The sequence below is a fragment of the Marmota flaviventris genome, chromosome 16 (assembly GCF_047511675.1).
Source record: "Marmota flaviventris isolate mMarFla1 chromosome 16, mMarFla1.hap1, whole genome shotgun sequence".
NCBI classification, from domain to species: Eukaryota; Metazoa; Chordata; class Mammalia; order Rodentia; family Sciuridae; genus Marmota; species Marmota flaviventris.
Genome location: NC_092513.1, coordinates 4,153,092 through 4,224,511, shown reverse-complemented (window position 1 = coordinate 4,224,511; position 71,420 = coordinate 4,153,092). Strand labels below are relative to the sequence as shown.

General features: G+C 49.2%; 1 protein-coding gene across 1 annotated transcript; it reads right to left on the bottom strand.

The window, feature by feature from the left end:
• Positions 1–30,797: 30,797 nt before the first annotated feature.
• On the bottom strand, positions 30,798–48,077 carry Dipk1c (divergent protein kinase domain 1C). Its single transcript, XM_027935293.2, has 4 exons — positions 47,895–48,077; positions 38,639–39,319; positions 34,476–34,640; positions 30,798–31,013 (listed from the first exon to the last, which is right to left on the bottom strand). The coding sequence occupies exons 1-4, from the start codon at positions 48,075–48,077 to the stop codon at positions 30,798–30,800; spliced, it is 1,245 nt and encodes a 414-aa protein (XP_027791094.2).
• Positions 48,078–71,420: the final 23,343 nt, after the last annotated feature.

The window sequence follows — 71,420 nt, the reverse complement described above, 5'->3', positions numbered from 1 at the left end:
ATCTGTCCAACTCCAGATCTCTGGGCAGGTTCTCAAGAAACACTCCACTCACATCTACTAAAACACCCCCAGAGAGCGTGGTCTGATACTGAGACCTCCAGCTTGTATATCATGGTCTCGTGTTTCCCAACTTGACATACCACAGTGAACATACCAACATTAAACGCAGCCCTCTGCGTGTGTGGACGTCAAAGCTAATCTGGCATTTCCCTGGCACCTGCGGAAGTCAGGAACATGTGCACCTTGCAGCAGCCTGCAACGGCAAGAGTGCTTTCACATACTCTTAAGATGCTTACTTCTCAGCACTCTGCCTATGAGAGGGTGGCTATGGTCCAGTGAAGGTGGGCCATTTCCAAAGTCACATCATGGACGTGAGAATGACAAGAACTCTGTAGCTTTTTTCCAGGTTCGTTACTGTTCAAGGTCATGGGGTCCTCCCCCAGCACAAGACTGGTACAAGCCCAGTAGCAGCCTGCTGCAGCCTGCCACCCCACCAGCACCAGGAAAGGAGACCCTCCTTCCAGGAACTCAGCCCCCGTAGTGTGCAAATCACTTGTAGGATTTTCCTGTGACCCAGGTAAATGCTGGTGGCTTTTCATCTCGCCCCATAACACAAAAAATAATCCCCTTGGGAAAACCATATTCTTTTAAGCAATAAAAAGCATCATTTGCAGGAAACATTAGTCTCTCTCTCTCTCTCTCTCTCTCTGGTTGTGTAATAAAAATAGCTGATGGTCTGAGGGATGCTGGAGGGAGCCCAGAGAGACTGCAACACAAGTGAATCAAAGTGTTTCTTGGCCTCCCCTATTTTAAAAGGAGAGGGGGTGCTCAACTTAAAGGAATGCGCTGTGAGTTACAGAATCTTGCAGCCATGGGTACGGGGAGGAGCCAGGAGCAGGATCCCACCTGAGTCTCTCCACTCTGGCCCTGGCCCTGGAGACTTCTGCAGGAGCCCACAGCCTGCCTGACCACACCCTGGGACACCAGAACCACTTGTGAGTCAGGGGTGAGCCCTTCTCTTACAAGTTCCCAAATGAGAACCACTAGGCCAGGCATGTCTTTTGCAGGTGATTTCCCCGTGGAGAGAAGCAGCCCCAGGCTTCGGTATCACTCATGACATTGTCCAGCACTGGATGTGACTGCGGTATAGGAGCCATTCCCAGGCCTCCCCATCTCCTCCGTTCACTGACATCAGGGAGCTCAGGCTGCCGTAACAGAATACCACACCCGGGGGGCTCGAGAACAGCACTTATTTCTCACAGTTCTGGAGGCTGGAAGTCAGAGATCAGGGTGCTGGTGGTCGGGTCCCAGGAAGGCCCCTCCCGGGTGGCAGACTGTCACCTTTAGTTATGTCTGCACGTGGAGGAGAGAGGGTTAGAGAGCTCCCTGGGACTCTCATAAGGGCACTGAGCCACCCATGAGGGCGCCACCCTCAAAATCCAACCACCCCCACAGCCCCCAAAACGCTACCACAAAAGAATTTTGTAGGGACACACAGCATTCCGTCCGCAATCTGTAATAACTGTGTTTCATGTTATTAAACAACATCACTTCAGGAAAAGGGAAGACTCTGTTTCCTGACTTTTTCCAGCTCAGAGAGGTCCCTGCACTTCTTGGCCTTTACAAGGAGACAGTGCTCCCCTGGGTCTCCAGGAGGAAGATCGTTCTGCCATCGCCTGGGACTGGCCCACAGGACCCATTTCAGACTGCTCCAGAACCTTCAGCTGGTTGTGTTGGCTCAAGTGAAAAGTTAGCGTCCTATTGCTGCAACAGAGGGACCTAGAACCACGCGTAGCCCAGTCCCACCCCAGCCCCAGCCAGCACCCAGCCTGGCTGTCCCCAGCAGGGGGAGCTGGCTGTGGTGAGCAGCTTTGCTGTGGGTCCCCTCACCCTGAGAGATAGTCTGGTCCCGTCACCCCCCTTGCTGAACACAGAGCCTCAGGGACTCAGAAAGACCCTGTGCTAATCTAGACAGATTAAATATTGCGGGAATTCTAGGACAGGATTTTTCAGATCTGGGATCTGAGATCTGAGGAAGTTTCCCTCCAGGGGGAACCCACTTCGAATCTTCCATCCTGCTGGGAGAGTAGGCTGGGTAGAGCACACCAAAGCAGGAGACTGAGTTAGGGACCAAGAGCCTTACTAACAAGACTGTCCAGTAACACTCTAACCACGACCTGCAGACAAGCCTACATTAAGCACTCAGAACAGAAGAACTTGATTCACAGCCATTCACTGAATGAGCCAAAAATAATTGCCGAGAGGCTTGGGCTAAGGCCAAGGAAAGCAGAAAACAAAGCCCGTGGAAGCACATGAGACCTCCAAGTACACTCACTGAGAACTGCGGTCTGTCGTCCCCGTCCTGCACCCTGTTTAGAAGGGAACCAAAAAGGAGGTAACATCCAGCACCCCACATGCTGGCCAAGATGAGGGGTTTCCAATGGCACAGAGTTTGGCCACTGCTCAGCCACTCTGTCCAGAAATATCAGGTGATTCTTTTGGAGGTTGCAAAGAGTAGTGTGGTCCTAGGAAAAAGAACCAGGGATCACGGAGCTGAAGTCTACCCACCATTCCCCACTCAGCAAGCCCTGGATGCCAGGGTGCCGTATGTGGTGCTGGGTAACCAGGATGCAAGGTGCAAGGGGCAGATCCGGGCACCCCGTCTGAGGTACAGAAGGAAGTCGAGCTGCCAGAAAGATGTAAATGATTCATGGTATAGCTCCTGCTCCACTTAGATAGCCCCATTGTCAGTGGAAAAACGTTGAATGTGAAAACATATTCCATGCACTAAACCCACAGAACACCAAGCTTCTTACCACGGCCTACCTTAACCAAGCTCAGAACACTGAGCTATCGTTGGGCAGAGTCTCCTAACACAGCCCTCTCCATAAGAAAATGTCAAGAATCTCATGAACGTAACTGAAAGTGAAACAGAGCTTGGGTGGACACGCTTTCAAGCCCTCACAGAGTCCAGAGGTTGTGAGTTGGGACCAGGAAGGCCTTTGCTGGTTTGGGGCTGACTCTAGTTGCGCTGTCTCCAAGAGGCTACCCAGAAGCTGCAGCATCTGAACTGAGTCCTGTGGCACTAAAGAGGCCTGCCAGGGGGTAGGGGCTGTGGTTTTCCGATAGAGAAACAGCCGAGGAGCCGAAACAGCGCCCCTCTTCAGGATCACAGTCCCGGGGCTCTTCCCCTCTTCTGTCCTTGGCTGCCTGCCCGTGTTTCCTGCAGGGGAAGCTGCTTCCTGCCTCCTCCACACAGCCCTGTGCTCTAGGAGACTGCTTCTCCCTTCAACCCAGGTCCTGTCCTCAGCCCTCGCCTTCCCGGTCCTGTAGGACCCAGCCACATGCTGCCTCTGGGTCTCCTCTGTCATGTTGGGGCCACCTCTCTTCCTCTGAAAAGGGATAACCCACGTTTTTCACAAGAAGCATTCCACCCCGACCAAGAGTGACCAGCGTCAAGGATTGGAACCAGACCACTTTGTAGGCTCCACCAGCCAAAGTGCTCATGCTGCACAGGACCACGTTCTTCCCAAGAAACCCCTCTGTGCAAGAAAATAAACCTCTGAGCATGTGCAGCACCTCTGTACCTCAAGTCAGCTGGCAGAGCCCAGGATGGAGGCTCAGTCTGCCTGGAGCCCCCTTCAGGGAAAGTCTGTCCCATGTGTCCCCATAGCTAAGTGGAGAAAATGCTCTTCTAATCAGCACTTTTTAGTGCAGTAAAATGTACTTACCATAGTAGGTAACTACATTCAAAACCATACAACTCAGAACATTCACATGTTGCACAGCAATCATGGCTACCTAGCTTCAGAACTTCGCCATCACCTCAGACGCAGACCTCATACTCAGTAAGTAATCACGCCCACTACCCCTTCATCTCTCCTCCTGCCTGTGACGACCACTGATCAGCCTCTGTCTCTGTGGATTTGCTGACCCTGGACATTTCGAGGCAATGGAGTCCTGGGATGCACCACCTTCCTGTCTGCGTTCTCTCTTTCCGCACAATGTTTTTGTGGTTTGTGCATGAGGTGACATGGGCCAGCACTGCTCCCTCTACAGCTGGACATTATTCCATGGTGGGGATGTGCCACATTTTGTTGGTTCGTCTGCTGATGGCCGTTCGGGTTGTTTCCACCTCTTGGCTATGGTGAACAATGCTGCTGCTACAACAAGTCTACAAACACAGTCAAGCCCTGAACACCAACATTTTGGTCAACAATGAACTGCAAACATGACAGTGGTCCTAAGATCATGTCACCTTGTGGGCTGTAGCCACCTGGGTTTATATAGATACCCTCTACAGAGTTCACACAATGATAAAACCACCTAAGAGCTCACAATGCATCCCCATCATTAGGTGACTATTCTTTTCAGTGTGTGCCTGGGGTGGAACTGCTGGGTTGTATGAGGATTCTGTGTTTGGGGTTTGAGGGACTGCCAAGCCATCATCCACAGCAGCTGCCCTGTGTTACCTTCCCCCAGCAGGATCTGAGGGGTCCAGCTTCTCCACATCCTCACCGACACTTGCTGTTTTCTGGTTGTGCCTCTTGCCATTATGGTAGCCAGAGCAGTAGTGTCTTGTGGTTTGGGTTTGCATTTCCCTGATGACGACCAATGTTGGATATCTTCTCACGTGCTATTGGCTATTCATATTCTGATCAGCAATTTTTTTCTTGATTCGTAAAAAAAGTATAAATTTGTTTCAATAAGCGATTATACTAACATCTAACACTCATTGAGCTAGTTCTGTGCAGCACACCCTGGGATTCTTCCCATGGATTAATCTATTAATGAAAGTCCTGGATATAAATTTTCCTCTTTTTGTGGATAAGAAAACTGAGTTGCAGACAGGTGAGGAAAGTTGCCCAAGTCACACAGCTATAAGAAACTAGAGTTAGGCTTAGATTCTAAGTGGGCTGCCTAATAGACAATTTTAAAATGTTGCCCTTTCACCATATTCAGAGGTCAACTAGAGGAAATTTTATTTAATCTATGCCAGTTGTTTCATTTTTTTTCTAAAAGATATGAAGTTAAAGCTCATTTTGAGAACTTTTTCTTCAATCAAATATGCATCTATCGTTAACCATAAAGGAAAGGTGAGAGAATGACCTCCCCAGAGAAATCACCAATTTTGCAAGAACTGGACTTTATGTCAGAGGAGCAATTGACTAAATTCTCTATTTCCAGGGAGGGAACAGAAAGGCTTGCTCCATCAGTGTCTCCTAGCCTGTTTCTGTGTGTTCTCCTCAAGCTCCAAGAGAAAGCAGTGAGCAGACCTGCTGCACTTGCCTGCAGGGTTCCGGTTACTCCTCGGTACAGACAGGGCAGCAGTTTCCTCTCCTGCAGCTTCCCACCAAGGCAGGTAATAAGTACCCAAGTTTATCTTGAATTATAATTGAGAAAATCGATAAAATAATAGGCTCTCTAGGTTCACAACTCAGCAGCATCTGTTCATCTGGAAAAGTAGGGAAAAAATAAAAACAAGAAAGAGATTATAGGCACAAACCTAAATTCCAGTTAAACATCCCTCACCACCAAGTACATGTGAGTGTCTAATCAGGGGTTCTCTTCTGCAGGACAGCTTGGTTTTCCTTTGAGCCGTATGATGCAGTGTCGGCAATGAGAGGGTTCTCGCACCACACAGACCAGCACTTCCCAACTTGGGATCACATGTCATCTGTATGTTACTTCTCAAGCCCAGTGCCTCCCAGGCCAAGCCACATGTTGGTGCACAGACACACTCCCAGTGAGCTAAATTGCAAGTCAGCTCAGCCTGGAGGCCAGACATGGGATGAAGGTGCCATCTTGGAAGCGGAGGTCTTTGGGCACCACCCAACCCAGAAGCAGGGCTGCCCCACTGGGCTCTGCAAACTCTGACACACAGATTCTGTGAGCATGATAAAAATAGCTGGTCGTTATGCCACTATGTTCAGGGTGGTTTTTACCAAGCATAGCAGCCTGGAGGAAAAACGGACAACTGGGCATATTTTGTTAGATTTATTGCTGAATATTTCATTCTCGTTGCTATTGTAAATAGCATCTAAATTTCTTCTTAATTTTAATAACTTCTTGATTCTTTTTATTAGTTAATCAATTATGTTGGGTTTGTTGTTGTTTTAAAAGGATTTTTTTTATATATAACTGATTGTGACCCTTAAAGAATAACTTCCCATCCTCCAGGCCCCCTATTCCCTCATAACCACTAACCCATCTTCTGCTTCTGTGAGTTGGACTTTTGTAGATTCCATGTGTAAAATCCTGTGTTACTTGTCTTGCTGCACGTGGCTTATTTCACTGAGCATTATGGCCTTCAGCTTCGTCCAGTAAGTTTTTAAAATAATAAATTCTTTTGATTTTTTTACTTGCACAATAAAATTATCTGAAATGAGAGTTTTATTTCTTTCTTCCAGTGCTTGTAACTTTTCATTTCTTTTTCTTGCATTACTCCTTTGGCCAGGACCTCTGTCCAGCGCACACAGACTTCTTCCACCAGGATACTTTGTTGTTTATTCTCCTTGCTTTTCATTTACGTTCTTTCCTCTTCATTTTTAAAAATGCGGCTTATCCCTGATTGGAAAGTTACTCTATTCCATCCTAACGTGCATTCTGAACTTTTAAAGATCTAAATGTTAACTCCATTGCTCTGGATGACAAGGCATTAGGAAGAGCCCTTCAGGCTTCCCCAATGCAGGGACTCTGACCTCTGGGTTTCCTTTCAAGCAGTAATGTTAGAAAAGGCAAATGAGAGGACAAGGCAGAGATTTAAGTAACCCCTGTATGTGACTTATGACCTAACACTGGCTCCACCAATGAGCAGTGTCCAGCAGCTGCCCCCATTCAACAGTCACAACACTTTGTAGGCATGGTTGGCCGGTGTCAACCTCTGGTTCTTTGCTGCTGGACTCCCAGGTTCAAACACATCTGCCAAAGTTACCCACGTTCCAGCTCCTCAGGTCCCACTAAAGTGCAGGGTGTGAACACTAGTTCTGGCACTGCCCTTAACTAAACAGACACATTCAAGCTCCAAGAGAAAGCAGTGACATTGCATCCAGGTGGGCAGAACCATTTGAATATTTCTGACGAACAAAAGGCATACAAGCAGGAAAAGACTGGAAATAACTTTGATAATAGGGAACAAGGTTGGCTTTTCTCCTGGGTGGTCTGGTTTGCTTGGACTTCCTAATTCAGCTCCTTTAGATCTTACTCGCTAAGCTAAAGGCCTTGACTTCCCTTCATAAAGGCTCTCCCAGGAATGCTCCTGGGATTCACTTCTTCCTACTTAAAGTTAAAGTGAGTTAAATTTTCCATATTCCCTGGAACAAAACCACTCCCTTAGAATGTCTTCACTCTAAATTCTTTCCCATTATTCATGCTCTTATTTATTTATTTATTTATTATTTTTTCTTACTGGGGATTTAACCTAGAAGCACTTAACCACTGAGCCACATCCCCAGCCCTTTTTAATTTTTTTTTTTTTTTTTTTTTTGAGGCAGGGCCTCACTAGGTTGCTTCAGGCATTGCTAAATTGCTGAGGCTGGCTTTGAACTAGCAATCCTCCTGCCTTAGCCTCCCAAACCTCTGGGATTATAAGCATGTGTCACCCACCATGCCTCATTCATTTTTCTATTATTTTAATTCCACCTTGCTCTTACATTTCCCCAAATTAGTCATTTTTAAAGCCGAAGCCTAACCATTTTTTCTACTGTGTGTTAATATTTGTTCCCTTTTGCGTCTTTCATTACCCACTGTTCTTCAGGGGCTAAATTCCCCTCTTACTGGACATACCCCTAAGTCATTCTTTCAGAGAGGGCTTGGCCTGGCAAACATCTTAGGTTGGAAATGCTTTTTTATTTCATCCTTATCTTTGAATGATAAGCTAGCAGAGTATGGAACTCTATTTTATTTTGATTTATAAAAAATGTTATTTACTGGCATTAACATCACTGATGAGAAATCTGTTTTTAGTCTAATTGTCTTTGGGGATGCTGGGTTTTTCCCCTTGCCATTTGTTTTCTTTGATACTTCTTAGTTTCATTATGGTGAGTTTAAGTTTGGTGTAGTTTTTGTTTTGCTTCATTTCACTTAATTTTATTTTGTTTTTTATTTGTGTGGTGCTGAGGGTTGAACTCAGGGCCTCCTGAATGCCAGACCGGTGGTCCACCACAGAAAAGCACCCCTGCCCTGAGGAGTCGCTCTTAACGTCGTGTGCTTTTTTAACTTGAAGACTTAAGTCTTTTTTAAATTCTAAAAATTCTCTGTCTTTATCTTGTCCAATCTTGCACTTTCCTGTTCTCTGCATTCCTCTCTTCCTGAGGAAACTGTGAGGGCTGGATCCTGGACCCACTCCACGCATCCCTCAGGCACGCATGAAGCTTCCTCCTGAGTCCCCATTGCTCAGTGTCTTGCGGTCTCCGGGCTTCCCTTCCAGTTCACCAGCAAGCTGTGCCGTGGGAGGCCATCCTCGCAGTGATTTGAGTTACCTCCCTGGCTGGGCGAGAGGCGCTTGGACGCAGCTGTCAGGGCTTTCCCCACCCTTCTCCAGGTCCGAGGGCTTGTCTGTGCAGAGGCGTGTCTGGCCACTACCCCAAGACCCAATCGTTGCCCCTGACCTTGGGATACTGCCCCCCTTAATCTTCATTGGATGGGATTTTCCCCAGAATTTTTTGTTCCCCAATAAAAGTCCACTCCCTGGCTTGTTCTCTCTCTCTCTCTCTCTCTCTCTCTCTCTCTCTCTCTCTCGCTGGCCTCTTCAGTAAACCTCGCTACCACAATAGGTGGCTGGAGGCTGGAGCTAGGAGGAGCCGTCCTGGAGCTGGTTTAAAGGTAATTAGAGTCTTGTCTCTTTAATTCAAAACTCCCTAGCGGTTTCTCACGTCTCGAAACTTCATTCATGAAGCTGGCACAGGTCGCGGGCTAAACTCTGCCATAGCACCTGGCCATTGTCCACTGAGTGTTCATCAGGACAGCCACGTTTATTATCTCTAGAGTTTCTATTCATTCCTTTTTAATCGACTTGCACTTTTTTCATGACCTCTTTGCTCTTTAAAGATCCCAGGCATATTTGCATAGATAGATCACTTCCTGGGTGTGCTCTATCTTAGATGCTGAACCCAACCACTCACTTGTGCATGGTCATTGGTTCCCTTGCGTGATGTATGAACTGCCAGGTGAGCCATCTCCATACACAGTGCTGCACCTGCCCTGGGATGTGGGGCATCTCTTGAAGTCCCAGTTCTGGACCAGTCCATATTTTAATTTCTCAGTTTCAGGTCTCTGCGCCTCATATATGATGTAGATCCAGACAACCTGCACGTGGCCCAGAATTCTGCAGAATAAGGCCTAAAGTGTGGGCATGATTCTGAGCTGTGTTCCCAATCAGATGGGCAGGGGTTTTTAGCCCCCAGCTCACAGTTCAGGCAGCCCTCCCTGATGCCAGATGCCACCTCTGTGCTGTGTGGGGCCTGGGGTAGGGAGCGGACACCCATGGACTCAATTCCTTCCTTCCTGCAGTGGAAGCATGTTGAGGACTTCACGGGGCGCGAAGCTCCATCCTGACCTTTAGCTGGCTCTGGGTATTCCTAAGTTTCATTATGGTGAGTTTATGTTTGGAGTAGTTTTTTGTTTTGTTTCCTTTTACTTAATTTTGCTTTGTTTTTTATTTGTGTGGTACTGAATTTCCAACCCAATCTTAATTTCTACATGTTTTATTACTATTATGGTTTGGATATGAGGTATCTCCAAAACTCTCCTGGGTGAGACAATGCAATAAATTTTAGAGGTGAAATGATCAGATTATGAGATTCATGACCTAATCAGTGGATTAACCCACTGATAGGGATTAACTGTGGTCACTGTAGGCAGCTGGGGCTGGAGGAGGTGAGTCCCTTGGGGAGTGGGGGTATATATTTTGTCCCTGGTCAGTGGAGCTCTCTCTCGTCGCTTCCTTACTGCCGTGTCCCGGGCTCTTTTCTTGCCCCAGGTCCTTCTTCTCCGATGCTCTGCCTCACCTGGGCCCCGAGCCATGGAGTGGACCAGTAAGCACTGACCCTCTGAATCTGCGAGCCTTAAATAAGTTTTTCTTTTCTATGTTGTTCTTGTCAGATATATTGGTCACAGTGATGCAAAAACCAACTAAAACAATTACTTTATCAAACATTCTTGTGTGTTTCTAGATGGTCCACCTATAAGAGGTGGCCTCAGAATTGGCTCCATCTACCAGGTCATGTGGACTGAACTCTGAGGTCATGGGGCAGAGTAAGAATTTCCAGGAGCTTGCCTAGCATGTGCCAGGGCCTGGGTTCAATCCCTAGAACACACACACACACACACACACACACACACACAAAAAAAAAAAATTATCAAGTAAAAAAGTAACCGAGGCCAACTTGAAAGACTTGAAAGGCAAACCCAAAGATGATGTCCTAGTGCCAGCAGTTCATTCTTCACCTGAAAGCTGTCATTGTCCGCTGGACTGAGGACAGGACCATCTCTGCCTCTCTCCTGCAGCATGCCAGGCCCACCCACGGGCTCGATCCTCGGACAGTGGCCCTGATTCTCTCTAATTCATGTAACGTTTTTGAAGTAGGCATGGTTTTCATTCTAGTTTTTAATGTGGTAAAATACATATGGCATAAAATTACCAACTTAACCATTTTAAGTGTAGAGCTCGGTGGCAGGAAATACCTTCATAAAGCCGCGCGACCCCACCTCCTTTCAGCTGGTAGAACTGAAATTCTATTCCCACTCAGCAAATGCTCGCTCCTCACCCCACCCTGCAGCAACCACCAGCGGCCATCTCTGCGTCATACCTTCTCTAACTAGAAGGCATCGTGTTCCAGCTGCCATTAAAACTGCAGAGACTGCAGCGAAGGCCCTCGCCTAGGGTCACTTCTACCTGAGGGCTCTGAATCCAGTCCACTTGGGCCACTGCTGCTGCTCGGCTGTGGAGCCTTCGTAAAGTCCACGGAGTCGGTGAGCAGGGAGAGGAAAGAGACCTGGGAGGAAAGATGCAGGGATGGGAGAAGCTAACTAGAAACAGATTTTGAATCACGTAGGGCATTTTTATACCAACTAAACAATCAAGAGAGCCTCACTGGAGGGCACCCAGTCCCGGGCGTTACGTGGTGTGGACAGCCTGGCAGGGGCACTGCAGAGGGACTCCCAGCTCCCAGAGCCACAGCCAAGTGGCTGTTCCCACCCTCGTTCTGGGCTGTTTTCTCATCTCTCCAGCCTGCCATTCATTGGACTATAATGCCTCATTTGATCGAGCTGGTGACCCAGATAGCTTCAAGTAGCTCTCTGCTCTGTGGGTGGCCAGTCCCTTGTGGGGGTGTCCAGTTACCAGCTGCAGACACTGGGTGACTTTTCCCTCCCACCATGGGCTCTGCAAGTCCCCACCCCCACCCCATCCCACCCCACTGTCAGGATTAGGAGATCTCAGCCCCTGCCCATCCCCCACAGGACAATCTCACCCCCCCCCCCCAGGGAGGAGGGGAGGACCCTTAGCCCCCTGGAGTGGGCAGTAGAAGCAGAGCAGAGGAGGAGGGCGGAGGTGGATCAGCCTCAGCCTTCACTCAGGGACCCTGACTGACTGACAGGCATGGATGCTTGGCATCCCCCAGGCCAGTGGGGCCAGCCGTGTGAAATGTGCTCAGGCTGGGAGGCTGGATTTGGAGCTGTCTTCCCTCAGCCACACACAGAGTTCTGTTCCCCATATCTATGTGACAGGGAACCCCAGCAGAGGACAGGGCTGTGGGCCTCTACCCTGAGATGCCCTCCTGCCTCCTCAGGCCCTCATCTCAGCACCCATGAGCTAGGTGACCCCCTCAGAGGGCAGTGGCCAAAGAACAATCAAAAAGCTACAATAGAAACTAGCAGGAGGGGCTGGGGTTGTGGCTCAGCGGTAGAGGGCTCGCCTATCACATGCGAGGCCCTGGGTTCCATCCTCAGCACCACATAAAAATGAATAAAGAAAGGTATTGTGTCCAGCTACAACTAAAAATAAATAAATATTTTTTAAAAAAGAAAGAAACTAGCAGGGAACAGCACCCAGGGGGCCGTCCTGTGCTGCAAGTCCTTGTGCTGATGTCCTCCGAAGGCTTGGAGGGGCAGTTAACCTGCGGCATGAACAAGACCTGCTCCTGTGGGTTGTGTCCACCTCCCTGCCCTTGCCTCCACTCCACAGCCCAGTGATGGACGCGCCCAGGCCCTCCTGCCCCGAGAGGAGGCAGCAGCTTGCCATCCTCTGGGCAAACATGGTGTCCAACTGGCCAGAGGAAGGTCACCTGCCACCTGCCAGCTTTCTTCTGGGGTTTGCTTTGCACGTCAATGGTTCACAAGTCAAAGGGCGTGAGCACTCATGGAGGCCTTGGCTGACGTGGGCTGGCTGTCGTCACTGGCTGGGCAGGCTCTGGAGGTGGGTCCATGACAGCACAAGGTGCTAGCTCCTTCGCTCACCTCCTGCCAGCCCTTCAGAAGCGGTTCCTCTGTCTCACACAGACTAGGAAGGGGAGCTGGGAGCAAGGCTGACACACCACGCGTGGTTCCAGGACCAGAGACCTGGTGTCACACCACTGATGTCAACTCCCTCTGGTTTGGGTGAAGAGAGAGAGAAATACAGCATTTCTGCACATACCTCCTCTGGCTAACCAAAGATGCACATCTGATCTGGGGGATTGTAACCTTGGGGGAAGTCTCTTCTGGGCCATGACTTTCCCTGAGGTCAGGGACCATGTCTCCTGCGCCTCTGTCATTCCAAAGCTTGAGAGGGCCCAGAAGGTGCAGGTACTCACGGAGGCCTCGGCCTCAACCTAGGAGCCAGCTGTCCTTCTCTCCTGACGCTGGAGGCTGCTGGGGCTCTGCTGATGCTCGCCCGGGTCCACACCAGAGAAGCCAGGACTGATGCTGCAGTCTGTGCAAGCTACCCTCTGCCCCTTGGGCTGTCCAGGTGCAAACAGTCCCCGAGAAGTGCCTGACTTAATTGTCACTCACGACCATTGAGAGCGTTTCCAAAGGGGCAAAGCTCTCCATTCTGGGACCTGCTGAAAAGAAAATCAGAAAACTACAGGTTTTTCTCCTCCAAAGTGTGATTTTTATTCCTTCTTGGATGCATAATATCGCGAGCTTCCCGTGCAGGCTGTTCTAGGCCATCCTGCTTTCTCCTGGTAATTCTCTGTAACTGTTCTGGGGCCTCACGCCAAAGCTCTGCAGCCCGCTGTGATGAAAGTTCCTTCTGACCATGGAAGTGAATTTTATCTGAGTCCTCAAAAGTAGTTTTCTTGATAGGCTGCTGTGCCCCGACAGCCTGCCTACACATTTCCCGTGATTCCTGTCGGTCCCCTGGAAGAGCAGCACCCCCCACCAGGGCCTTCCATGTTGTCTTTGGGGTCTGGCCACGGGCTGCTTTCTGGATAAGGCAGCCTCGGCACGGAACAGGGTGCAGGCAGCTCCAGACTGAGTCACGTTCACGCGGAGGCAAGAATCTCCCAGAACATGACAGCCTTGGGGCCACGAGCCACTTCCCCTGGTGTGGAGTCTCACAAGTGACTCCAAAGGGCAGACCTGAACCCCAGTAACCAGCAGCAGGGGGTCAACCAGGAGGAAGGGGCCCTTATCACTCCCACTCAGAGCTGTTACCAGAGGAGCTGGGAGGTCTCCTCACTGCCTTGCTCTTCCCACACGGTGGCAGGACTTAGTGTGTCGAAATACCATTTCTCAGGTCTTCACGTCACGCACAGAGAAGCCGTCAGCGCAGCCACGGGGACAAGTTCACAGTGGTCACTTCATAGGAAAGGCAAGGCCTGAGAAGGCTGAAGTCATCACCTCTGTTCAGAGCGCTCAGCTGAGAACGCTGCCGCACCCCTAGCCAAGTGCCAGGCTGGTGGTGGGCGCTGGGGCCCAGAGACAGACGAGGCTGGTCTCTGCCCTGCTGGAAGAATGACCAGACGATTTTTCTCTCTGCCAAGAGTTTCTGAGGGACGATGGTGCCTGACCCGCGACGGGGAAGCTGAGGCACAGCACATCAGGGTGTCGAGGTGCTGGCCGTCTCTGTGCTCTTTACCGCCAGGCTTTACAGTGTCGGACCTGGGGAGGGTTAGGAGCGCCAGATCCTACTTCACAGACAAAAGCAAGAAAAGACAGAGCCAGACCCTGCGTTTCCTTCAGGTTAACCTCGGGCCGGCAGCAGCTTTCACACTCCTGGCCTCCAAGGCCAGCTGTTCCCTGGGCCGTTCCATGAGCGTGTCCTACTGTGAGCCCAACCCCAGGACTGCTGCATTCAAGAGCAGATCGGGATTGTGCCAGCAAGGACAGGAGACTGGCTCCTCGGGGGCCGGTTCCACAGGTGGCCACTGGGCAAAAGGTGCCTGAGATCCTGCCCCTCTGCAGGGCTGTGCCCTTCCCAGGGCCTCCTCTTGGCTACACGCTATTCACACAGCTCATTTTCCCTCTGGAAATCTCACAAGAGAGGGAACACATTCCCACACTCAGAGGAGGGGTCACAGAAACACATTTCCAAGCCGTTCTGAGCATCAGCAGCTCAAAGGGGTTTTTCATCTTAAATGACTTTATTTGGTGTCAAAGACAAAAACATTATTATTCACTCTGGCTTTAATGAAAGAATGTCTCTTTTTTAAAATACAGTTATTTAAGTTCAATAACTCTATTCAGGATCTTGATGTCCTTTAAAAACCCCCCCTCCCTCAGCCCTCCTTCAGGACCCTGTCAAAGGCTCCTGGTGATTTGTAATCTGCTAGTCTGCATTTTAATATTTGCAGCTGTGAAGCTGAGAAACGCCCTCAATCGGCATCAGTGAAAGCCGGCTTCCAGGGAGGATGAAGTTTCCCCACAGTGTGATTTTAGGTTAAAGAGCAAAATAAACAAAGTGAGAATTTTGAGAGTTTCCTTTTGGGACCATGAAACCTCCCTGTGGACATGACCTTTGTGTACAGGTACAGAGATGCTGATAATAACTAATACACGTCTCCGGGTCTCCGTCCTTCTTTTGTGTCCCTCAAAGAGATGCAAAAGTGAACAGCTCAGTGGTGGCTTCTTACCTTCTTTTCCTCGAAGCATCTCTGCAAGGGCAGGTGACAGCACCCCTCCCTGGCTCTCCTCTGCCCTTTCCCTACAACCCTTCTGCACTTCGCTTTGTGTTCTCAGACCTGGGAGTTGACTGACTCTCTCCAACCAAACTCCCACGTCCACCCAGCTGGTGTTAGTTGCCCTCAGGAGGTGACTGAACCTGTCAGTCGCCTGCATTTGACCCTTTCATCCAGACTAAGGTGCACGGTAGATGATCAATGAGTTCCCCCAAAGACCTCTGAGTCCTGATCCCTAATGCCCCTGAAGGCCCATGTCTGTGCCTGTGACTGTGAATGTTTTGCAGATGTGATTAAGGGCTCTGAGACAGGAAGATTGTCCTAGATAATCTGGGTGGGCCTAAGCATAACCAATGTCCTCATGAGAGGGAGGTGACGTGATCATGGAGGCAGAGCTTGGAGTGATGGGGACACAGGCCTCGGAACACCTGCAGAAGCCGGAAAGGGGAGGAGAGATTGCACCCTGGAGCTCCCAGAGGACCCGCCCTGCGGACACCATGACCCCAGGCCAGTGGGGCTGACTGGGACTCTTGGCCATCAGAGCTGTAAGGAAGTGAATTCCTGTGGCTTAAAGCCACTAAACTTGTGGTGACTTTTTATTGCAGCTATGGGGAAGTGGTGTGGGAGAATGACAAAAGTCAGGTCTCCTGAATCACGCTGTTTACTATTGTATAGGGCAGTCCTAGGACCAGGAATCCATGTGCAGTTTGTGGCAGAGTGAGGGACGGTTGTGAGCGGACGTTTTCCACCCACTCTGACTGGCCCTGCCTTGGTTTTCTAGTGTAAAACTTGGAACCCCAGGTCTCCCGGAGGAACTATACCCAAATCATTCTGAACAGGTTAGGGTTAGCTAGTTTTGAAAGGTGTCCCAGGTGATCCCTTATTTTCCAGCACCGACATCTGACAAATCCACCTCACTAAGCATCAGAATCCCACGAGAAGTTTTTTCTGAAACGCCAAATCCGTTGACATCCCTGGAGATTTCGATGGAGGAGATTTGGGAGGAGCCTGCGCCTTTGCATTTTTAAACAGTTCCCTTGGCGATTGCTATCGTTGGGATTTTAAATGCCCCTGAAGGCCCTAGTCTTAAAGGCCTGGTCCCCAGGCGGTCTTTTAGAGGCAGGGTCCAGCAGGAGGGCTTCAGGCCATGGGGCATGCTGTGTAAGGCGACCGTGAGACCAGGGGCCTTCCTCCTGCTCTGTGTGCTTGCTCAGCCTGGGGTAAGTGGTCCTGCTGCGCTGTGTTCTCAGGACACGCTGCCTTGCCCCAGGCCCAGGTGGACAGATGGTGGACCACAACCTCCAAAATGTGAACCAAAATAAACCTTTTCTCTTTAGAAGTTGATTGTCCTGGGTGTCATTCTAGTAACAGAGAGCTGACCAGCACAGCGATCTCCTGGCCAGTGGTCTAGGGAGGTTCTGAGGTGCATGCCCAGCGCCCCAGGGGCTTTCTTCCCTGTGGGAGCCAGGACCCGGCTGTTTTCATAGTGACTTTACATGCCTGACACTGGTACAGACTGACTAATATTTAATAATCTTAATCTGGGGATGCAGCTCAGTGGTAGGAGGCTTGCCAAGCATTCACGAAGCCCTGGGGCAGAAGGAAGGAAGCTTTTCATTTGTTTATGATCCCCCTATCTCTAGTGCTCAAGAAATATTGACTGAATTATGCCTATCTTGCCTTTCCCTCAAGGCAGAATTTCACAATTGATTCCAGAGCAGGGTAACAGCTGTGGCAAAGAGACACACATCAGTCACCTCACTATGGTGGCGTCATGGGCCAAGCCTCTGGGAGGGAGCAGGGGACCTGGAGAGTCGTCTAGAGGAGAAGATAGGAAGGGCCTTGGGGGGAGAGGGGCCATCTGCCTGGTGGAGGAGCTGGGGAGACGTGCCGGCCCCCAGACCCCAGTAGATGGTCTACTTTTATCCACTGCAGTCCCCCACTTGAGTCAGTGAAGCCATGGAGAGGGTTCAGGTAGAGCTGACGGTGACCGTCCAGCGCCTGCCATCCGTGTTGCTGTGCGGTGATCTCCGCTGGAACCCCGCAGGCCGCAGAGCGGACCTGGAGCTCTCCGTGGACTCCCTCGCCTGCTCCTGCACCTGCTCCCCCACTGTTCACTTGCACCTCTAGTTTTTCGTTCCCAGCCCATTTCTTTGTTTAGTCCCCAATAAACCTTCTTTTATTGATTTCCATTTATAATTTCCAAGGAATTGGCAGCCTTAATGTCAATTTCCAAAGCTGGTAGCGATTGAGAAAAGTGCTTTCCTCGGGTCGATACTTCTCCTGACTTGATTTGGAGCTGTTAACAATGACCTGCGTATGATTTCATTGGGAAGAGTAGCAGGGACCAACAGAGGGCAATATGTGGATATGAACCTGCTGTTTCTCCCTGACACAGGTCTTTATGGAAAGGCCGAGTGCTCAGCGTCCGAAGGTGGCCCTTCCATACTGCGTCCCCACTGGCCACTAAGCTCATTGTCACATCACCAGCAACCAGCCCCACTGGGCAGGAAGCATTTCAAGGACTCGTTCTGCTGACCACGTATCGACACTCACTTCCCTCTCGCTGATCTCAAATCGACACTCTGCTGCCCATTTCAGCAATTTTCTCAGCATTATAAGCAGTTCACTGTCACTAGTCGACTTATTGGGGTCCCCTGTCTTAGGTGGGTTGTGCTCCCAACAGGGCAGCCAGTCACTCCCTGCACTGCTGCCCTCTGACCCTGGGAGGAGCCTTCTCCATCCTACATTGCTCCCAAGACCCCTGCCCCTGCCTCAGGGCCAGCACAGCAGAGGATGGGGGAGGTGTTGGGCTGCAGCCCTCCACTCCTCACACCGCACCAGGCAGAATGAGGTTGTCCTGAAGGGTTAGAACAATGAGAGGGGGTTTAAGGGAGAAGACAAAGACTGTGCACGTGCAGAGTCCAGGAAGAAGGCTCTAGGGAAAGGCAAGACCCTGCCAGCTCCCACTCTCCTGGAGACAGCCTTGCATCCTCAGCACCTGGGACTGTCCCCAGACCACGCCCTGGGGTGCCGAGCACTCTGGGCTGTGCGGGCTCACCCCAGCAAGGCCCCTCGTCCCCTCCCCAGCCTGTCTCTTTCCATCCAGCTGGCACTGCCTGGTAGAACATTTACACACACACACACACACACACACTCCCACACACTCCCAGTTCAACCAACAGAGTCAAAAACCTGGAAGGTGCAAACCCTGTCCTGGGACTCCACACCTCAAGACCAGGAGTACCTGTGTCAGGCCCGAGTGCCATCCGCCTTGGCCACTGTGGAAGTTTTCACCCACCACAACCACCCAAACCCTTCAGATTATGTCCCTTTGAACCAGCCAGGAGTAAGGAATAGGATCATTTCTGAGCCATCTGGCAGCTTCATTAACCTCACAAAGACTTGAGTAAAGGCCTAGGAGACAGCACCCCCCGCCCCTGCAGCTGGAGGCCAAGGAGAGGGGTGGAAAATCAGGGGATGAAACGAGATTGTTCCTTCACTTACACTAGGGCTCTACCCCAGTCGCCCACCCCTGCTCTCCCTGCCGGGACCACTGAGTGTTCTGCAAGCTTCTGGGCTGATTGGCTCCAGCACTGCTTTATGAAGACGTGGCACCCAGCTGCAAAACCTCTCTATGTCATCTATACTTTTGGCTGCTCTATGGAGGTTGTGTCTCAAAAGTAGTACCATCTGACTTTTTCTTTGCAGAATAGCCTCAGTGTGAGCTTTTTTTTTTTTAGAGAGAGAATTTTAATATTTATTTTTTTTAGTTTTTGGCGGACACAACATCTTTGTTTGTATGTGGTGCTGAGGATCGAACCCGGACCGCACGCATGCCAGGCGAGCGCGCTACCGCTTGAGCCACATCCCCAGCCCGAGCTTTTTTCTTTTTATTTTTTTTTTCAAGAAAATACTACCATAGTATAGCTAGACGATTGATAGATGGTTGATTTATTCATTGATTGATGGTGAATAGAGAGAGACGATAGGAAGGTGGATGGGTGGTGATGAGTCAGCCTGTTGATAGATGGCTTAATGACAGTCACTCTCTCCGAACCTAACACCTTCCAGCTGTTGTCTTTGCAGGCACCTGAGCCTTGCAGCCATCTGAGAGTTGAAGGTGGGCCTCCTGCTTTCATCTTCAGACTCTGCTGTTCCATCGCACTGGGAGGAGATGCTGCATTGACAACTTCATCTGGGACCTCAGACCCACGTGTTCCAAGGAAAGTCCACCAGAGAATGTGATGAGCCCACGTGGACCCTTGGAAGCAGCAGCAGGAACAGCTGTCTTCTGAGGCCCCCTGCCAAGGGGCCTGAGATTCATGCACCAGAGACCTAAAGTAGAGATTTCTCACCCACCCTGCCGTGAACCTTCCAAGTCACCATATGGCGCTTCCTGTTCTCCCGTGAGCCCCTCCCATGATGGTCCCTGGTGGGGAGGCCACAGCCCTAGGAAGGTTTGAGAACAGAGTCGTAGAATGGATCCAAGAACAAACGGTATGGCCAAGACACAGATGTGCTCCTGCACCCTTCCAGCAGACCCTCACACCAGCCCAGGCTGGACCCAAAAGGCCTGAGCAGTCCTCTCCTCTTTCGAGGGGGGTTTAGGATAGACGGCTCTGTCAGAGTCTTTCTCACGGTTTGGGAATAAACATACTTTCTCAGTATCCTCAAGCAGGAAAATCTAAAGCAAGCAAAGCAAAAGCAAGTATCAAAGACTCCAACAATACTTCCTGATGAACAACTTCCACGAATTTTTCAGACCTGCTTTCTTTGCCTGATATATCTGAGTTTTCTGCCTGAGGGTGAAAAAGCTGTCACCAATGCAGTGTCCTTGATCAATTACCCTGCAACAGAAACCACAAAACCACAAGCTCACCCCATCCTGGAGAAAGGAAGGGAACATGTCACCATTTCTACTTATATTAGGATATGGTTCCACATATCTTTGTTACCTGCTTGAACCTCCCTTAAGAAGGAAAAGAAGGAGATCATTTGCCTCAGAAACTGCTAAATGTAAGGAAAAGGCCCTATCAGTGGTCAAATTCCATCCAGATGACATACTTGGCCCAGTGGTGCCTTGAATTTTAAAGCATTTCAGAAGGAGCAGCAGTTCACATAATAGTTTTCTCTCTGGCTGTGGGTGTAGCACGCCCTAGAAGCCGTGTTGGTGCAGGGTCACACTGGGGAGTCCCTGGAACCATGCAGTCGGCCCCTCACGTGAGAGCAGATCCCTCTGCCCTCCTGCAGGGCTGGGGAACACATCTTCTGAGCATGGCAGGGCAGCTTGGCTTTCCAGACTCAGGACAGTTCACACCAAGCATGGGGCAAAAATAACCTCGATTTTTATAGTCTAGTATTTTTTTTCCAAAGCCTTGGCCCATAATCTTATTAAATGTAACGGTTCAAAATAAGTTTCTCTGGGAAACTTTGAAAACTAGGCAGCAAGAAAGCCACCGACGAAGTCTGACATGGTCCCTCTGCTGACCCCCTGGAAGTCGATGTTCCCAGTTCCCCTCTCCGGGAAGGGATGTTTCCTTGATCTCTCTGCCTGAATGAGGACAGACAGCCACACTTAGCTTGTTGGAAACTCAGCGAGCTCCTGAGTCTCTGTGAACGACGACCCACCTGTTGTCTCAGTCCGCAGATGGCCTCTGCTCTGGGCAGAAGATGTGGCACATCATGGCAGAAGAGTATGGTGGGGGAAAGTGGCTCAGAACAGAGCACTGGGTAGGGGAGACAGAGAGAGAAACTCTCCTCGCCACGGACAAAATATATACCTGGAAGACAGCTCCCAGTGGCCCACCTCCGCCAGCTGTTACCGCTGTTTACCGGTGACGAGTCCTTGCTTCCCCGAATGCTGAAGTATAACACCAGAGAAGCAGCCGAGGCAAGGGTAGAGTGGACAGTGGAAGCTTTATTAAAGGACAGCAGAAGAGACTTCTCCCCCGGAGGAAGAAGGGGGCCCGGAAGGCAGAATCCGTGGAAGGGGGAGTCTTCCCTGTTTTATAGCTAAGATCTTCCTTCAGCTTGCCCACCCTCCTGACCTTTGTTTCCCGTTATCCTGAGTGATAGAATGCAGGTGGGAAGGCCCAAAGGTGGGAGGGAGAAGGGCTGGAGGAGTAATCTGGGCAGGAAGGGCCTGTTTGCTGGGAGCTGCTTCATTAACAGTTCCTTAGGATGGGCTCCGGGCCTTGGGGACGTTAACATTTCAATTTCCCCAAATGCTACTCTGGTTTCCTGGACTCCTGCCATTCTCTATAACGGCCTCCATTTTCTTTTTCTTACTGGATATTAGACCTGATTTACCTAACTGCACTAACTACCTATCTGTAAATCTGGCTTCACAGCCACACCCTATCTGCCTAGAGTTACCACCCAGTTAATCCCTGTCAGGGTAATGATTAATTCACTGATTTAAGGCTCTCATTACCCAGTCATTTCTCCTCTGAACCTTCTTGCATTGTCTCACACATGAGGGAAACCGTAACACGGCCTTTGCCCGGGCTGTGTCCCTGTAGACAGCCCTCTGACAGCCCTGCCCATTCCACCCCTGCATGTCCAGCATGCCACCCACCTGGCCCTGCTTCTCCAGAGCACTCACCAGGCTTTAACATGCGTCCGTCACTATGCCAACACGGTTCTCACTCTTGGTCATTTATCATCCTCCTCCCTGGCCTCTCTGACCCCAGTGTCTGTTCCTTCTGGTGGAGGGTTTTTGTGTGTCCTTCTCACTGACCTATCCCCAGGTGATGAGCACACTAGGTATTCAATTACATGTTGGGTGAACAAAGTTTTGAGGAGGGACATCAGAGCATCAGTTAAAACCACTTACTCTGGCTGTGACCACAGCCCTGGACTTTCCCACTGAAGGGTCAGTTTGTGGAGGCTGGTGACAAAGCTGCCACCTCAGTCCAGATGTGACAGCAGGGCTGGGTCAGGTGTGGGGAGGCGAACAACGGCAGGCAGATTGGGCCACTCCAGGTTTGGGTAGAAACTCCAGCAGGGCAGGAGAGTGGTAAGGACACCTTGGCCAGTGCTGGTGGCAGACAGAGGCGAGCTGAGCCCCACTGTGGGCTTGGGCCATGTTGCTGGCCTCAGCAGGCTGGCGTCCAGCACAGACTTAGGCAATGCCAGCATTTTTTTTTTTTTTTTGGCCACTGGTTGTGGTTCTCAAAGCAGATTCCTTTTGTCTCACCATGGATGGAAAATCTCCAGCGACTCAATCGACTGTCACTTAAATGGCGTGGGCGCCAGTTAGCTCTTGCAAACGGATCTGTATCCCTCATGGCCTGGGAGATGTGATGGCCACTGATTAACGGAATCCTTGATGGCACTGGGCCACTGGGAGCAGAGGGCAATTCTGAGGAATGAGCCCCTTGTGTGTGTGTGCACGTGGGTGTAGCTGCATGTGCACGTGGGTGTGGGACTGTGTGTGAGTTGGGGGAGGCACTTTTTTCCCAGCAATCAGGTGCAGGCCTCACTTCGAAGCCCTTCTGTGCAGCAGGAGGCCACGGCGCCCTCAGGGTGGGCTGAGGCCGGGCTGCAGCCCCGGGGGCGCAGATCAGTGAGCTGGAGCACCGTCTGGCTCTGAGAAGTCTGATGTCCCAGGCTGCTGCCCACAGCTGACCAGGAGTGAGGAAGCATCCCGTCCAGTAGCCCAGGAGCGCAGGCTGCATTCCTGCCCTTCCTCCAGGTGACCAGAGCACTGCTGGTGTCCAGGGACATGTCATCCTACTGAAGAGGAGAACTGGGCCTTTCTCCTCCCAAGAGGCTGCACAGGTACTTTGTTATGAAAAAGCAGAATGTGTTGATGTTTTTCCAGGCTATCAGTTGCTCTCAGTGGAGACGTTGCTTTGGTAACTGCTCCGTCTTGGGATTTCCCAGCCACCACCGGTGAATTAGAGCCACACTCTCACAACTCAGGTGAGCTAGATTCTATTAACGGGCCTGTCTTCTCGCCCCTCCCCAGCTGTGGTAGCCAGAACCTCTTGTCCTGACGTTTGTGAATGTGGGAGAGTTGGTTTCCTTTCCGACACAGTTCTGACTCACCGGGGCCCTACCCCCTCCGCCCCAGTTCTTCCACACGGTATCTGAGCGCAGTGGCCGTCTGCAGCGGGGTCTCCACTGTGTACCCCAACTCCACTCTCACAACTGCACCCCATTAGTCTTGCATCTCAAGGTGTCAGCCCACCCTCTCCCTCCCTGTGCCTGTCTAGAATCCTCTGTCACTCCCATTTGGAGTGAGGGAGCTTTGCTGTCCAGAGGGACAAGCTGGTCCCACCCCTGTCCACCACAGTGTCTGTGCTCCCCGGTACCAGCGGATCCCACTGAAGTCTCTGAAAGCCTCCTCTGCAGCTGCTGGCCATGGGCTTTGTTCTGTGCTGTGAGCCTCCTACGGCCACAGCCCATTGCTGGTCTGGCGCCCTGAGCAGGCGGGCCAGGTGCGTACCTGTGGGAGTTCTCTGGGCCCCTCCATCCTGGCCAGGGCAGAGCTGAAGACCACAGAGGCTGGGCAGGCGCGTGGCTGTGAGAGAAATTTTGAGCCTTCAAAAGGCAGGAGGGAGGCACCTAGAACCCCCGCCTCTCTGGGTCAGGACTCAGAACGGAACCTAGCTAGTTAGGAGCCCTGGGCCTTCTTCCTGCCATCTGGTGAGCCTGGGGAGCAGCGCTGCACAGCAGAGGGACTGTCCTGGTGGTGGTGACGATGACTGTGACCCCGCCAGTCACGCCTCTTAGGCCTGGCACTCTCTCCTTTGTGATGGTGATTGCAAGTGTGTTTGATGTGTTTATGTGTGGGCATGTGCTGTGTGTGTGTGCACATGTGTGGCCATGTGCTCTGTGTGTGTATGTGTGGGCATGTGCTGTGTGTGTGCATATGTGTGGGCATGTGCTGTGTGTGTGTATGTGTGGGCATGTGCTATGTGTGTGCACATGTGTGGGCATATGCTGTGTGTGTGTATGTGTGGGCATGTGCTGTGAGTGTGAATGTGGGTGTGAGTGTGTACTGAGACTTTATGTGTGAGTGCACCTGTGTGTATGTGTCTGTGTGTGCACGTGTCTCTATGTGTGGGTGTGTGCGGTGTGAGTGTATGTGTGTGAGCAGGACTGAACACATGTGAGTGTGAGTGTGTGTGTGTGAGTGTGAGTGTGTAAGGCAGGTCTTTGGTCTGACCTCTGCTCACTGTTTACGACACCCTCACAGCTTGGATGTTAGCAGTCAGGTGTCTTCTGTTACCGCCCAAGCTCACCGACATGGCTCTCACGATGGTGTCTCACTGAATATGCTTCTGTCCTGGGTGGAACCCCCTCCCCGTCTCAGGGAAGACTCCTCCAGTGCACCCCATCCTTGGTGAAGTGGTAAATTTTAAGTCACGTGTATTTTGCTCCAAGCAGAAGGAAACATGTCGCGTTGCCCTTACTCTCCAAGCACAGCTAAAGCATTCCTGCTCCTTTTCAACCATTGCTATGGAAATTGACCCTTGTGTGGAGCCTCGTGGGCAATGTACCCCACACACAAAGTGCCGCAGAGGAGTGCTGGCCAACTCAGGCAGTCACAAGTTGCTCCTAGACGCCGCACCACTGTCCCTCCTGAACTGCAGGCCACGCAGGGGCACTCTGGAGACTCCACAGAAAGGAGGCCCTGGAGGCCCCCGATGCCCTCGCTGCTGTCAGCAGCCCCCACCCCGGCAGTGCTGTGCGCCTGGCGTCCCTCCCACATGGAGGGTTGTGCCTCGGGAGGTCGCAAGGACCTCAAGGACACACACCCTGGTCTCAGCAGACAGCTGAGAAATTCGAGATTCAGCAGGAGGAGGCCAGAAGGAGACGGGAGCGTTGATGAAGAGCACCCACGTGGGGACTCGGCAGCCCGCACCCGACCACTCGCCTGTTTCATCTCCTGTCTTCAAAGAGGCGCCAGGACGTGGGAGAGGATGAAAGGGAAAGTGATGAAAGAAAATGGCACCACAGAGGCTTGAAGGGCTGAGACGGCGGAGGGGAGGCTGGGAGCCGGCTGGTGGCAGCCTGCAAGTCAGCTGCTCCTGTCTCAGGGACCCCACGCTCTCCTCCACGCTCTGGAAGACATGGCTCTAAAGAAGGGGGTGTGGTCTTCCCAGTGCACAAGCAGCTCTAGAGCCCCCATCTCTGCACCTGCTGGGAATCAGGGGCAGACAGGAGCGTGCAGGGCCCAGCCTCCCTCCTCACTCCTGGGCACCCAGACAAAAAGGCCTGTGTGTGTCCAAAGGGACAGGTGAAGGCCCACGAGGGCCCCTGAGCTGTGGACATGGTCCTGCACCATCATGGAGATGCGGGTTTAGCTGTGACAGCTTGTGAATGGGCTGGAGTTCCCCTTGGCCCAGACCAGGGAGTCCCGGAGGAAACCTGTGCAGCTGTTCCCTGATCTCCCGCCTCCTGCGGAGTCTTGTTTGCTCCCTGCAGGACATTTGCACACTCTTTTCACACTGAGGCCAGGGAAGGTCTAAAGTCACAAGAGCTGGTTCCCAGACCAGGCTTCTGGCTCCAAGTTCCAGAAACTTCCACAAGTACACACTGACTGTTCCTCATCAGTTCAGTCCATCTGTCCTGACACGGCAGTGAGTCCAGCTGGGGCTGAGGAGTGAAGACAGTTTAAGGTGACTCAGAGAAACTCACTCCTCAGTGAAGACCTGTCCAGACGACAAACGGCTTTGGAACAACTTAGACGTGGAGGTGTGGGTATTCTCGGGGGCCTTTCTCCTGCAAGTCCCAGTGTGGTCTTCTACCATTGTGTGGAAATATGACGAGTGGTCACCTTGCATCCTGTGCTTTTGGGGTACACTTTTCAAGTTTCTGTGTTCAAACATTTTGAAAATCGGAAGTGATCACGTGTCCTGAGTTTCAGTTTGAAAGCCACAGTGTGCAATAGTCACTTCCCTCAGATTTCTACTGTGGAAAACAAAGCACGTAGCCCTCAAGGTCAGGGACAAAAGCAAAGGCCCCCACCCAGACCCTGACCACAGCTGAGGGCCACATACCTCTCCCTCCTGCTCAGACAGCCCTGGCTCCAACGTCCTTGAGACACCTCCACAGGTTCAAGACTGAGCAGGGAAGTGGACCCCCATAGGCCAGAGCGTGTAGAAGCCAATGCTGAGCAGAGTGTCCCCAGACCTCGAGGCAGAGACTACAGCAGGTGTTAGTGCTGCATCTTCAGGAAGCACCGGGGCCAGGGTGGCCAAACTAGAAGATGGTGGAAGAGAGAAATTCCTAGAGTGGGGCTGAGGGCCTTCCTCCAGGCAAACCCCTCCGTCCCCAGGGTGCAGCTGGCTCTGTTCTACAGGGCCAGTGACACTTATGACAAGCCCCTGCTGCCACCTCCCTCAGGAGAAGCCACCGGCTGTCCAAGGCCAAGACAGCATGGCACCCCTCCTGTCTCCCTGGGTTTCTGTGACTGCACAGCGGGCATCCTGCACTCTGAACCCCTGTGCTGGGGCAGGAGGCACCGCCAGGGTCCCAACAGGCCCTGTGCATCACAAGACCTGGGCCCCAGGTTCTGCTCCCTCGGATGTTGGCTGAGGGTCCTCCTGCTTCAGATGCAGCCATGTCTGGGTCCCCCTCATGTTGGGCTGCAGAAGGGGTGGACAGCAGGGCAGGGAGGGGGGAACAGTTTACCCCCTGAACAACTCCTGCACCTCCAGATACTCAAAGAACAGCTTCTGAATCAAGTTTAAAAACAGCTGCTCTTCTGACGATTTAAGTGATGTCCTGAGTGTTTGCCTTGAGTGCACAGAGGGCCTGGGTGGGCTGGGACTTTGCCCAGGCAGGACCCTGGGAGACAAGGCTGCTGCACTCCCAGGAGGAGGTGTGCTTTGCCTCTCATCTCATGTGAGGAGAATCCAGGAGGTTGGCAATGTTGGCAGTGTCTGTAAATGTTTGCAACATCATGTGACAAGGCCAGTTCAGGTGTCTACAAACTGCTGTGGCCCGAGCCCCCTGTGATTGCCATGCAGAACCTCGTTAATCCTGCCACAGGTTGAGATGTGTCCTCTGCAAGCCAACCAGACATACAACCTGGAGTTGTTTCTATCATCAGAAGATCATTTTAACTATAATCCATCAGGATACATTTTGAAAACTGGCCTCTGATGAAGGATTGGATGGTGATGCAGTGCCTGCTTTGATCTGGATAAAATTTAACTTGCCTTAATAATCTTTTTCAATTCCCATCAATGTTTCTCTGAGAATGTTCTGTCTACTGTGAGTGTTGTTGAAACATAAAACAGAATTCACTGAGGCTGACATTTCCCCCTCTGCTTAACTGGGCCAAGAAGCATCTCATTTGTTGCATTAAAAATATTAAAAATGGTTTCAATATGCATTTCCCTGATTGCCAGACATATTGAACATTTTTTAGTGTATTTGTTGGCCAATTATATTTCTTCTTTTCAGAAGTACCTGTTTAGTTCTTTCACCCACTTATTAATTGAGTTATTTGGATTTTTTTGGTGTCAAGTTTTTTGAGTTCATCTCACTCCCGTCAGAATGGCAATTTTGAAGAACACAAATGATAATAAATGCTGAGAAGGATATGGAGGGAAAGGCACGCTCATCCACTGTTGGTGGGACTGCAAATTAGTGCAACCACTCTGGAAAGCAGTATGCAGATTTCTCAAAAAAACTAGGAATGGAACCACCGGATGATCCAGCTATTCCATTCCTTTCCTTGGTATTGATCCAAAAGATCTCAAATCAGCACCCCTTAGGGCCGCAGCCACATCAATGTTTATAACAGCACAATTCACAACGTCCAGCTATGGAACCTACTGAGGTGCTCTTCAACAGGAAAACAATGGGGGGTTACTTGGCCATAGAGAAGAATGAAATTATGGCATTTTGGGGGTAAATGGGTGGAACTGAAGACTATCATGCTAAGTGAAATAAGCCAGACTCAGAAAGTCAAAGGTTGAAGGTTTTCTCTGATTTTCAGAGAAGCTACCAAACCCATGGGGGGTGGGGAGGGGGACAGAAAGAGAGACAAGGAAAGGGGGGTGGATTCCATCAAAGTAGAAGAAAGATCAATGAACTAGATGAAGAGGATTGAGGGGGAGGGAGAGGGGACGGGAGAAGGGAAGAACAGCAGAATCAATCTGACCTGACTGTCCTAAGTACATACAGGAATATCCCACAGTGAATCTCACCTCACGTACACCGACTATTAGATAAATGCAAAAACTAAAAGTAAATAGCAGAAAGCTCAGTAGAGCAAAGGTAAGGGAGCAGGGGGAGGGAAGGGGGAGGAACTGGGAGGGACCAAATTGGGACACCTTATATGCTTCTATAACGGTGTCAAAATGATTATATATATATATAATATAATGTTATGTGAAACTAAAAAACACCAAATATGTAAATAAACAAACAAATAAATAAATAACTACAATTATTAAGGATGGGGCTGTAGCTCAGTGGCAGAGCCTTGCCAAGCATGAGCAAGGCCCTTGGATTCAATCCCCAGCAGCAGCACACTACAACAATTAAGTACCGATACACAGTGCTTTTATTGTATTATATAAAAAAATCTAAACAAGCCTGAACTTCGGCATGGATTGTTTAAGAGCCACTGTCCCACATGGGATTCTCCAGGCAGGGAGGGAAAGTGCATGTCATCAGGTAGCCATCCTAAGAGGAAGGAGATAACATGGCCCCTTGCAGCAAGAAAACCACGGTTGTGGTGGGTGATCAACCCTGCACAGTCTCCAGGGCAAACAAAAGCATTCATTTCCATTTTGGTTGAAACGAAAACTGACTTTCCCTCCCTGGCAGCTTGGTTGCCTGGCCAGGGGGCCCAGAGCCCCTGAGGAGGGGCTGCAAGATTCCCAGGAGGAGCTCAGTCTCAGGCCCCAAGGGCGCAGGTGGCAAAGCCCCTCCTGCCTCCCCCACCCCCCATCTCAACCTGCCCTCCTGGGTCCCTTCCCAGGTGAAAACCTGCCCAGCAGAGAAGCAGCAGCAACAGGGCAGGGGCAGGGGTCTCACCCAGCACCAGGCCCAGCCTGTGAGAATCTGCCAACTTGGGTCTCAGCGCACTTCTGCCACAAGAGAGACAGAGATGCTGCTGGCAAGAAGTGCAAAGTGGGTCCTCAGGCACAGGACTGGGGGGCTGTGTCCTCCTGTGTGTCAGCTGGCATCATCCCATACGCTGCAGGGAGGGATGGGGGTGGGAAGCGCAGGTCACTGGGGCCTCCACATGAGTCTCCAGGACCTCAGAATCGGGGCTGGCAGGGCTTCCGAGATCCCAGTTCCTTGTGTCACATCTCAGAGTGAGCTGGTGCCGACAAGGTACACAGAGAGACGCGCCCCAGAGGACCTGGAGAAGACAGGCTCCCTCGTGTAGATCAGGAAGGGGTTGGGGGTTAGGAACAGAGAGATTGTTGGAAATTTTCCAATTTATGCATTTTTGAAACTTCAGATTTTGTCCTTTTCCATTTGTAAATCCCCTCCTCATGCCTTCTGGGCCGCGTCTTTCTCTACTCCACTTCCATGTGACATGTGGTTCTGGTGGTTCACTGGGGACGCACAGGTCCCAGCTCAGAAATGGAAGTGAAGTCCCTGTGGCTCCCTGTGGTTCTTCAGCCTCCCCGGAAGCAAGCGGATCAGTCTGCTTCCTGTGGCTTCTGTCCGCTGCAGGAAAGCGCCACTCGGAAGAGCACATCCCACCAAAGAAGGCTCTGGTGCCTGTGGCGTGGTCCCCTCAGTCACAGGAGGAGCGGGTCTCCCCCCACCCACAGTCACGCCCACCCCAGCACCTGGTCCACTTAAATTCTCTCGGGTGACAAGACAACACTGTGTTCAGCAAACCACAGCTCCCTGCTTCTAGGAAAGCTTCCCCAGAGGACAGGCTAGAGAAACTAGATCCCCACGCCCCACATGTCCACCTGCTCACACTCCCCTGCTGACACGCACATGCACACTCATGCATGCACTCGTGCCTGTGGTCACACCCATTCATGTGCATGTGTTCACACACACAGACTCCCTCGGGTGCACACACTCACACCTGTAGATGAACACTGGTGCAGGTGCACACTCATATTCATGTGTGCACACAGAGGCATACTCAAACTCCACCACAGAGCAGTCACCTGTGCACAGCCATGCACACTCACACACACTCACACAGATGCAAGCACACACATTAACATGCTTGCCTGCACACAGTCACGTGTACACACATTCATACTGCTCTTCATGGACACATGAGCACACGCTGGTATATACATACATGTCCACACACCTGTGCACACCCATGCTCACTTGCATACTCACCTGTGTGCACACACTTGTGGTAATTGTTTAAAGGGAAGAGCAATCAGATCTTTTTTTTCTCTGATGACTGGACACAGTGCTTTCTACAGAATGTTGCACATGGGGCTTGTGTTTTCTGAGAGTCCCCCCAAAGGAAAATGCCCTGTGCCTCCTCTGTCATTTCAGGGTGTGACAGAGGGGTCAGGACCACAAAAATCATCAAGCTAGAGTGGAGCATGGGGACACTTGTTCCAGCAGCTGAAGTGAAACTCTACAGCACCAGCAACTGCACAGGTCAGACTTCACAGTACCTTAGAGATAATCCATTTGCATAGTGAACATGTCTCATCATTAGAGCAACTGCACAAAAAGTCACTCCAGGTCACTTCTCTGCCGTGCGCATGCTGAAGGCCTGAGTGTCTACTTCTCTGCCTCCTGCAGCTCCTTCAGCAGGGCTTGAAGGAGCCTGCGAAGCTTCCAGAACACGCTGGGGGCTGCTCTCCAGTTCCCAGTGGAGACTTCTAGGTCCGTGCATTCCTGTACAGCCTGCTGTAATTGCCACCGGAGCCGGAAGGAGACAGCAGAGCTCTTGAGAGTTGAGGGGAACCAGTGGCGAAATATTTTGTCACAGATTACCTGGGGAAAGAAGGGTGTGCAGTTAATTCAGGGCGGCAAGTCATCGTTCAAAGCTTCCCAAGTCCCCAGTTGGTTCTCCAGCGGACCTTGGCTCTGCTCCTTCAGGGAGGGCCCTGCAGAGGCCACTGGACTCTTGGGAGGTGGGGGGCTTTCCCTTCTGCAGCTGAGACCACTCTGCACCCAGAAAAGCCCCACCTCAGAGAGCGGGAGCCTGGCTCCCTGTGCAGAGGGAAATCCATCCCCAGCCTGGAGCAGCGGAGAGGTTCTGGGTGATGCTTCGTAGAGGACTGAACACATTTCCAAAGAGAAAGCGAGTAGAAGTCACCGACAGAGACAGTTCTTAGGAGTCAGTGGTTCTGTGGGTCTCAGCCAGCCGCCCTGCCCTGTCCCCACTCCACATGGGCTGTCCTGTCCACAAGTGGGACAGAGCAGCAATGATAACCACCCCAACGGGGCGTCCTGAGGGCCAGATGGAGCCCAGCGGAAGGCAGTACAGACATGTGCACTGTTCCACGCAGCCTCGGAGCCTGTGAAGAAGGAAGAGGCTACAGGCACTGGTATATTTAAAGGAGCCTTCAAATTGTTTTATTTTAGGAGCAGAAGGAAAAAATTAAGTTACTCTATAATGGTCTTTAATTCTAAAAGGCTATGAAATTCACTGATGCCCAAGAGATCTTGAAATTCTCAGTTCGAAGGTGATCTGCTTACAGCTTTCACAGTCCCTCCGTGGAGCCTGGCCTGGGCGCTGCACAGTTAACAGTGCTTTATCTCCCACATCACCCTTGGTGTTGGGGTCATTCAGCTATTTTGCTATTTCATAGAAGACAAGTAATTTAACTTTCATTTTCCAGACCCTATAAAGGCAAGGATTACTTTTTTAAAAAGACAACTTTATTTCTTTTTTGAATCAAGAACACATTTTCATGTGCAGACTTTAAAGCGTCCTGAAGAAAACACCATAATCTCAGTCTCCAACCAGCCCGAATTCTGGGCTCTCCGGAGAGGTGACTCCTATTCAAGCACTCTAGACAGAATCTAAGGCTGTAAACACATTGGCCCCATTTTCTTTTATGTTTGCACACATGCTACTCTGGAAAATATTGCAAGTTTGCATGCAGGGATTTGTTGGGAGTGTTCATGGGGACACATCTCTAGGGAACTGAGGAAGACCTACATAGTTGTCATTTATGGGGGCAAAGGGACTCAGCTTTGTATCTGTGCCCCCTTCTCCCACACTGACCAATTACTAGATGCTGCTGCCGGGAAGCAGGCACAACCCTGGAAAAGAAGTTCTGTGGATTTCCTGGTTGAGGGGTTGCATGATCTCTGGATAATTTTCCATCCATGCTCTACCCTTCTGGTCTGTGAGGAGAATTGCAAATATTTTTGCTTTGCTTATAGTTTTGGTGTGGCTTCTTTGCCCGTGGGGATTTTTTTTAAAGATAGCTAAATTTGTGCACTGTTCTTCCTTTGGCTTCTAAGCTGTGCTCTATACTTACAAAGGCTTTCCCTGCACTAGAATAATATTTACATTCTCCAAGTATTTTCCTTCCTGGTACTTTAAGGATTTCACTTTTTACAAGTAAGTATTTGGACCATCTGGAATTTAGTTCGGCATAAGGAATGAAACACGGAGTTAACTGGACCACTTGTTGGGCTGCCACTTTACCAGTCATTACATAACCCAGCTCCCACATGGGGCAGCACCCCCTTCACCACACACTAAATGCCCACTTATCAGTAAGCCTATTTGTGAACATTTTTATTCTTTTCCATTTATTTGTCAATCAATTTATGCATGGCTAGAATTTTTGTGTGAAATTTAAGTTAGAAAAGTAGAAAAATTGCAAAATAAAGAAAAACTATAATCCTACCATTCAGAAATAATTCTTTTTGACAGCTTGGTATCTATCTTTTCAATCATATCCTATTTTGCAAAATATCCTATTCATAGTTTAAATATTGATTTGTAGTCTCTATTTTTTTTTAACTTAACACTTCAATTATCTCATATCCTTAAAGAATGTGTAATCTCACTTCTAGGACTTTATTCTAAAGCAATCATCGGGTTTATGGACAAATGGAATTGCTTAATATAGACATTTCCAACACACAACTCTCCAGAGAGATATAGTTTATGATCTACAACAATATAGACATTTATCTCTTTCCCTGAAGCTTCAACTGTTAATGAATAGTATTTTAATGACTATTCCCAATTGACAAAATAAATTTATTATCATCAGATTTCAATATGCACGTCTTTGGTGAGATGAAATTATTTTCCATTTCTTTGGCTCTTTGGATATGGGCATTCAAATGTCTGGTATCTGCTCTTTCTCGCTGACTTCTTTGGTTCCTTGTGCCCCCTGATGAATCAGAAGGGACAGAAGCTTGGGCTCCTTATGCTGCGTAGAGAAGCCGTGTTCCCGTGCTGTGGACGGGGTGACTGGGGTGATGCTACAGTGAAGACCACCCCACTCCCCCAGCTGGATGCACCAGGTGTGGGTGCCACATTAAAGAAGACAGGGCGGCAGGCCTCCAGGTCACATCGTTGCTGGGCCTCCTTCAGGAGGAAGCCCAGGGCAGTTCTGGAATTCCACCCCAAAGTTTGGGTCACTCTGGGACAGAACCAGGGCCAAAGACCACCAGATTAACAGCACGACTGTCCACGTCTCCCCAACCCATCCCATCCTGGGATGACGGCCCTGCACTGTGCTCCCCTGGCGGCTCTGATTCAGTGGTGAGGCGGTCCCGACACTGCCTTCTTGCAGAGGCCTCAGACCTGTGGGCCCCCATTCACCCTCATCCACCTAAGCACCTCAGTGAGGGCTGGAAGGGACTACCAAAAGGAGAGATGATGTCCCACTGATGGGGTACTCAACCCTGGATGTGGGGTCTCCCACCTTGAGACCCAGTTCAGCTGTCTGAAGCCCAATTAACTCCTACTTACTGCTGACCTGGACTTGGCTTCCTCCCACCCCACCCCTGCAACCTCTGTTGTCCCGAGCCTATCCTGTGGCACTGCATTGTCTGTCCATCCTGAGGCCTGCTTTGCACTCTTATCAGTCTCGTCCTTGACAGATTGGTCTCTGGGTTCTCATTCTTGGTGTGTGTGTGTGTGTGTGTGTGCGCGCGCGCTGTGTGAGGGGTTATGTCGACGAAGACACTGGACCCAGAGAACAGGTCTCCAAGCCCAAGGCTCAGGTGGAGCTTCAAGGAAGAGGAAGCCCAGCAGGTGGCTTTGCTGGGACCTCCATCCATCAGATCTCAGTGGTCGTTTGCCCACCCTCCCCATGGGGTAGACAGTAACCCCCCCCTGCCCGGCCCTTGCTGAATACCTGGGGTGAGCAAGAGAGACTGGCAGGCCCACCTTCAGCTCCACGGAAGGGATCTGTGGCGCCAGAGGGTAGAGGCCACCAGAGGGACTGATGGCATCCCAGCCCCCAGCAGCCCACTCACCTGCAGGTTGCTGTTGACACGTTGAGCTCCACATTTGTTCACATGCAAATCACATTTTGAAAAACAGTCAAAGAAATTGCAGTCTTCATCTCCTGTGCAATTCTGCTCAAGAATCTCCCTCATTTTAGGTTCAAAAAAGGCCATGTCCACATCAATAGCCACGACCTGCAATCAAAACAGCACGGAGCCATCAGAGGTCACCCCACCTCGCGGCAGGAGCCTGTCCAGGCTCCTCCTTCTAGCCTCTTTGACCTCATTCAGAGCCCGGCCAGGACCTGGAGTGGCTGTCCCACACCAGGAGTTTACAACTCTTCACATGGATTATATTGCAAAGCTTCAACTGCAGAAAGAAACTTTGCCGTCACTGGTTAAAGCCGAGGATTTGGAGCCATAACTACAAGTATCACTTTTCATCTTTGAACATTTTCTCTGCTTCAAAAGTAGAATCTCTGAAATGGCTTAAAAATGAATTTATTTCTATTACTTTATCAGCTTTGGTCTCTGACCTTTGTCATCCTAAATAACAAAAACAACCAGAGATTCTCCGAAGAACACTGGCATCTATTTAGGAAGAGTTAGCGTGGGAATAGCAGAGCCTCGTGGTGGGAGCAGGACGGCAGCAAACTTCTGCCATATTCAGGGCTGAGGCCTGGGGAAGACTTTTAAGGCAACAACGAGGATTACTTAAGATGTTTGAAACAATATGCTGGGTCACAATGACTAATAACAATCATGGCATCAGTCTGAGGTTGACAGACAGTTGCTGGGCAGATGTCTTGTAGAAGAGCCTTATATGTAAGGCTGCGGTGGCCTCTGTGAAAGGCTGTGTTTTTTGACAGCCTCCTTTGGTGGTTACTGTCAGGGAGTCATGCATAGCAACCCTTCCTCCACAATCTCTGGCTTTATTTATTTTGGTGCTTTGGTTAGGGTTGACATGAGCAACTCCATTTAGATTTGACAATCCCCGCATATCTTTTACACTTTCGAGATGGGGATTTTTATCTGCGTTTTATGGCACCTTTGCTACCCACATCAATGAATTTCCAACCAACCAGTCTGAGGAAATGTGAGGGAAAGGACAAAGTGCTCAAATTAGGAGAGACACATATGGATCCTGACTCAACAGGATCAACAGGAGGGACCCACTTCCAAGTCCCACTGTGAGCCTGAGAACCTCACAAGCCCCTGGAATTTCGGATTTATCATCCTGGCTTCAAACCAAATAGTCTTCAAAAAAAAGAAAAAGAATAACTTCTAAATTATGCAGATTTTCCTGCACCACCTGGATATAACAACAAAAAAAAAGATGAGCTTGAATCTGAGAAAACCTGGAGTCTGCCCAAGTCATGCAGCTTATAGCTCCCAGGTATCAAAAAGCTATTAGGAAGCTTGATGAATCTGATGGCGTTGTGGCATTTCACAAGCCTTCACAGGTCAGTGTCAGTCAGCCCCTGGGAGAGAGCTGGCTTGCTGGTGTTCGTTTCCTCCAGCTTCACGCAGCCACGGGAGGCACAGGCCCTGGTGCTTGCCTATTTATTTATTTATTTATTTATTATCTTTGTTTTTCACTTAAGATTGATGCTGGAAGGCAAGAAGTTTTCTTGGGAATTATTTAGTAAAACAGAGCAGGAGGGAACATAATTTGTTTCAAAATATGTGCAGAATCATGAAAATAAAGAGCAGAGAACTTTTCCCTATCTGAGGGCTTTGCCTAATAACTAATTCAGACACAGCAAACAGAATTTATCATTTTAATCAATCTTTCTTATCTCATTATTCAGCCAAAATAAATGGCTAATTTCATTATTTAGCCTGGTTAATATACTAAAAATGGATGAGGGCTGTGCTAATGAATCTGTCATCTTTGTAACTTATCACCAGAGCGAGCGCCTCTTCCCGGAGTTTCTGGCAGCCTCCCCAGCTCCTCCTGGGCTCCAAGGTGGAATTCCAGCTCTTGGCTCCTTCTCGCTCCTGTTTCTGGTGGTTTCTGGGTTTTCATCCCAGAGAGAGCCAGGTTTACCTCTTAATTTATATTGTGCACCGAGGATGAATTACAGCTCTTGAAAGCACGACCCTACACACCTAAAATAAGAACAGTAACCACACAAACACAAAAACCTGTGTGATGTTGTTAACATCAAGAGAACCGTGGAGCCCTTCCTGCATGAAATTACTGAAGGTGCATTACCGTCTTCAGATTTCCTCGGGCATCAGAATAGAAAGATCAGTGAGAATGATTTCATTCTCCGCTGCATGGAATTGTTTCATAGTCTATTCTCCATTTTTCATTCTCTAGAGCAGGAAGACATCGTTTGCTCAAAAGGTGCACTTGCCTGCCACAGTCTGGGTCACCAAGCCCTGACCTAGTTGTTCATTTGCAACCACTGGATCAATTCTCCATACCTGCAGGGGGTTGGGCCTGCAGGTGGGGGGAGACTTGGAATCCTGGATTCTTGGCACCCCTCCCACCACAGGGCAGCAGGGCAGCTGGGGCTCAAGGCAGGAGCCACCACTGGGATCTAGAGCACCCAGCTCTCAAACTTGAGCACAGCCAGAACCAGCTGGAAGGAGGTGTTCCCACAACACAGGCTGCTGAGTCCCACCCCAGAGTTTAAGATCCGGCCTGTGTGGATTCAGTAGGGTGGAGTCTGAGAATTTGAATTTCTAAAAAAGTTCTTAGGTGACATGGGGTCTGCTGGTTTTCACTTAGACAAAATCCAGGTAAAACAGCTGACTTGCAGTTCAGTGTCTCAAGGAGGGTCAAGATTCGTGGGCTTGTGAAGGGATTTACCCTTTCCCTCCCCTCCCCACCCCACCTGCACCAGAGCCAGCGCAGAGGGACGGCTCTGGGGAACGCAGTCAGGGATGGTGAGGAGCAGGTCAGGATTTCACTGAGCAGAGCTCTCAGGACCACCATGTGCAAGACACCAGAGGCACAATTTAGGCGGCTGCACGAACCAGGAACTGGGGCTTTAGCACACAGACCCATAAACACCCAGGGCGCCCTCTCACACGGAGGACCCCCAGCCCCAGCCCCTCCATGAAGCCGGGTTCCTCCCAGGTCCCTGGAGCCCGCGGCGCCCACAGTTCCACTCACTGACACTCAGGCACACTTGCTGGATGAGTCGTGGGAACTGGCCCCTGCGAGGCAGCGGGGAGCCCAGAGCACTGGGGAGGGGCGGGGTGCACTGAGGGCCTCCGGAGCTCCCTGCCCTGGAGGCTCCCAGAGCCTTCTGGAACCTGCCGGAACCTTCCAGCTCAGTCCCTTTCACACCTGAAGCCATCCCCTGCTTGTTGCCCACCGCCCCCCAGGGCATTAGGACAATCCTGCGAGGTCAGATGCTCCAGTGCCCTTCGGGGACAAGTCCCTCAGGTAGACCAGGGAGTTGTGCTGCAGGCAGGTTCTGTTTTCCAGACGCTAGCTGCTTTAAGAAGGCTACGTCACTCCTGTGCCACCTGCCCTCAAAGTCATGGCCAGCAGCAGTGGCACCTCCTCTTTGTCCCTTTATGTCCTGACCAGGATAAGAGCCTTACTCCATCATGAGCCAGTCCACGGTAGCCCGCTCACCCTGGTGATGGCTGCCAGTGTGTGCAGCGTAGGAACACCAACTTGTACAGGAGCAGGGACCAGAGCACAGCTCCCCAACACCTATTTAATGCCACCACATCACAGGCAGTCTTGTCACCACTTCCTGTTGAGTGACCAAGTACCCTCAGGGCAGACAATGAGGCCAGTGTTAGGGGAAGCAGCTACCCTGACACATTGTGTGGGCCCAGTGGGGGGACAGGGGTATCTCGTAATAGAGCACTGAGTCCCTCTGGCCCCTTCTCTGCCTCCTGGGTCCTGCAGCTGCCCAGCACTTGACCCAGGCACCAGACACCTCCTGCCCTGCTGGCAGTCTTAAACACAAACTGGAAACTAATAGAACCTCTCCAGAAGAGAAGTACTGACAGGTCACACGCTGCTGCAGCACATGGCAGTTTGGGCACCGTGTGCCTAGGCCAGGCCACTGGGTGAGTGGGTCAGGCCACTGTGCAAACAGCCACATGGCCCTCTGCAGCTCCTCCTCTGCAGGAGGGCTGGCCTAGGTCCTCTCCTCCCCCCAGACCCGCAGACCCGCAGTGCAGCTCACTCCACAAACACCCTCCCCGGGCCCACTCACTGTGAAGTCACTCCTGATGGCAAAGTTTTCGGGCTTGACGTCACAGAGGTGAAGACGGTGGGAGAAGTCATGGTCGAAATGGCTCACCATGTCCAGGAAGCTGAGCGCGATGTGGCTGATGGCCTGCGCCTGGGCCTGGCCGCCCCGGGGAGCAGCCTGGCCCAGAGGGAAGAGAGTGCTGTGCTGGGGGCTGCCAGCGGCCAGGTACTCCACCGCGTAGAAGTGGCCACAGGAGCCCAGCACAGGCAGGACATGGCGACTCAGGCCCTGCAGCAGGCTGAGGTGCAGGTACTCCTCCTGCTGGAGCAGGGACCACGCGCTGGCCAGCTGCCGCCGCCAGCCTGGACCCCAGCGGCCAGGCCACAGGGGCCCCATGCTGCTGTTGGGCAGCTCCAGGCCCAGGGCGTTCTTGACTTCCCCGGCCAGCACCAGGAGGAGCTCCGCCTCTGGGACCCCCTGGCCCCTCTGCCCAGCCTCCTCCTCCTGCAGCATGCCGAGCGGCGGGAAGCTGGAGAAGGCCTCCCTCTTGGACTTGAGCACCACGGGCCTCCCCCGCCACTGGGCCTGCAGCACCTTCTTGCCACGCTCGTAGTACAGGCAGCGCTGGTACAGCAGCTCCCCAGCCACGCACAGGTCCTCGCAGAGGTCGCCCACCAGCCAGCCGCCCCGGTAGTCCTGGCACTGGAAGGAAAGGAAGAGTGGGTCACCACAGGGTCGGGGCAGGGGAAGTACAGGCTGGTCCTCACTCAGGGGCTCCTGATCCAGCTGTGGAGAGAAGCCCCCAGAGGTGAACCACAGGCCACTTGGGTGGATTCCAACAGATGGCCTCTGCATCCGTGGGTTCTGTGGCCAACCACCCATCAAAAATATTTCTTTACATCTACATCTGTACTGAACATGTGCAGATCTTTTTCTTGTCATTAATTCCTAAACAGCAGAATATATTGTTCACGTGGTGTTTGCATGGCTCTAGGGAGCATAAGTGACCTAGAGATGATCTGGGGCACACAGAGGATGTGGGTGGATTACGAGCAAATACTTCACCACTTTATATAAAGAACTGCAGCACCCCCAGGTTGGGTTTTGTATCCATGGGAGTCTTGGAAACAGCCCCCCGTGGATCCCCAGGACAACTCATTCTGTGAGGGAAGAGAATCTCATCGTGGTTACATCATTCAGTCGGGCAAAGGACCAGTCTTTAAACAGGACGTCTGGAGGCCAGAAGCTGTCTTCTGTGGCCCAGCTGCTTGGGAAAACCGAGTCAGGCCAGCGGATCTCAACTCCAGCTGCATGTGAAGCTCCCCCACGGAGCACTAGACACTCCCACCCAAGAGCCATTAAACCAGATGGGCACCAGGTCCTCGCCTGCTCCCAGGGCCAACCACGGCACTGCCCGTTGCAGCAGGGACACACCTTGAGCTTGTTGCTCTCAACATGAACTGACGTGGCCTACGAGGCTAGCAGCTCTAGGACTGCGGATGCTTAGAGGAGAAAACCAGGAGGACGCAGGAGTTAGAAGAGGTCTTGTGGCTGGTGGGCTGGAGGAATGGCCCCTCTGGGTCACATGCTGGGTGCGTAGGGAGTACTGAGTTCCAGCAGTGCTGAGGAAGCCCACCCAGCACCCTCGGATGGGGACTTTAAGGTAGTGCCAATGGGGGACCCAACACATCCTTACCCATCACACCACAAATTCCCTAAGAGGACTGTCCAGCCAAACAATCCTGGGAGAAAAAGCAAAGAAGAAAGGGATACAGAGCGGAAAGAAAGAGAGGATTGTGATTCTTTCCTTTTCATCTTTTTCAGGAAATGTAAATCTGCAGACCCATTTTTATTACAGGTTGAGCATATTTTCTAATCCCACCTGTTTCTCCCACACAGGAATCTGCCTCCCACACCAGCAAATATAGCCTCTCTTCCCCAGAACTTCTACAGCACATGACCAGTCGCCTTCTTCCCTACAAGGTCATAAAACAAGTATAAAATCCTAAAGTGATTTTCCACCCCACGTTGTTGGTTATAAAGCATCTTGAAGGACCAGCTGTGGACACTGTGTAGCATGGAGCACAGGACAAAGCACTGGCCCAAGAGCTGGAAACCTGGCTCCTTCCCAGCTTTGCTGCTATGCCCTGAGCACATGGCCTTGCTGTATCACAGGGCCCTGCCTCCCGGCACAGGTCGGACAGCAAGTGCAGAGCGGGTGTGGCAGTTACAGAGTATGGGCAGATAGAGGCCAGGAGATGGCCTTCCAGCAGCACTTGCAGCTAAGTGTCTATTTAACTACTTTCCAAAGACTAACTGGCTGTCTCCTGTTAGCTTTATTAACCTCAAGTAGATTATGAGATGCTCCTTGAAGTTGAAAAATGAACTTCCAGTGCCTGGACACATACATAGTTCCAAAATCAAACAATTGCAAACTACACGTTTTCCTGACTCATTTGGCCTCATGTAGTATCCAAATCAGACTGAAAAAAAAAATGAGAGGCTATTTATAGTCTGCATGTATTTGATTCAGTGTGAATCTGCATATATTTTGCTGCAAGATTATTAATTTGATCACTGGTGCTTCCCATATGCAAAATAAAATGCATGTGTGCTATATTATCTCCCTAATACCCAAAAAGGTTTGAATTCCAAAACACACCTGGCCCCAAAGTGTTAGATAATGTATCACCGTTGTTCAAACCACATAGTAACAAGTAATACTCCCCAGTGCTTGTAAGCACTGAATTTCCAGCACTGTTGGGTCACTCCCCCAGCAATAGCCCAGAGCACAGACACCTGGCTTCCTACTGAGAGTCCCCTGCCAGCTGTGATGCTCTACATCTCTGCATACCCTAAAGGACAGGGCACATTTGCCAAAGACAATGTGACAAGGGATAGTGCTCTCCAGCAGAGAGCCACAGCCAGACCCTCCAGCCAGTGAAGGAGGCCCATCACCTATGGCTGGAACTTCGTCTTTGACACCCACGAGGAAGCTGTGCTAATACACACACCCAGAAAAACGGTTCTAAACACCCTTGAAATCATATGCATTCTTCTTGGAATGTTGCAAAATCTTGTAAAATGCCTGTCTTTAACGTTGGTACCTCTTTCTAAAGCAACTTGTCATGAAATGAGCATGGAAAGGATGAGACCCTTGGTGTCAGCCACGTTACCTATAATTGCTTCCATATTGTCCTTGTGAGAAACCACGCACCCCAGAGACCACAGCACAGCCTGGGGAGGAGGTGGGAACCTAAGAAGATGGGAACCACAGACACTGGGCAGGCTATTGATTTTACTTGTGTTTTCTTTTTTCCTACTTCATCTGGTGTTTTCAGTATAATAAACAATTTCAAATTTCCTTTTAAATAAGAAACCAAAAAAAAAAAAAAAAGGCTGGGCATGGTGGCACACGCCTGGGATCCCATGACTAAGGCAGGGGGATCACAAGTGCCAGGTCAGCCCCAGCACCTTAGCAAGGCCCTAAGCAACTTAGTGAGACTCTGCCTCAAAATAAAAATGAAAAGGGGCTGGGGACGTGGCTCAGTGACTAAGTGCCCCTGGGTTCAATCCCCAGCACCAAAAACAAATAAAGGATGATATCCAAACATGGTTTGATTCAATTTCATAAACATTTTTCCAGCATTCCTACATAGATAATTTGGCCAAAGGTGCTTTTGTGTGAAGTACGGAACAGAATTGAAAAGACAGGAAAGTGGGCAGCAGAAGCCCAGTGGGGGCAGCCGGGAGAGGTGACCCGTGCTGGGAGGAGGGGAGGGAAAGCCTAGGAGGCTGGCAGCTGACCACCAGGACCCTCACGCTTCTCATCTGAGCTGCAGCCACCTTTGCCATGAGCCATGAATGAGAAGCCAGCTGGATACTGACAGAATTGGGAAAGGCCGCGGGCTTTCAGCCCCACCTTGCCACCTGCAAACCACCAACACCAGCTTCCAAAGTTAACCAGCTGAGGGTGAGCATTCAAGGGTCATCCTCCACCTGCAGCCACCTGTCAGCTCACAGCACAGAAGTGACTGCCCTGGATGCTCTTGAACGGCACTAAAAGGTGAAGTGTCCAAGACGGTGAGGCTTAGCTCTAGGGCAGGCTGGGTTGGCCCCCAGAGTTCCCCGCACAGACTATGTGCTGGTTTGTATGCTGTGCAATGAGGACGACTGTGTTGTGTCCCAGGAAGCCTGACAGGCCAAACAAGGTGAAAACGCACATTCCTCAGGACAGTGGCCTCAGCCATGAGAGCTCCCTTTCCACCCTCCCACCCCTGGCTATGAAAGGTGGGGTCAGGAGGCTCCTTCCTGGAGGAGATGCATCTGAGCTTAATTTGAACAGACAAAGCAGAACTCTGCCCAGAGACAATGAGGGTGAACGTAGATCAGGCCCAAGAAACAGGATGCAGAGGCCCAGTCCAAGCTTCAAAGTAGCACCTAGTGTTCAGAGAACCAGAAGGAACCAGCAGAGGAGAGAGCCAACTTAAAGATGTGCACTCAGACTTTGCCCCGTGAACTCAGAAGGCAATGCCAGCAGGAGCTGCTGGACATTTGAGCAGTGGTTTGACCACTGGGTTTGGCATCAGCCGTGGGTTTTTAAGAGGAACATTAATCTTGGCTGCTTTTCTGGAGGTCAGCACATTGGCTTATCAGTGCAGGGCCCACAGGGCTGGCTCCTTGCTGGAATACAGAGTATCAGAAAGGGCAGGAAGTGGAGGTGGGTGACCAAAGCCTGGCCTGGCCCTGCCAGTTACCACAGTGAGACCCTGGGTTTCTGACCTAACTTTTCAGTGCCCCAGTTACCTTGTTTGCCATGATAGATCATTTACATTAAAACACAGACACACACAGTTTTCACAGAGCTGCCGTTTGCCATTATCTTTTATGATGCATTTTGGTATCTTGGTTTTGCCCTTCTTATACAGACTGTGAGGCTGTGGCTGGTTACCAGCGCTACAGTAAGTGCTTAAGGTCTCTTGGCATGCCTGTGCCCGCTGGCCACAATTAAAGCTTCATCCAGCAATTTAAAAGACAGTAAGTTTAACACACAAATAGCAAGTTTGAAAGGGAAAGCTGTCATCATGTGAGAGACAAGAGTTGGATTAGCTCATTAGCATCATATCCTGTTGAATTAGAAATTTTTTAACTCATTTAAAGTGGTTTGTTCAGGGCTACTTACGTGGTAATACACTTGCCTAGCATGCCCAAGGCCTTGGGCTTTATCCACATCACCCCCCCCCACACACACACACACACACACATAGGGGTTTACTTATTTTTAAAGTCAGACTTTATTAGACATTTTTCTGCTGATGGGGAGCTCCTAACTGCCAGCTTGAAAACAGGTACCTTTCTGTAACCAAATTTGTGCATACAAAATCCACAGGTGTCATATTTTTAAATAAATCGAGGGGGAAAAGGCCTCGTTGTCTCTAGCTCTGGCATTATTTGAGTTAATGAAGTTCACAGAGGATTTGTGTTTCTCATGGACATGTACAAACACACAAATGCCCATTTCCGTGGAGTAGCCCCAGCTCCTGTTGGAAGTGTTCTTTGTGGTTGTTGCTTAGTGTCTCTGCATTTTGTATCATGGTTCTCAGGCAAAAACAAAACCTGTCCACTCTAATCTAGGAAACGACTAACAGGCTCTCAGAGGTCATACTGAAGGGCTGTTTTCTTTTATGTGCTTGGTTTTGTAAGAAGCATTCAGTTCAGTTCCGGTGTGGTTAGCCACATTCATTTTTCATGAGGGTATTGCTTCTTCAAGCCGCTACGATGTGCATTGCACAGTCTCAGCCGATAGCTGGTCCACTGTGCAATCCCTCTCCATATTAAAAACATGGCCAAGCACTCAAGGAAAGAGCCAGTTGCTGCTATGAAATCTTCCTGGGTATGGGTCCTGGCTTCTGGGTCCCATGGGGGCCACCAAGAAAGATAAGCCTGCCCTGTTAAAAACGAATCCCTAACAAAGGCACAAAATTAAATCCCATCAAAAACTAACCAGCCACAAGGCAGTTAAGCCTCCTGATAACAAGTCTCTGGGGATAGTTTTGAAGTGCTTTGAAAATGACATCCTATGGAAAAGCTGAGTATCCGCTAAGTAACAGCTTAGGGTTTTTTCTGTTGTTGTCTTGGATTTTTGGGTATCAGAGATTGAACTCAGGGACACTCGACGACTGAGCCAAACCCCCAGCCCTGTTTTGTATTTTATTTAGAGACAGGGTCTCACTGAGTTGCTCAGTGCCTCACTTTTGCTGAGGTTGGCTTTGAACTTTGGATCCTCCTGCCTCAGGCTCCCAAGCCACTGGGATTACAGGTGTGTGCCACCACACCCAGCACAGTTTAGGGTTTAATCACAGGAGAAGCCACGCACTGTCTCAGGGTTTCTACTGTGAGACTGCACAGGGTCACACCCTGGCTCCTCAACACAGTGGTAAAGAAGGACAAAGGTACTTTACCTCCCTGCAGCTCTGTTTTGCCCTCTGAAAAAGGGGGCTACTACAAAGCAAATACCTAATAAAGGCTGCTGAGATGATTAAAAATGAAATGATACATGCACAAATCCTCTGCACAGTGCCTGCCATAGAGGACATCCGCAGCGCCAGCAGCAGGCATCTTCAGGCCCTGAGGAAGTGCTCTGCCTGCAGCAGCAGCCAGGCACCAAACTGAGCAAGCAGAGCCAAATTCCCCTCAGCCTGGCTGAGCTTCCCTGTGCACCTGGACTAGGTATGTGCTGAAAAGCCACAGAAAGAGGAGCACTTAGTGTGACTGAGAAAATCCAAAGCTCCAAGACCCAGGCTGTGAATCCTTTCAAACAACTCAAGTTGGCTCTTCTAGGGACTCCTGTCCCCAGAGTGTGGTGCTCCCCCAGGAGGCAGGCTGGGGGCATGGGGGAGCCTAGAGATCTCCGACCCCATCCCCTAACTTCATCATCTGGTGGCAGTATCTGCAGGCAGCTTCTCCTAGGCCAGCAATGCCACCTGCCCTGCTGGGCCTGGGAACAGGAGTCGGGGATTCACTACCACTCCTGGCTCTGCCAGAGGCTCCCTTTGGCTTGGCTGGCAAAGTTGATTCTTCTGTGCTCCGGTACTCAGAGTGAAAGCTAATGAGAGTCTGGAGGCCAATCAGGAAAATAACAACTCGTTTTATTATGTAGGATGAAAGCCAGGCAGAGTGAAAAGTGCCCGGGGAGCCGGGACACAGAGGCTCGATTCAGCTGGAGTCCTCAGAAGCCACAATGCCACCCTCTGCTTGGCAGCCCAGCCCAGCCCCGTCTGGGCTGTGGAAATGGGGGTCATATTTAAGCCTGTCCTAGTTTAGAGTGTCCTGGACAGAAGTTGAGTCAGAGCTCTGGGTAGGTCTCACACCAGCAAATGCAGAACAACAGAAAGAGATGTGGCAGTAATAAAGGGGGAGAGAGAGCTTCTGAGCGAGCGTGAGGAAGAGCAAACTCACACAGGACGATTCACGGGCTCCCAACACATCAGTTCACCTGAGACACCCTCAGACAAACCTGGGGAAGACAGATGTGTCACTGAATCCTTCTTTTGGCAATGGTTAAGATTGAGAGCCTTTACAGGCAGAATCACTCTCTCCAGCGGTATGTCAGACTAGAAAATGATTCCATATGGCTGCCATTGAAGATGTATTGGCAAACTTCTCAACAGAATTGGTTTTAATTTTGGACCTGGAATGCTGGGAAAGTTATGATTAGCAATTACTTAAATTATCGCAGGCTATTTAATTTCCATTAGGCCTTTCCCCTCTTGGCCAAAGATAAATAAATGAAAAACTGTGTTTGTTTTTTATGTTAATCTAGAATATTATCATATTAAATTTATAAATAGGTCTTGCATCTTAGCCAAAGTATTAATTTTTGTTTACCTTAGTCAATCCGCTCCCCAAAAATAAAGGGGGGGGGAATCTTTATAACTGAGAGGAATTTTTACATGAGTTACTGAAAAAACCATACAGCTCTTGAAACTTAAAACTTGATGGAAATTCTGTGCAACAGTGGGGGGAATGGATGGAGAGTCTAGGATGTGTCTCACCAAAAACCATCAACTCCTCACAGATTCCCATTCAATTAGGGTACATGATTTGTTTTAGATCTTTATTTTATCCAATCTCATTTTTTAAATTATTTATTTTAAAAACCTTTATGCTGCCACGGTTTGAAAATCTGCAATCCCAAAACCCCACCCATATGTAAGCAATTGGACTGAACAGTTCCCATGTGCTGGGGATTTCTTAAATAGATCACCTTTCAAATCAAATGTGTAGATGGTCACTATTTTAGGAAATAAACAATCGCTTAAGAAATCAAGCAACATAGTTGCTGAGGTCTTCTTTTTTTATTTCCTTGGGGAGGGGGGCGGAGTGTCTGTCTACCTGTATTCCAGTCTCTGCTGCACATAATCTTCCGCACCCAAGGACGAGAGCAGCTCTTGTTTGGAATCAAGGAAGACCAGCATTTCGTTTGGGGGCACAAGGCCCAGGGCACAGAGCAGTCTGCAGAAGCCAAGTGTGTCTCTGCCTAACTGCCCAGGCCAGCCAAGGAGCTGTTCGATGTGCGCCTGCAAGCCCTCCACTGCGTTAGGAGACTGCAGTGGAGGACCAGGACAGGCCCCCTCAAGGCACCAAGCCTGCTCGCTGCGCGCTGCGCTCCTCCGCAAGCGCTCTGCCTTGGTTCCCACGGACCCGACCATGCAGAGCCTTGGCTTTGAGGCGCAGAGGCGGGGCCCTACCATCCAGGTGCGCCCAACTAGGCAAGTTGCAGGTAGCAAGTTATCCCAGGGTGGACTCAAAAAAGGGCGACCGGCCTAGGGACACCGGAGGACCCGAGGGACAGACGCGCGGTCCCCTACTAGCACCGAACCCCAAGCCAGCCCACATCCCGATCCCGGCCGCCTGACACGGGTCGCGGGCACCATAAACCGGGAACCAACCCGCAAACTTTCTTCGGGAGCTTAGGCTCAGAAGTGGCGGCGGGTAGTCATGCAGGGACGCTGTCTTGGGACAAAGGAGCGATTTTGACGAAAAGGGGAGGGCTATTCCCCGCGCCCCCATGGAGGACTCCCAGGCTGAGACCCGGGTCGTGAGCCTCGGCTTTCCACGAAGGTGGCGGGGCCCCCTCCCCCGGGCGGGAGCCACCGCAGCCCTCGGCCCGGGGCGGGGTGGGCGCAGCCTTGCCGCAGCCTCCAGTGGCCCGAGGAGGTGTCGGAGGCCCCCACCCCGGACGCGCGGCGCGGGGCAGTGCGGCGGCGGGACCTACCAGCGCGGCCAGGATGCGCCGGCTCTTCTCGTCGGTGCAGCGCTCGGAGAAGACGCCCGGGTGCGCGCGGAGCAGCAGCGCGGCCGCCAGCACCCAGCCCGCGGTCCACGCGGCGAAGGCGAGGAGCGCGCACCGCCCGCACCGCGCACACCGCCCGCACCGCGCGCCCGCCGCCCGCGCCATGGCCAGGCTGGCCCGGCCCGCCGCCGCCAGAGCCCCGCGCCCCGCGCTCGCGTCGCAGCTCCGGGACCCGCCGGGCGGGGGGGCCGGGGGAGGGGCAGCGCGGGGAGGAGGGGAGGGCGCGCACCGAGCCCCGCGGGCGGGTCCGCTCGCAGCTCCCGGGGGACGCGCCAGGCGCCCCGCTCCACTCGGCCCCCGCCCGCAGCCACGTCCCACTTTCCCCAGAAGACCGGCCCCTCACTCAAACCGAATCCGCGTAGATTCGCCCCCGACCGCCAGCTCCGCTGCCTACGCCCCAGCTCTGAGCCGCGGGATCGCCCGGGTCCCACCTGGACCCCTGGCTCCCCGGTGGGCTGCTGTTCTTTTCGACCCCCTCCCTCTCCACGGACTCCGACCTCAACTTGGGCTTCCTCCGGGCTCTCCCTCCGGGTATAGTTGGGGGTCGGGACCGTCAGGGAACGTCTGGGACAACCTGGTGCGCCTTTCCCACCCGCCCAGGATCGAACAGCCGCCGCCCACCCAGGCAACCCAGGGCTCCGGGGCGTCTTTCTCCGTGTAAAGAGGACACACTGATTTCCGCTTATGGGGCGAAGAGAAAGTGCTCAGCAATCGTGCCTACATCTGCATGTTTGTAAAATCTGGAGGAGCATGCTTCCATGTTCAAATCCCAGTCCTTACTTAAGCAGGGGGGCGTCGGGGCTCCATCCTTTTCCCTACACACACACACACACACACACACACACACACACGGAGCGGGGTGCTTCTCCTGCTCCCCAGACCTTTCTCCAGTAAAAAGCGAGTCCGCTGTGGGTGGCACTCACCCCTGGCACTGTCACAGCTGAAGGTCCCGGAAAGCAGCAGCCCCTCTGGCCCAAGCATTCACTGAACCAAAGCCTATTCAGCGCTGGTTATGTGCCAGCCCCGTCCCTATGAGCCTTCCTCCTTCCCTGTGCCCGAATTTCTCAGAATACATTCCGAGCTTAGACATAATAGAATTGCACAAACCCAGATCTCGAGTTCTGTAATTGCCTCAGGAACAGGCTTTCCAACCTAGTCTATTCTGCAGCTGGTGGTTTAACTTCTCCTTATGGCTGGCTCCGTGGTACAAGTCCCCAGGAACTGGGAAATATCAAGTCAACAAATGCTTGGATCTAAGGAACACTTAGAGTACACCACAAATAAGTATTTCCTTAATGGGACAGCCCCTGGGGATGTGGGTACCACTCAATCACTTCAGTCCTGTGAGACTGGTTCTCTGGCCTCTGTCCATCTCTAAGACACACCCAACCAGAAGCACCAGGAGTTTCCTAGCTGAAAACTTTCTTCTCCTACAGTTGCAGGACTCAGAAAGCATCACAGGGTGCTTCAGCATCTGGGATAGCAGTGTGCAGTGGCTGCCCTCTTCCAGATTTCATTTGGTGTGGGAGGAAGGAATAGGAAGGAGACTGAGATGAAGAAGTGTGACCACTTGTTCTTTAAAATCTAGGAATAAGCCAGGAGTAGTGGCGCTGCTTGTAATTCCAGCAATTTGGGAGGCTAAAGCAAGAAGATCGCAAGTTCAAAACCAGCCTCAGCAACTTAGTGAGAACCTGTCTCAAAAAAATAGCAAGGACTGATGATGTAGCTCAGTGGTAATGTGCTCCTTGGTTCAATCCCCAGTTTAAAAAAAAAAAAAATCTAGGAATAAAAATCACAAAGATAAAAATCATTGAAAGGAAAAGTAGAACTTGAAATAAAGATTAACATTAAGGTTTACAAGCTAAAGTTTACTTTTGTGGGTTGTATAATGTTAGTAATACATTTCTTTGGGTATTTAATAAGGAAAAGTATACAGAAAAGAAAATTGAAACCCCATGATGAAGAGATCCTTTTAACAGGCAGCATTGTTTCAATACAGCAATTAGGGTACTCTCTAGAGCCAAAATAAGATCCTAAGGGACCCCAGCAGGACTGTCATCCTGTTGTGCCCTTTGTGCACTGCAGTCAGATAGGGCTGAAGTCCATCAGAAGTCAGTCAGTTCACTAACTCCTTTTTCTGGGAACTAAAAAGGGACACTTTATCAGAAGAGACACTTTTTAAATTGCCTGTTCAAAAGGGACTTATTATTATTATTATTATTATTATTCACAAGAAGATGCCTTATAGGCTAGCTTTACTTGGTACAAAAGATGATCCCCTAGAGCAATAACAAATAAATGAATAAATTATTACATTGACAATGAAATTGCAAACTTCTGCTGAATAAATGAGAAATGAGCTTAGTCTCATTTCCCAGGAGTCCTGCTTCAGGCTGCCATGGGTACCACCCGCCAGTTCTGTGTGATTTCGGATGACTGGCAGGCTAAGTGGGGCTAGGGGCATGGCAGCTGCACTCAGGATAAGGGTGCGCCTGAGCAGGGGAGTAGTTTGCTCCAGTACCAGTTCACGTCATCTTGACTTGAATAGGGTTTGACTCCTTAAAAAAAAAAAAAAAAAACTATGAAATTCAAGAACCACTACTCCCTTTCCCAAAACTATGAACTCACAGTCATATTAGATACTGAGTTCAGTGACCCCTCCAGTCCTATCAAACTGCATTCAGACAGAAATTCATGGTGCAGTTTTCCTTTGCCTTGAAGGAAATGTAAACTTAGCTCTGTATAAGCAGAGGAGAGGCTCCCCAAGATTCCAGAGTCCGGGACCCAGGACCCATGCCTGAGTCTCATTGAAATGAACACATCATGTGTCTAGAGGTGGTTTTGACAATGAAGCCTCTCTACCACCACCTTTGCACTGTCTTCTATTGGACTAGAGGAGGCCTGAGGCTTGGGCCTTGAAGGCCTGGTATCTAATGTGTGCCTGATGTGGAATAGGCCCTTAAAAGTCTGCTGAATAAATGAGTGGGATATGGTTGCAAGCATTTCCTCTGAATAATCAGAAAACTTTGAACACCCCATGGAATTTTTCTCAAGAGAGTGCTTTTAACACATAAATATTTCTTTCTGATTCTTGAGGCTAAGTTGAGCAGTGCAGACACATCACAGGGATGGGAATATGTTTGAACATATCCTCTGGGTTCTGACCTCCTCTATCGAGAGCTGAACTTGTCACTGAGAGCAGAATATGAATGTTTGGTTTGCAGGCCATTACTGGAAGAAAAAGTAACGTTCCATAGTTTCCTAGACAAATAGGGTTATTAGTGTTCATTCTGCTAAATTTCTACATAAACATATTTATTCTTGAAAGGACTTTGGCAACAAGAACTAATTTTTATGACTGTACAGTACTTTATATATTCACATTGATTAGATCATAAACTTCGGCCAGCGACCCAACAGTGTAGATGTGCAAATGTTGTTAACTCATGTTCTGTAGAGAAGGGCGCTGGCCTTGTTTATATGGTGGGAGTGACATGGCCAGAGTTCACCAGCTTCTTGGCTGGACATTCTGATCACTGTATTGACATTAAATTGCCCACTCCAGAAGCAGACATGGAATATGCTCTCTGCCGTCACACCTGCTCACTGAGGTAGCTTGCCTGGGGCTAAGAAACCTTGCAAGGCTTACCGGCATTATGAAATGTTTCCAGCCTTGGATGGAACAAGATTTTAACTCGAGCTCAGTTTTGCTACAGCTTCGTTTGCCCATTGCAGCTTCACATTCCCCAACCACAGGATGGAGGAGCCCTTTGGGGCAGGCAGTGGGGCAGTTCTGGTCACCTACAGGGCTGAGGAGGGCCAAGTCAGAAGCACCTAAGGCCAGCCAGCAATTTCTCCTTAGATGCTGTCCCGGCTTTAAGAAAGTCCTCTTCAGGGCATTACTGCACCAAGTACTTTGCTTTCAGTGAGATCAGGCTGGTTTTTGAGGTGAGAGTTTGATAGGACGGGAGGTGTCTGGAGAATGCCTGGTGGGGGACTCAGGCGGTAAACCCCGGAGTTCTTTACAGGGAAGACCTGGAGGTGAGGGAAGAGGTGGGGACGTGGGAGAGGAGAAGGTGGCCAGGGGTGACTCCACCTTATAGAGCAGGAGTTTGCCGCAAGCTCCTCCATTCTAAGAGCTGAGGTGGAAAGGCTCTACACCTAGTCTGTGCAGGTAAACAATCACCATCTGCCTGGCACCAAGTAATCGTGCTAATAAAAATGACCGCCTGTGAACTTACGGATTCAGCAAAAGTCCACGGATGCATGAATATACTAAACTCAAATCAGAAAAACCAGACCCATGAGCTTATCCAAAACACCAGACACTGAATGAGGGAACCTTGTCACCGAGGCCCAGAAAATGAGGAGCACCCCAGGACTGGGCTTGGGGTCCCAGACTCAGTTACCGGGTATCTCATCAAGACTTGCCCAGGAAAATCACCACAGTGACATACTTCCAAATGTGCCCTCAGGCGTCTCCTATCTGTGAGAACCATGGGTGACCCACTCCAAGCTGATGCTCTGAAGCTGCTGACCATCTAGACCCTAGCCTAGAGCAAATTCCTGCACTTTGACAGCTCTGCACCCTGAGCAAGATCGGTTTGTAATCTTACCTGACCCCCCAAGGTGACTCTGCATTCCCACCTGCTCCAAGCCTTCGCTTTCAGTTCAGCCTCCTGGACCCTGTGCTTTCAGAGTCTTTCTGTAATACACACACACACACACACACATACACACACACGTATACACACACACACACACACACATATATGCACATGTGTGTGTGAGGTGTGATGTGTGGCTTGAGTGTTATAAATATTGGAACTTAAGACTGGAATAAAAGAACTTGTGTTTGCTTATGAGTCTCGGGTGACCCACAGGACTAAGCAGACTGCCATGCTGACAGTGGTGTGCTTCTGACACTGGGAAAGACCCAGTGCTTTGAGCCTGTTGCTGGCATGGCTTGCTCACCACAAGGAGCCCAAAGCTACCTGTGCTGTATCAGGCTCGCTACCCATCAGCATGGGTTAGGGATCTTTATAATGGGGCAGAGAAGAGCAGCAGCACGCTAAGTACCTAGCACAGTAGGGACTGGGTAGCTCACCCTTACTCACCTGTCGGTGGAAGAATGACGAGTTGCAAGGAAAACAGTCTGTCCTTTCTCCTTGTCCTACACCCCAAGTTTCCTGGGGGACTCACACCCTTTCACCATTCATCTCTGTGGTTTGTCCCCACTGTCCCCACCGGTGGGGGCAGCTTCACATTCCCCAACCACAGGAGCTGGCTCAGGCAGCCCCAGCCCAACAGGCCAGTGGGAGCCAGGGGCCCCTGTTCTGGTGCTTCCTGGAGCTGTTGGGAGAGAGCCGCCTCCTATGGGCAGAGATCTTAGGTCCTGAGGATATTTTGGCCAGGGCCACCCAGGGGGATATGCTGGAGGGCAAGACAAACCTGTGGGAGGGAGGGCATGTTCCTAGGATGGCCTCTGGCTCCTGACTTTCCAGTTACTCTGTTGATTAATTCCCTTGGGGCTTCAGCCAATCTTCATGGAGTTTCCATCATTCAGATGGAAAGTCTTGCCTGGCACGGATGTCCATGCTATCACTGAGTGAAAGAGCAGATTCCCAAACACAGCATCCCACATATTTCCATCTCAGTGGGTGCTCACTAGTGTACCATATACTTATGTTGTATACAAAAAAGTCTGGAGACATGAAGACGTTTACAGTGGTCTTTCTAGGTGGAAGTCATGCAGCGATGGTCTTTTTATTCTCTTGGCTGGTGATGATTTTCTAATTTTATTTACAACCAACATGCATTATTTGTGTCCTAGAAAAGCATTGATAGTTGAAGAAAAGAATTACCAGCCAGGACGGAGACACCAGAGTCTGGTCTCTGGAGCTGTGGCAGTGAGCTGGACAGGGGCGAGTTCAGCTCTGGCTCATCCTTGACCACTCTGAATGGACAAAGCTGGGCAACTGCATCTATTGTCCACTTTCCTGCTGCCTTGGATGCCAGTCCCAGGTCACTCCAAAGGTACGCAAGAGCCTGGAAAGGATGGCGAAGGGAGCATGATGGTGGGTGGCAGCCAGCAAAGGCTCAGGGTCACGTAATGTTCCTCTCTGTTGATGGCTCCCATCTTTGCTACCTTCGCCCATTGGCCCAGGAACTCGGGACTCTGGCTCTTGCTCCTAGAACTCTTGCCTGTAAGAGGGAATGTGATTTCCAAGGGCAGGTCCTCCTAGATCCCAGGTCCTCCACAACTTAGAGCTGAGATTCCTGGGTTATAGTCATCATCATTGTTTTTAATTGATTTATTAAAGTATAATTTATATACCATAAAACTTCCTTTTTTAAAGCATAGAATTCAATGATTTGTAGCAAATTTTCAGAATTCTTCAATCTAGTTGGGAACATTTTCATCACCCAGAAAGGTCCCTTTTGCCCACTGGTGTGGGGCTTCCTATTCCCTACCCCCAGGCAACCTCTAATCCATCTCTAAAGATTTATTTTCTTCTGGATATTTCATATAAGTAGGATGATATAGCAGTGTCTTTTGCACCAGGCTTCTGTCACTTGGTTTACTGTTTGTGGCTTTCTCCACAGGGTGACACCTGGCTCCGCTTCATTTCTTCTGCATTACAGCAGCATTGCATCCGATGTGTGAGCACATCCCTGTCCAGACATCGGGTGTCGGACATCTGGATGGTCTTCACATTTTGGCTACTTTCATAACTGCTTCTGTGAATATGTGTACCTGTCTTACGTGGATATATGTTTTTATTTCTCTTAAATTTCTAGGAGTGGAATTACTGGGTTTTATAGTAAATTCAGGTTTAACTTGTTAAGAAACTGCCAAAGTGTTTTCCAAAGTGGAAAACACCATTTCATACTCCCATGAGCGATGTCTGAGGAGTCCACCTTCTCCTAGTTCTGGCCAACACTCACCGTCTTGATTACAGTCGCTCTGGTAGGTGGGGAGGGTTTCAAACAGCATGTCCTTATGAAGAGTCATTGTTTTGACTTTCAGTGGCCATAAGTGGCCTTACGACTTGTGTAACTATCCTTTTCTTGTCTTGTGATTAAGTCACCATTTAGGAGCTGCAGTCCCAGCATTCTGCCCTTCCGGCACTGATGGGTGCAATGGTGAGGGCCTGCAGGACAGGGACGGGGACCGGCGTGCAGAGGATGGTCAAGGAAGCAGAGCCCAGTTCCCTGGAGCACACATGGGCTCGGGGTCCTTCCAGGAACACATGTGAACTCAGAGTCCTCCCCGGAGCACACAAACACACTCTGGAGTACACATGAATTGGGGTCCTTCTTGGAGCACATGAGAGCTCAGGATCCTCCCTGGAGTACTCACACAAGCGCAGGGTCCTCCCTAGAGTACATACACCATTTCAGGGTCTTCCCTGGAGAACCTGGGAGCTCAGGGTGCTCCTTAGAGGAGCACTTCCTTAGAACATGATTATGAGCCATGAATTTAAAAACTGCAGGCAGTTGCTATTATTTCCACACGAAAGTTTAGAAGTAAAACATTTAGAACCACACAGTGAAGTTGTTGCTGTTCTCTTTCACTAAGGCCTCTGTTGTTTGTTGAGGTTGGCCAGAAATCTCTGCACAAATGAGTCACCCTGTTTCTCACAGGACTCAGCTGGGTTTATAAGCCTCTTGGGTTGCCTAACCATCCACAGTTGCAGTGCACTTTGAGACTAAACTTCAGGAAACTTATGACCTTTTTTATTCTCTCCCTTCTTTTATTTTCACTTAATTCCATTACAACTGCTTGTTGGGCTTCCCCTCCAGACAAGGGAGAGAAGGAGGAGCCCCTGATGCTGATCCTTCACATACACAGGCGCATCTTCCTGTGGGCACACGTCAGAGGTGGGTATCCAGCCCATCCTGGTCACCCAAAACTGCTGCATGCGGAAAAAAACCAGCATGGTGCTTGGCTTTGAAACTCTTACAGCAGCATCCTTAGGAAAAAGTGACATCCCAGAATTGTCATCTCCCACTTGGCAAAGGACATGCAACTCTGCAGAAAGTAGCGCTCTGCCCCTCTGAAGGAGTCTGCAGCCCTGGCTTCTCCCTGAGCTGCATAGGCTGGTGCCCTCTTCACCAGCAGATGAAAGAAGCCTCCTCCCACACCCTTTGGTGGACCCAGGATGTTGAAATTAGAAAAGCATAAATATCTGACCATAGCTACTTTGCCAAATGAACATCCTGAGAATACGGAGAGTTCTGGAATTAGATTCTCTTGGCCAAGGGATAAAGTAGTTACTAAATGTCAGCATGTGAGAAACCATGTGTCAGGTTGCCAGCATCTGCACCCCATTAAGCTCTCCAAGCACCCTTGAAAGACGGGGTGGGCTTCATCAGTAAAAACACTGTTTCATACAGGAGAGTCTGTGCTACCTAGAACCCTCTCCACAAGGGCCTCCTGGCCTTTCTGTGCTCAGCTCTTCTACCTGCTCGGCTCCAGCACACTCCTAAGAGCCCCGACATCTGCCAGTGACGTCATAAGCCACCCAGTCACTTCCTAGCTCAGAAATCTTGGGTGATTCTGGTCCCATCCCACTGTCACAACCCAACACTGCAGGTTTTTTGTTTGTTTGTTCGTTTTGGTCTTTTTGTTTGTTTTTGAGCTACAGCCTCAGGTCTAACACCACTAATTTTTAACTTAGAAATGTTCTTTTTTAAAAATTTCTTTCTTTAATACATGACAATAGTGGAATGCATTACATTCATAATTATCCATTCACAGCACAATTTTTCTTAACTCTGTATATAAAGTCTGTTCTCGGCAAATTATGCCATTATACATGAGCTCTCTTATTGATTGTTTTTTGCATTACAATTCTTAATACACCTTTATACCACAATTTATCATATCTCTGTTTGTATAGAAGGTACCAACACTGCAGTTTTTAAAAGTAAAAAATGTTGTGTTGGACTGGGCAGCACATACACTAAAACCAGAATGACACAGGAAAGTCAGCTTGGGTCCTGTGCAAGGAAGACATTCCAGTCCTTGAAGTGTTCCATATATTCGTGAAAATTATAGAACACTGAGAAATAAGAATATGTTCCATATTAACAAAGGTGACTTTACAGAATCACTGCCATCTCCATCAAGATACCAATGAAATTCTTCACAGAACTAGAAAGAACAGAACTAAAACTAATGTGGAAGAATAAAAGACCGGAATAACCAAAGCAATATTAAACAAAAAAGAACAGTGCTGGAGGCCCCTCAATGCACAATTTTAAATTATACTACAGGACTGTGGAACAAAACCAGTATAGTACTGTCATAGAAGCAGACACATAGACCAAGACAGAGACAAACCCACACAGATACAGTCATCTGATAAAACTACCTTGGGGAATAAAAAAAAAGCCTTCTTAAAAAATGGTGCTGGGAAAACTAACTACCCACATGCAGAAGAATGAAACTTGCCCTGCACAAAAGTCAACTCAAAATGAATCAAAGACCTAAGAATTAGAGCAGAAACTTTGCCATTGCTAGAAGAAAACAGAGGGTCAACACTCCCGCATATGGGCACAGACAATGACTTCCTCTGTAGGACCCCTAAAGTTCAGGAAATAATGCAAAGAGTTAGTGAATGGGGTGGCATCAGATTAAAAAGCTTCTGTGCAGTAAAGGAAACAATTACGAATGTGAAGAGAGAGCCTACGGAAGGGGAGAAAATCTTTGCCAGCTACTCTTCTGAAAAGAATTAATATCCAGAATATATAAAGAACTCAAAAAACTTCACTCAAAATAAAAAGCCCACAAATACCCAAATCAAGAAATGGGCAAATGAAGTAAATACACGCTTCTGTAAAGAATGACTACAAATGACAAACGAATATATGAAAAAATTCAAGATCTTTAGCAATCAGGAAAATGAAAATCAAAATTACAGTGGTATTTCATCTCACCTCAAAATGGCAATCATCAAGAATACAAATAATAATAAATTTTGGAGAGAATGAGAGGGAAAATGAACACTTTTACACTGTTGGTGGGATTGTAAATTAGTACAACCTCTATGAAAATGAATATGGAGTCTCCTCAAAGACTAGAAATGGACCCTCAGATGATCCAACTAAACCACCCCAAAGACTTAAAGCCAGCGTACTGTTGAGATGTACTCATGCCCGTGTCCACAGCCAAGTTATGGAACCGGTCTTGGTGTCCGTTGAGAGATGAATGCATAAAGAAAATGTGGTGTATATACACCATGGAGTTTTATCCAACCATAAAGTAGAAGGAAATTATGTCATTTGTAGGAAAATGGACAGAACTTGAGAGCATTGTGTTAAGCAAAATAAGTCCTCAGAAAGTCAAGGATCATGTGTTTTCTCTCATATGTGGAAGGTAGGAATACAAATAAGAAAAAAGGGGTGGGGGAGCCTCATAAAAAAGAAAAGTAGAGCAGAGGGACAGGATGGGGAGGTGAGGGGAGGGAACCCTGAGGACCGGGGATGGAACGAACCAAATTCTAGGTGCATGTGGAGACATATCACAATGAAGTCAGCTGTTATGTATGATTGTCACACACCAATAAAAGCTTAAAAATAAGTAAAAAATTTCAAAACACAATTTTTAAAGGAAGTTTTATGTTCACAGCAAAATTGAGAGGAAGATACAGGGATTTCTCACCCGCGGCACCACCTACCCCATTATCAGCACCCCAGGGAGGGGTTCAATCAGTGAACCTCCACAGACACCTTGCATTCGTTCAAAGTCCCTAGCTTGAAGGAAGCTGCACTGTGGGTGTTTGTAGCCTGTGAGTTTCAGCAAATATTTAGTGACAAGAACCCACCATTGTAGATGTGGAGTAGACAGAGATAGGGTGGTTTCACTGCTCTAAACATCCTCCATGCAGCCTCCCCCATGACCTCGGGCAACCTCTGGCCTTTTTCTGTAGAATCAAATAATATGTAGCCATTTCAGACAGTTTCTTTCACTTAGCAATATGTAGTTCAGGTTCCTCTGTGTCTATTCATGGCTTGAAATCTCATTTCTTTTAGCACTGAATAAATATTATAATTTTTCATGTATTACTTTATCCATTTACTTTATTCGGTTATGAATAAAGTTGCTATGAACCTCTGTGTACCTGCTGAGTTTTCAGCTCATTTGGGTAGATACCCGCAAGTGGGATTGCTAGGTCATATGGTAAAACTACGATTCGTTTCTAAAGAGACTACCAAAGGCCTTCCAAAGTGGCTGCACCATTTTGCATTCCAAACAGCCATGAATGAGGGTTCCTCCTGCTCCACATCCTCACCAGAATTCGGTGTTTTCAGTGTCCTGGCTTTTGGCCACTCCAGTGGATGTTCTCTGTGTGGTATCTTGTTCTAACTGGAACTTCCTTGATGACACACAATGTTGAGTGGAGTCTCCGCAGGCATTGTAAGGACCCAAGGACAGCACCAACAAAGTGTTTGTTGAAAGTACTTTGATTTTGAATATTTCATGAAAAGCAATGACATAACATGAGAACGCTAACTTTGTTAGACCTCTTTCACTTGCTTAATTTATGGCTGAGAACTATTTGCCTTAGTTATGGAAGAGACCACCATCACTCAGTGTTCTGATGTCCAAGAGGTCTTCCCTGGGCCTCTCGGGCCTTCCCTCCCTCCTTTGCTCAGCTCCTGCCTGATCTCTACAGACTCCACCAGGGCCTCTGGGCCTCCTCTAGCCCTGCCTGCGTCAGGCCATGAGCTCGTCTTAGAACAGGAAGTGACGGTCTTTGCCCTGTCAGCTACTCCCAGTCAGTGCTATCCCACCCTCCTCTGCCCCAAGCCTGCCAGTCTTCACAGTCACCATCTGTCCATCAGACTCTGTCACTATGGTACCCTTGGTCCCTGCTGGTTCCCGTGGCCTTGCTCTTCCTGCAGGACCCACCTCCAAGACCACCTCCTCTCATTCTCCAGACTGCTCTCTCCTCTCCCCACTCTGACACTTTCCACCACCTCCCCAGGGTGTGTGTGTGTGTGTGTGTGTGTGTGAGAGAGAGAGAGAGAGAGAGAGACTGACTTCCGGAGGTCTCCTCCTGCCTGACTCTCATCCCGCTATGGTGTCGCATAGGCCTCACATGTCAGTGGGAGGGACCCCACCGGCCCCCCTCACCCACCAACCTCCAAACTCTGCTCAAGAGAGTCCTTCAGAACACTTTACCCCACAGACAGTGAACTCGTGGAAGACAACACCCCACAAGATGAAGGGAGACAAAAGTGCTTCAGGAGAAGTTGGGGAGCATTTGTGATGGCCGTGCTTCGGCACGCACTTCCCTGGGAACAGAAGGCACGGGCAAAGGAGCTTCATCCCTCCTCTTAAGACTTCCTATCTGTCCTATCACTAGTTATATTCTCTACCCACTAACGAGCCTTTTATGAAGGGTAGGAAAAGCTGCCACAAGTTGACTTCCTAAATCAATATGCACTTTTTAGAATCTCCTAGATGATTTTGGCACTGAAACAGTGAGCAGGGGGGAGAAAGAAGCCAGTTAAGGATAACTAAGGAAGTGGCTCATAAATAAATTAGTGACATTATGTATTTCTCTTTGTTGATATTAATTTTTAATGATAAAACTAATGCCTGAAAAGACATAGTTCCCCATTGTAAAGCATGAATTCGCAGCGTGGTAAAATAAACATAGTTACATGAAACTGTATTTCAGATGCTCAGCAAGGTACAGAATTATTCAAGAAGAAAATCTCGTACAGCTAATGCAAGCAATCGAGTTCACAGCAAAAGCCAATTGCCTTTCATCTGTGCAGACCAATCAGCTTGACGCCCTGCCAGTCTGACTGCAGCTAGGGGCCGCCTGCTCCAGTGCTCCCCAGCCTCACGGCCAAGTTCATCTCCTTGGTCCACACACGCCTGCCAGATGCACTCACCCTTTTCTTTCACAGAGTCCATCTTAATGGGAAAACTAGAGCAATCGTCTCTAAGCTCCGCACGTGGCCTTCCCATCAATGCGGTCCTGGACTGCAAATTCCAGGGAAGGTGTTCTTTTGTTTACTTTGAGTTGGGACTGTCCCTGAACATTCTTTCCTCTGGCAGGAGTGGACGTGGGGTGGGCGAAGGGACCAGGCAGGGACGTGCGGTGCTGTCCTGGCCTCGGCAGAGTGAACATCTCCTCAGCCTACTGAATTAACTTGTCTTCTTATGGTGCCATCTGAAAGCAGGTTTTTCTTTCTTTTTTTGTTTTCTACAACATCTAGTGTTTTCAATATTCCTGGCATTTGTGGAAATTCTCATAGCTTAGTCACTTTCGGTGCTAAACAATAGTCTCTTCTTCAGAGAGTGAGGCACGTGATCCTCTTTAACATTAGAGCTGCATAGTTCACTTAAAATCCTCTGCCTTCTTGGCTCAGGTCAGCCTCAGACCACAACAGCTGCACTGTGGTGGCGTCTGGGGTAAGATCTGTTCCCTCCCTAGTTCTTGGTCTCCCTCTCCCTAACTTATAAAGAAATGATGTTTTTATTTCCTTCTTTACAATCCTTATGTCTTCGATTATTTTTGGACCTCTTGTACAAGTTGTTTAGAAGTAGCAGTCATAAGCATCCTATTGTTTTTTGTTGTTGTTGTTCTGTCACTAAGCCAAATATTTTATTTGTATAACTGAAGAAAATGTACAACTGGTATTGGGAGCTTTAAGGAGTTCTTCTATAAGGAGGATCTTGTGAATGGCTATTATTTAAAGTGCATGAAAACAATCATCTATACAAATGTTGCTCTTAGCCTCTAGGTTTTATTTTTATGTCAGCATACATAAAAGTAAATTCTGTGTGTGCTCACTGTTCTATGAATATATCACATGAGTAGATTTGCATAACCACCACCACCATAATCAAGATGCCAAATAGCTCAGTTACCCAAAATCTCCAACAGCCACCCTTTAACAGTTACCCTCCCCCTGCCCTTAACCCCTACTTTAGCTGCAAACTATAGGTTTGGTATAATGTACATTTGCTTTAATTCATCTCAGTATTTTCTAATTTTACTTGTAATTTTAAAAATTTTGCCCATTAGTTATCAAAGAGTATGTTCTTCAGCTGTTTGTGAAATTCCCAAATTCCTTCCAATTTTGATTTCTAATTTCATTCTGCTGTGATCAGAGCACATTCTCTGGATGATTTCACCCTTTTAAATTTGCTGGGGCTTTTTTTTACAGCCAGAACATAGAATGTTCCGCACAATGTACTTGAGAAAATGTGTATGCTTCTACTGTTGGATGGAGTGCTCGAGGTCTTGCTGATTTATTGTAACCATCAAGTCTTCTGTTTCCTGTGGTTCTCCTGACTTGTTGCTCTACCCATTGTCTGAAGGGAGATAGTGGAGTCTCTATTACTATTTCTTCCTTCATTACCATCAGTTTTTCCTCACAGATTGGGGGCTCTGTTGTTAAGTACGTATATGTTTACAGATTTTATGTCTTTTTGATGATTGACATACTTAAGTATCATGTCATCTTTGTCTCCACAATTTGGTTATAAAGTCTTTTTTGGTCTTATGTTAGCACAGCCACTCCCTCTCTCTTTGAGGTATTATTTGCATGGTGTATTCTCATCTATCCTTTTACTTTCTTCCTCTTTATGCTGTTGAATTTAAATATAGACATACTTATAGTTGAGTCATGTTTGATTACCCATTCTGCCAGTCTCTGCCTTTTGTTAGAATGGCTAGTACATTTACATTTAATGTAATTACCGATAAGGTAAGATTTACATATGCCATCTTACCATTTTTTTTCTGTATATATTGGGGCTTCTTTGTTTCTCTATTTCTTCATTAGTGCCTTCTTCTACTTTATTGAAGAGATATGTTTTAGACTATCATTTTATTTTCCTTGCTATCCCCTCCCCCACGTGTGTATGTGGGTATATATGAAGACTTTTTTTAAAGATTTTTTTAGTTGTAGACAGACACAATACCTTTATTTAATTTATTTATTTTTATGTGGTGCTGAGGATGAAACCCAGTCCCTTACATGTGCTAGGCAAGTGCCCTACCTCTGAGCCACATCCCATCCCCAAGAATTTTTTTTTAAGTATTTTCTTAGTGGATGTCTCAGGAATGACAATATCTGAAGACATTCATGTTTGTATTAATACTAAATTTTGATTGTATACTGAAAAAAAACTTTGCTCTAAAAAGCTCATTCTCTCCTCCCCTTCTTTGTGCTATTATCATCACAAAAATTACACCTTTATATGTTGTATTCCTGTCAATACAGTTTTATGATTATTGTTTTACATATTCATATTTTAAATCATATAAGAAAAATGAGCTGAAAATAAAAACTATAAGGTCACTGGCTCTTATATTAACGTCATTGGATACTTTTACCACTGTTCTTCATATGTCTTTGAGTTACTTTCCAATGTCCCTTTACTTCAATCTGGAGACTCCCTCACACACTTTTTCTCTTTCTTCCCTCCCTTCCTCCTTCCTTCCTTCCTTCCCTTTTTTTTTTTTTTTTGTACCAGGGATTGAACCCAGGTGTGCTAACCACTGAGCTACATCCCAGCCTGTTCTGTTTTTCACTTGGACACAGGGTCTTGCTAAGTTCTTCCTCCTGTTTCAGCTTCCAGAGTCACTGACTGGGATTACAGGCGTGGGCCAGTGTGCCCAGCTGAAGGACTCCCTTTAGCATTTCCTATAGGGCAGGTGTACTAGTCCTACATGCCTTCTCTGGGTATGTTTTTATTTGTCTTTCATGTTTGAAGGAGACTTTCCAGATGTAGAATTCTTGGTTTATAGTGTTTTCTTTCAGAATTTTAAATGTGTCATCCCACGCCTTCTGCCCTTCATTGTTTCATAAAAAAAGGAAAATGGCTGTTGATCTTACTGACGTTGAAGTGTGCATGACAAGTTGCTTTTTTCTTGCTCTTTTCAAAATCATCTCTTTGTCTCTCAACAATTCAACCATGATACCTCTAGTTGTTAGTCTCTGGGTTCATCCAACTTGGAGTATGTTGGATGCGTATATACAGTATTTCATCAAATTTGAGAAGTGCTCAGTCATTATCTCTTTAAAAAAATTTTTGGCCTTTTTCTCTCTCTTCTCCTCCTGAACACCCAATTTTGCATATGGTACTGTCTAGAGGCTTCTTTTACTTGTCTTGATTCTTTTTGCTTCTGTTCCTCAGACTAGATAATCTCAGTGACCTATATTCAAGCTCACTGATACTTTCTTTGTACAGTTCAAACTCAGTGCTGAGCCTCTGTAGGGAAATTTTTATTTCATTTGTTTTTCTTTTCTTTTTTTTTTTTTTTTTTTTTTTGGCACCAAGGATTGAACTCAGGAGCACTTAACCACTGAATCACATCCTCAGCTTTTTTTTTTTTTTTTTTTGTATTTTATTTAGAGACAGAGTCTCACTGAGTTGCTTAGGGCCTTACTACATTGGTGAGGCTGGCTTTGAACTCGTGATCCTTCTGCCTCAGCTTCCCGAGCCACTGGGCATGCACCACCACACTCAGCCAGTTGTATTACTTTTTAACTTCAGAATTTTTATTTGGTCCTTTTTTATAATTTAGATTTCTTTATTGATATTTTCTATTTGGTGAGACTTTGTCACACTTTCCTTAATTATTTAGACATGGTTCCCTTAAGTTCTTTGAACGTATTTTTAGCAACTGATTTATGGTCTTTGTCTAGTAAATTCAACATCTGGACTTCCTCAGACATTTCTGTGGGTTGTTTTTTTCTGTCTATGTATAAGCCATGTTTTCGGGTTTCTTTACATGATGTGCATTTTTTGTTGAAAGCCAGGCATTTTAATGAATATGGTGTGGCAGACTGAAGACTGTGTTCCCTTTCTTTCTCAAGGTTTGTTGTTCTGTGTGTTGTTGATGATATTTTTTACTTAATGAATTTGTTGGACTAATTCTATGAAGTCTGTGTTCCTAATGTGTATAACCACCGTGGGGTCATGTTGTCTAGCAGGCAATCTACAACTCAGCCTTTGTCTTCACTGCTGCCTGGGCAGAGCCTCAAGCTCCTCCAGAGAAGGGACCTGTCAGGTCTCCCTGTGTAGACACACAGCCTTGCATATATGTGCCTTCTCCGTTCCCTGATATAGGTTACATCTCTTCACAGTCTCCTGTTGTCATCTGGTTCACTAGTTTTTCCCTTTAATTTTGTTTTTGTTTTGTTTGTTTAGTCTTTTATCAGGCCCAAATTCAGCTGGGTGTACTGTTGACCAGTTTGGTGAACACTGGAGATAGAACTGTTCACAGAGAATAAGCTGAATCAGGTCAAAGAAAGACGGGTTGGGTCCAGGAGTGAAGGTGAAGCTTTTCCAGGGAGCTGGCATCAGGTCACATGGTGGCACTTCTCTAGAGATGGGATTTATTTTGAAGGTCCATTCCATTGTTCTCCTTCTAGTCGCTGCCAGGAGGAGCTAGTTCTGAGGTTGCTGCAGAGCTGGGGAAAGGGCTATGGGAACTGGTCACGTTAAAACCCGACAAGCTCCCGGTTCATGCCGATCGTCACTTGCTTTTCTTGAATAAGGTGAAGCCCTTAGTCAAATCTCAGAGTTCTGAAAAGCAGATTTTGACTTTTCTCTGGCCAGTGTTCCTGTTTTCCTGGAGGGGTGGGTTTTAGAGGACCTGACCCTGCCTTTCCGGGAGTGTCTGATTCGGCGGTTTACTCTCTCTTTCCTGCATCATCAGTGTCTCCTGTTATTGGAGCAGAACCACCCAAACACAAGCATCTCTATTTTCTTCCTTCTTCACAATGACAGCGAAACTCTGCCTCCATCTTCTGCCTAACCTCTGTCCTGTCGTTCCAGCAGAACTCTTCAAGAAGGTCAGCTGGTTCTCAGTGTTGCTCTTGAGCCCACTCGTCACACTTCTGCCCATTTCACGGCTCCCCCAACCACCCCCACCCCCGGTCAGTCACCAGTTTCCCCCACAACACCATGTTCAGTGCTCACTTCTGGGTCCACATCTCATTTGGCCAGTCACAACATCTGACCACATTGACCACTCTCTCCTCCCGGAAGCTCTTTTCCTTTGTCCTCCAGGACACAATCCAATCTGGTTTCCCCTCTTCCTTCCTGCTTCAACTCACTCCCTGGTTTATTCCCTGCTCTTCAACCTCTACGTGTTATAGTGGCTGGACTCAGTCCTTGGACTTTCATTTACTACTTACTCCCTGGGGACTGCATCCATCTCCTGACTCTAAATAACTCTCATGTGCTGAGGACTTAGAAATTTCATATCTCTAACTCTGACCCAGAGCTCCTGGCCTGTTCAGCCTGTCCCCAACAGGCAACTAAGGAGCATCTCAAGCCTGCTTGGCACGGAGGTCCTGCCATGTCCTGATTCCCTCAATTCCTCCCTAACTCAGTTAACAGCATCCTTCCTGCCAGAGCTCAGGCTGAAGTCTGCATTGCCAATCCCAACCCATCACCAGATCCCACTGACTTCACTCAGCACCCATCCAGGATCACTCGCCACCACCCACACACCCAAGATCTGTCCTCCTCTGTCCCTGCATGAACCTCACTATTCCACAGCCTGTACCTATGCCCTTGACCTTGTGCAGTCCATCCTCAAGAATGGGTGTTCCTCTGCTCAGAACCTCTGTGGTTCTCCCTGCATGTACAATAGAACTAAAGTTGCAACCATACCCTACATGATCCGGTTCCTTCTTGCTCTTTCACCTTCTACCTGTGAAAAGATGCAACAGCAGGGTGCCATCTATAAACCACAAAGCAAGTCCTTACTAAGTGCCACATCTTTCAACACCTCAGTCTCAGACTTCAAACTGTCAGCGATAAATTATGCTGTTTAATTTATGGAATTTATGTCATAACAGCCCAAATGGACTGACACAGCCTCTCTAGAGGTCTTAGCATTGTTTGTAGGCTGGAGGCAGGAGGAGGTGAATAGCTGATCCTAGGAAGACCCACTTTGGACACCTTCTTTGCAAGTCCTGCTTGGCTGGTCTGGCTCTGTACACTAGGATGTCAGAACACTTGGACCTACTGTGTTGCTTTCATCTTAGAGCTTTCTGCCAAACCTCCAAGACCACGATAGCCACACAAAAAAAGCAAGACATTTATATAAAGAGAAAAAAGGGAGAGAGGAATGAGAAAGAGAATCTAAACATTTTCCTTTTAAGTGGAGAAAGAGAAAACAAAGCCCATACCCAAGCAAAACCCTCTGTGCAGGAAGCAGAGGCCCCCACGTGGTCATTCAGGATGCTGCAAGATGGGTTTGTTCATTTCCCCAGGGACTTTTCTACTAATGTCCCACACACTGGAAGGCTGAAGTAAGATGTCCACTTCCTAGTTTCCATAACCTGTCAATACGTTGTTTATATGGCAAAGGGGGCTTTGCAGTTGCAATTAAGGGAAGAATCTTGAGATGACAGAACCCAATGGGTACACAGATTCCTTATGAAAGAGAGAAAAAGGGTCGAAATGAGAGAAAGGGAGATGTGGTGATGGAGCTGGAGGTCAGAGAGACATGCTGGAAGGTGGAGGAAGGGGCCATAGGCCAAAGGACCCAGGCTCCTCTAGGAGCTGGAAGAAACCTCCAGAAGGAACCAACCCCAAGGACACCCTGATTTTAGATATCCACCTCCAGGCCTGTAAGAGACGGAATTTCTGTTGTTCTAAGTCCTAAGCTGCTGTTGGCTGTTTACAGTGACCACAGAAACTAACACATCTTCATGTGCCTGAAGGATGGACCACCTCCAGGTGCCCTTGGCGTGGAGAGAACACAAGGTCCTGCCATGATGCTGCACAGAGCCCGTGCAAAGTGCAAGTGGACAAGTGGCCCCCGTGGCCACTTTCCAGCAGGCTCAGAGGGAGGCTGGGGCACTGCTGATGTGAGCCGAATCCATCCTGGGCTAATGCAGGGGTGAGCTCCCGGCTGCCATAAACCACATCCCAATTTCTTTTTTCTTCTTTTTAGGGAGATGCTGAACAGTGATACTTGAATTTTGAGTGACAACGACTGTTTATAGTTCACAAACCTGCGTAATAATCCATGGCCAGATTACCTTTCCTAATTCAACTCTTAACTCATCCTGCTTGTGTTCAGGCAATAGGAAACAAATGTCTTAAAGGGAAGTAAAGCTTTATTCCGGGTTCCCACTGGCATTTAACAACTGAACCCCGTCTGTTCATTAAGATCTTTAATGGAGAACTTGTCTTCAGTTGTATGAGGGAATTTCTCACTCCACCAAACTGAAGGAGAAGTTTATGTTAATATTCCTGTCTTAGTTTGGGCTGCTCTAACGGAATACCACATGCTGGGCGATTTAAGCAGTGACTTTATTTCTCGCAGTTTTGGACGCTGAAAATCTGGACCAGTGTGCCAGCGTGGCGGGTTCTGGTGACAGCCCTCATCCTGGTTACAGATGGCCACCTTCTGTATCCTCACTGGTGGAGAGTGAGCTGCAGCCTCTTCCTCCCTCATAGGGCACTAATCCCCTTAAGCCTCACCTCCTTACCTGATCACTTCCCCAAAGCCCTGCCTCCTTATAGCACTGCTTTGGGGATTTAGGCTTCACCATATGAATGGGGGGTTGGTTGTTAGCATTCATACAAGGGCAGTTTCCTTCCTGTTCCAGGTCATAGCAAACGTTGCTACAAAGGAAGGACACACTCCTCTCTGTACCTCATCACAGCACAACTTCCCAGGCAACCTGATGTGATAATTGTGGCCACCTCCTGAGTTCCCAGTGGGGTGACTCGGCATCAGGCTGACCTGCATCTCTAGACCCTGCCCACCTCCAGCACCTGAGGACACTGATGCCAGGTGCTTGCAAGACTCAGTCCTGGATGCCAAAAAACTGCCGGCCTTGGAGGGGCAGGACAGTGACCTCTTTCCTGGTCATGGGAAATCACCTGTGGACATCGTCATCACCCCCAGCCCTCCTGCCCCTGCACACCCTTCCTGCTCCCATCCACCCAGACTCCATGCCCTGCTGGACTCACAGTCCCAAAGGAAGGAAAGCCTGTATACGAATCTCATGAACAGACCTCCAGGGTGTGATGGAGAGACATACGTAACACTGCCCATCCCACAGCTGTTTCCCAGATACTGGCTCCCAGTGGCCCACGACTCCCAGGAGGGCAGACGAGGATTCCCTCAGTAGTCCTCACCCTGCACAGCCCAGGGCACCTGGGGGCTTGGAGAGCCTGACCTTCCAACCCCACCCCATGGTTGCCTGGGGATAAGGGTTTCTCACACTTCCCAGGGGATTTCCCATGGGCTGAGATAGTCATCCAAGAACATCCAGGGCTTGAGCTAAAAGTCACAATGAAAATGCTGATATAGGGTTTCTTACGTTTTATTTTCTCTCACATCAAGTACAGCAAAAAGCTAAGTGGGGTTTTAAACTAGACAGCATGACTTACCTGAGAAGGAGCCCACCTCTCATCCAGAGGTGAGTCCAGCTGCCCAGCTGGCCCCAGGGTGGTGGCAGTGGGCTGTGCTGGGGGCAACTCTACCCTCCTCAGGTAGTTCAGGGCTGGATCCAGGATTGTGGGACATGAAGGTCTTGCAACTTGGGCGTCTTTTTAAGAAAAGGAACACAAAGCAACGAATAAAAAACCAGGCTCAACAGCGAATGCTTATTTAGGAGGGGCCCGTGGGATAAGAACCTGAACCCTAAACTTCATGGCACATAACTTTCCGAATAGGCTCAAAACTCCATAGGTGGGGTTCTTCCGGGGCTAACCCATGGCCCATCGGCCTCCATGCTGGGGCTGGAACGCGGGGCCTCACAAGCTCTGCCACTGAGCTGCACCCGGCCCAATCGAGCTTCCCTCGCTTGCTGGCCCTTGGGTTGCCGGCCCTCAGCCCTCTCTGGACTGTGGTCCGCACCTCGGGTCATGAGGGCGCGCTGCGGTCTCCAACTGTGGCTTCTGGTCTCCTCTTTAGGTTCCTTTTGTTCCCTCCCCCCCCCTCCGCCCCCATTTTCTTTCGTCTCTTTTGTCCCCTCTACAAGTGGCAGTGATGCCAGTTGCTCAGCATGTTCTTCGCCAGGGTGTTTGTGTGACCGGGTTCAGTGGAGAGAGATTCCGGAGCCCCTGGAGGGTCCAGTGGAATGGCCTCCTCGAGGGCAGGAACAGCGAGTGCCTTCCAACACCCTGCGCACGAGGTGGGGTCAAGTGCGCGCTGCGCGGGGCTGGGCACCCCAACTCCCGTCCACCGGAATCTCGGCGCGACCCTCATTTTGATTAGAGTCTTTACAGATGTGATTTGTTTTAATGAGGTCAAGCCCTAAACCCAATTACTGGATTCCCTCTAAGAAAGAGAGAGGACACCGGCTCACAGGGCAGAGGCCAGGTGGCAACCGCGAGAGAAGCCAGCGGGGCGTCTGCAGGCTGGGAGACGGAGGAGGGCGCACCCTGGGGACCCCTGCGACCTCGGCCTGGGCGCCTGGCCTTCCACACAGCCGCACTCCGTCCTCCAGATTGCCGACAGTGCGCTTCTGTCGCACGGTGTGGTCATTTGTCATGGCAACCCTAGGAACCTAAAGTCCATGTGAATAAATTACTGAAAAAACCTTGGCCCGGCTCTAAGGTTCTGAGAGAGGGAAACTCAATGTACAAGCTCATGCCTTTTTGACAGAGCCTTGGATTCCCAATTTAAAAGTGGGATCTAAAAGGAAATGGGTCCAGAGTGTAACCTGCTGATCTCAGGAGCAACTGTAAAGGGTACTTCTGAGCCTGCCTCCATTTTTCATACTTTACCTGGGGGCGCTGATGGCGCCAAATATCTGAACACACACAGGAAATTCAGATGCATGACTAATACTTCTCTCTGCAGCTGGTTATTGTGCTGTACCCAAAGAAGAAACTGTGCCTCGGTGCGCGGTGGGCTGGCGTGCACAGGCTGGGCTGGCGCAGGCTGACCTCCAGGTCCCTCCTCTCCTCTAGCTATGGATAGATTGCTATCATCCAGAGAACACAGAGAGCTTCTGATATTTTCCGGGACATTAGAGGGTTTCGATTTTCCTTTGCTTATCAAGGGTTTTAAAGCCATTTATATTCTGAAACAGGATAGTGATTTTTTTCTGTCTTCATGAAAAACAAACTAGTTGCAAATTGCCAATAAAAGGTATACAAATGACAAATTTTAAAAAAATCTCCAAGTGTACTTTTCCCTCCTCAAATAAAAAAAAATGAAAGGTAATAGAGGGTCAGTCACCGTAAAATGAAAATTGAAGCCTTCTACTCCTAACTGTCCTTAATTGCTTAAGAATAAACTGCCCTGACTGAGAAACAAATGAAGATACAGAAAAACACAGAACACTAAGTACAACATGTGAGAGTTGTTTTGGCAGAAATTGCCGTCAGCTTTGGCTGGTGAATAATTTTTGGTGAGCACACACATTTCTGTTATGTTTAATTCCCTGTATTTCAAATCTAAAGCTGCAGTGGTGGTGTTGTGT

Bases quoted from the DNA above. Each gene is read 5' to 3' on its own strand.
- Dipk1c (XM_027935293.2), bottom strand. From the start codon at position 48,077: ATGGCGCGGGCGGCGGGCGCGCGGTGCGGGCGGTGTGCGCGGTGCGGG. The intron at 34,641-38,638 runs GTGAGTGGGCCC...TTTTGATTGCAG, and splicing joins CCATCAGGAGTGACTTCACA to GTCGTGGCTATTGATGTGGA. The intron at 31,014-34,475 runs GTGAGTGGGCTG...TTCTTTCCCCAG, and splicing joins GTGTCAACAGCAACCTGCAG to GTAATCTGTGACAAAATATT.